The 71536-nt window shown below is 48.4% G+C and overlaps 1 protein-coding gene across 3 annotated transcripts; it reads left to right on the top strand.

Annotated features, from left to right (window-relative positions):
* The first annotated feature begins 23178 nt into the window (after window positions 1-23178).
* On the top strand, window positions 23179-60580 carry mpped1 (metallophosphoesterase domain containing 1). 3 transcript variants are annotated; one of them, XR_003885761.1, is made up of 8 exons: window positions 23179-23321; window positions 26997-27334; window positions 28152-28333; window positions 38660-38885; window positions 52726-52841; window positions 56981-57094; window positions 58019-58217; window positions 60140-60580. XR_003885761.1 is itself a non-coding variant. In XM_029825699.1 (7 exons), exons 2-7 carry the CDS (start codon window positions 27156-27158, stop codon window positions 58135-58137), a joined length of 936 nt encoding a protein of 311 aa, XP_029681559.1. In that variant the 5' UTR covers window positions 23179-23321; window positions 26997-27155; the 3' UTR covers window positions 58138-60580. The 3 variants fall into 3 exon arrangements, 1 of the variants encoding a protein (XP_029681559.1); XR_003885760.1 differs by having other exon boundaries at window positions 58019-58226; XM_029825699.1 differs by having other exon boundaries at window positions 58019-60580.
* Window positions 60581-71536: the final 10956 nt, after the last annotated feature.

Raw genomic sequence — 71536 nt, 5'->3', positions numbered from 1 at the left:
AAGGACAAAGACCATGAACAGTTTCACATGTGAGAAGCGGGATTTAAAAATCAACTTTAAGTTTAACAGGGAGCCAGGGTAGAGAAGCTCTGTTCCTGGTTTTAGTCAGTGCCTTAGCTGCTGCATTCTGGACCAGCTGGAGAGACTTTATCGATTGTTCCTACAGTCCCAGTCCAAGACCCTGCTGAGTGTGTAAAGGTGATCTAATGTTACACAGCCAGGATAAAAACTGCACTGCACACACTATTGGAGAGACCCCTGAATGGACCTTAGCAGGGAGACTGAGGAGCATAATCCCCAAGAGCTGGAACCCACGGTCCTGTCTCTGTCACCACCCAGGTTTGCAAATCAAAAGGCACGTTCCTAAGAGGGTGCCGGCGGCAGAACCGAGGATGTGCCTGGTCCAGTCCCCCCTCCCTGACAGTCAGTTCAGCTCCACCCACTGATAGAGTCTCACAGCTAGCCTGGCCAGAACAGCAGTAGTGGAAAGGTTAAGCCTTAACTTCATGGCTGTATGTTTTCCTAGATGCATCTCGTTATGCCAAGGCCTGTGTATGAAGAAATGAATGAGGTTGAAATCCACACTCGCTTCAGCTCCACCATGAAATGTTTCATGAAGGGAGTCCTGACTGTCACAGCTGCGGGAAATCATGCCCATGGGTCGCTTTGCCCCGCGCACCTGTTGTGCATCAGGACACTAATTAGCCCCCTTCTTAATCCCCGGAGGCACACCTGCTCCCTGCCAGATCGTTATTCGTGTTCAGATGACTTTCCAGCGTATTCCTGTTTGCCTGCCTGCCCAGTTCTGACCTCGCCTGTTGCTGACCATTCTGTTCTGCTCGCTCCCTGGTGAATCCTGTCTGTTGTCGGTGTCTGACAATAAAGAGGTGCTCAGCCAAACTCTGGTGTAGCATTTGGGTTCTCATCCGGTTTGTGACACCTGACACAAAAAGATGTGGGTACTACATCTCCAACCCCGAGACCTGTGACATCAGCGAAAGGAAAAAGGTCCCAACAATTTGGTACTTTTGGTTTGGGCATGTTGGCGCTTATTTCGTGCTTAATCTCTGTTCATGTTTGATGACAGATGTTTTGTTTAGTTTGGCTACCACAAGAAAAAGGGACACAGTGGGCGAGAGCATGCGTGCGAGTGGACATGCATGTGGACATGCATGTGTATTATGGTGCGAGGTGCTTGAAGAAAAGTCAAACCAAAACCCAACCAAACCTTACGAGCTGCTAGGGGCAGGATGCAGAGCGATAAGTTAGAGTGGGTGAGGCGGCAGGGCACACAGGACCCAGATCAGCCAACTCCAAGCTCCTCCCACCTCTTACAGGTAACAAGGGAAAGGAGGAAGGTCGTCACCAGTTTAATTTGACAGCGCTGGGTTTCCATGACAACATGGTGCCTCAACATGGTGGCCGGGCTCTTCGTAATGAAAACAGCAGGAAACTTTTGTGACGCCGTTAGCATATAAACGCAACTTGTCTCTGATAAATATTTGTTTCAGACTGTTGGCTCTTTTCTCGTTCTAACAGAAAAGATAGAATTAATGCTACAATAAATCCTTTATTACAGTTGGAGGCAAAATCCAAGCTATCAAAAGTCTTTAATCAAAATACAAACACAATTTAAGGACACACATCACGTAACATTTTAAGCAATAAAAACATTAGTTGAGTTTATCAAATGTTGCTGACAGGCTAAAAGTATATTTTTCGAGTTATTTAGCACTGTTGGACATGGTGGCTAACTGGGCAGCTGTTTGTCTGCATATTGGAAGCAATGTTACTTTCTAAATATACTTGTTTGTTTCAAGTGAGCTCACCTTGAATGGAATGAGTACTGTAAAAATGCTGAGTCACAAAAAACCCCAAGCCTATGTCTAGTTTCATTTCTGAGTCCTGGCAACTCCCTCACCCATCACTCGCCGGTCGGTACCAGAACAGTGTGATGGCTCCCAACCCTTAGGACCTCATGTCCACTGGACCATGGTGGCATCCTACCCCATCATCAGGACCAACCAGCTCGGACCCAACCACTTTTTTTACCCGAGACAGCTGTGATGGGACAAGTGAGCTCCCGAGGTCTTCCGGCCACGCAAAACCCTCCACTACAAGAAGAAGGAGCTGGGGCAGTAAATCTATGTTACTTTACCATCTTTAAAGTAAGGATCTTTATTCTGTGCTGCTCCTCTTAATGATCAGGATTCCTACCTGTTTTGGTTGACTCTGACAGAAGCAACAGGGACCTTTGGGGTCTTCCTTTGTGCCTCTGTAATATGACTCCATCAAAGAATATGGTCTTAGATTAGAGTATAAGCTCTCAAAACATTTTCACATTAATGCCCCATCACTCAGGTACAGACAGGCCTGTCTCATTCACGATGGGGCCCACAACTTGTTTGGAATAATATCACAAGTCTGTCAGCTGCTTCGTTGTCGGTCGTTAATCATATTTGACAGGCCGATCCAATGTTTCTTATGCTTTTCTGAAAATCGTCCAATCAGCAGGCAACATCTGCAGGCAAACGTGACAGCGCCAGATGTTACCATCACTCTCCCTTTACTATCTTATGGCTTTTCTTCGCTGTGCTGGAAGTTCACTGAATATGAAACGACAAAAATAAGGAACAAAAATGTGATCACTGATTGTACAGGAGTTAATGATCCTGGAATGGATCCTAACATTGTGTCCCTCTGAAGACAAGCGGTCTAAAGTACAATGGCCAAAACTCTGACCTCTTATACATGATGAGGACTTGGAGACAGGTAGGGGCTCCTTTGAACTCTTTGCTCAGACTGTATTCTCTCTCTCTCTGCCTCTCTCTCTCTCTGCCTCTCTCTATCTGTGAGGAGCGTGATGTGAGCTGAGAGCGTTCTCGTTTGAGAATCTTTCAACCTTTTTGAATTGTTTAAGCTGTTTTTTTAGGGTTTTGTGGGTATAGTTTATTTAAGTGTTGGTGGTGTAATGTTTGTTAGTTTAGTTTTCGGTGTTTTGCTATACAACCAGCCAGCGTTTGTCTGGCCGGTTGGCATGATGGTTGGTGGTGGTAGCGGGGATCTCTCCTGGTTATCGCGGACACATGCCGTTAAGGTGGGGGCACGTCTCTGTACACCGCGGAGGAGGTGGCCCTGGCTGTGGGGGAGGTGATCGCACATGTGTCCGTGAAGTTGGCTGCCCAGATTAACGGGGCCGTAGTGTCACAGCCCCTTTTCCCCAGTTCCCTCCTGTCCCAGTACTTTTCCACTGCCCTGCTCACACCACACCCTCTGATCACCACACCTGCTCTCAGTCACTGATCACACACCTGCTCTCAGTCACTGATCACACACCTGCTCTCAGTCACTGATCACACACCTGCCCTCACTCATCAATCAGCTCACCTACCAGTATATATTCTCCAGCCTCACACTCACTCAGTGCCAGATTGTTCTTCTGCTTTCATGCGAGACTTTCCAGCGTTGTTTCCCTGCCGGATTACCCGTTACCGACCCTGCCTGTTTTCGTTCTGCCTGCCTTGCCTGTTCCCCGGACAACCTACCTGCTTTCTGCCCCTGACTACGACTTCTGCCTCAGCGTCTCTGGTTCCTGTCTGCTCACCTGGTTTTGACTTCTCCGCCTGGCCCCGACTTCGCTGCTGCTCGTCCCACTCCCCGAGCCTGCAACCCATAGACTTTGTGTGGGCCCGGAGCCTGAAGAACGGACTATTTCCTGTGTTTCCTTGTCTGCCTGAGTTCCTGTTTGCCTGTGTGTTAATAAAAGGCATTACTACGGTCCAGCTTTCCAGAGTACTGCATTTGGGTCCAAACTGCACCCGTCACACGTAGTCTTGTTTGTGGAGAAGGTGGAAAAGGTGAACTGCCTGGTGGAGGCCGGTATCAGTGTCGGTGGAAGGTTCGAGGCGGTGCTGCCTCTGAGCCAGCCGGCCACCAAGATTACCCTGTCCAACATGCCCCTGTTGATTACAGACAAGTTTCTGTGTCGGGAGTTGTCCAGACATGGCAAGATCATTTCTCCTATGAGGAAAGTCATGTCTGGATGTAAATCTACACTATGAAAACACGTAGTGTCTCATCCCCAGCAGGTTTACATGATCCTTAATATAAATGTGCGTTTTAAAGTCCAGGTGGAGGACTTTGATTATGTTCTGTTCGCCTCATCGGCACACATGAAGTGTATTTTTTGTGGTGAAGTGGGACATTTAATTAAGGTGTGTTTGCACGCAGCCAAATCGACTCCGTCGGGCTCGGGGAGCTTCCCGGGGCTGCTGCTGTGGAGCCCTGCACGGCAGAGCCTGGAGCTGCTGCTGAACGACCTGTCGCCAGAGCTGAGGGTCAGGGGGTTGACGGGGCGATGGCCCCGGTGGGTAATGATGGGAGCACAGGTGAGGTGCTGGTGCCACAACTGGTGGGTGAGAAAGGTGAAGTGAGTGTACAGGATGGTGAGACTGATGAAGTGTGTTTACAGGAGGGGGAGACAGGAGGAGTGTGTGTAGAGTTAGGTAACACAGGTGGAGCGTGTGTAAGGGGGGTGAACATATAGGTGAGACAGGTGGTGTGATTGAGCAGGGGGAAACTGGGCTTCAGGAAGGTGAGGTGGGTTAGGAAGAGGAGCTGGGCTGTGGTGGAGCAGCTGATACTGTGGAGCTGATGGAGCAGGAAGCTGGATGGTCTGCAGCTCCATCAAGGCTCCACAGCAGCAACAAGTCTGGTCCTGTCAAGGCTAAAAAGAGCAGACAGACAGGTAGAAGACCGGAGAGTCAGAAAGCAGCAACTGCAAGGGCTGTGTGTCTGACAATGGTGACCTTCACCAAAAGAACCTGGGTAGTCAGGAGGATAAATCCTATCCTCCTAAAATATTTAAATTGTTTTTACAGGAAGAATATACAAAGAATATGAAGGGAATAAACATTGAACATTACTTTCCTGTGAAACAGCAGTTTTATTTTTCTGCCAGACGCCACATCAAAAATAAGGCTGAGGCAGCTTTTACTGATCAAGAGGTTTTTAGACTGAAAAAACAGATCCTCAAAGTTAGGAGGGAATTACTGTAATGATGTTGGGAAATGCACCTTTTTAGTTCTTTAGCTTCATCACTGTTTTATTACTGTGTTTTATCTCCCATTTTTAATGAGTTGTTTTAAAATTGGGAGTTTAAACATAAATGGAGGTAGAGAGGAGAAAAAAGAGTTTTAGTGTATGAAACAATGATTTATAAAAATTAATGTCATGTTTCTGCAAGAAACTCATGGTGATGTTTTTAATGAGGCTGACTGGTGCTGGGTGGGGGATCCTCTTGTCTAAGAGTTTTAACCTAACATCTTTTACCGTTGATCATGTTGTTCAGGGGAGGTGTCTTTTAATCACGACCCAGTTTGACCAGTTCAGTGCTGCTTTTATTAATGTGTATGCTCCCAACAGCGGTGCAGAGAGGAAGCTCTTTTTAGACACTCGGAAAAAAACTCCAGGAGTGTGGCTCCATTGATTATTTATGCTTGGGTGGTGATTTTGACTGTATTGAAGACGAGGTTTTAGATCGGAACCAAGCAGAGCTGTATCTGTCCTCGCAGCAGGTCCTGAGGCAGCTGGATTCACACAGGCTGCGAACTAAAACAAGCTGCAGACAGTATACATGGTCCCACATTAGAGATGATAGGGTGTCTTTAGCTTGTTTAGATTGCTTTTACTGTTTTAAACACAATTTTAATGTGTTTAAATGTAGTATCTTGTCTTATCATGCCCATTATCATGATTTTACACTGCACTTTACAAGACTGATTTTAAAGATGACGAGGATTATTTCAGTGGTTTTAGTGTTTTTAGTGAAGGACTACCCAGGGTCTCCAAGGAGACCAACTACCGGATGGAGTGCCCGTTGACGGCACAGGAGCTGCATGCGGCCCTACAGACAATGCAGGGCCAAAAGGCCCCGGGCATCGACGGACTCTCTGTGGAGTTCTACAAAGCCTTCTGGGACATCCTCGCTCAAGACGTCCTGGAGGTCTTCAACGAGAGTCTTGCCACCAGTTCCTTGCCTCTGTCCTGCAGGAGGGCCGTCATCACCCTCCTGCCAAAGAAAGGAAACCTGCAGGACATAAAAAACTGGCCCCGTGTGTCCCTTCTCTGCACGGACTACAAGATTCTCTCCAGGGCCTTGGCCATCCAGCTGTGGGAGGCCATGGAGCAGGTCATCCATCAGGACCAGACGTACTGTGTCCCTGGTAGGTCCATGGTAGACAACGTCTGCCTCATTAGGGATGTTTTGGAGGTCTCCAGTTCATCGGTGGTGAGTGTTGGTCTACTTTCTTTAGATCAAGAAAAGGCTTTTGACCGTGTTGGAACACAACTTCCTGTGGAGAACCATGGAGAAGTTTGGGTTCAGTGCTGGTCTGATAGCCAAGATCCAGGTGCTGTACAGTACCATTGAGAGTATGCTGAAGGTCAATGCTTGTGCACTCCTTTTAGAGTGTGTAGAGGTGTCCAACAGGGTTGTGCCTGTCTGGGATGCTCTATGCGCTCTCCCTGGAACCCCTCCTCCATAAGCTACGCTCATGTGTTCAAGGCCTGTTTTTACTGGGTTTTCACAATAATGTGGCTTTATCTGCCTACGCTGATGATGTGGTTGTTTTTATTAAATACCAAGCAGATATCCACGCAGTTTTAAACATTACTAATAACTTCTTCTTCTCTCTCAACTCCCTCATCGATTTGACCATTCGCATAGATAATAAGATCAGGGAGAGGGCTAGGGAGCGGCAGGGGGCGCAGAGGGGGCGGCTCCGAACCAGCACCCAGCTTTACTCACCTGACTCCACCCCGAGATCCCCTGAAGTCGGCCACTACGCTGAGGAGAAACGACCGCCGCCACCAGCAGATGAACCCATGCAGTTAGGGAGGACACGCCTCACGCCAGCGGAGAGACAATGCCGCATGCGGGACCCGCTGTGTCTCCACTGTGTGCAGCGGGGACACTATGATTCCCGCTTTCACCAGCTCTAGGAGGGACTAAGTTGAGCTGTATCTCTTCCTCCTCCGCATTGAGGGTCCAAGTCCAAGATACAGTCTATTCCCAGGAACGTTCAGTCCCTATTGAAGTGCTAGTTGATTCCGGTGCTGATGAAAACTTCATTGACTCAGACCTTGTTAACTCACATGGCATCCCCATATATGAACTGTCAACCCCAAAAGAGATGCCCTCAGTGGATGGCAAGCTGCTAGCGCTAGTAACGCTAAAAACGGAACCCCTGAGATTAACCCTCTCCAGCAACCACCATGAACACCTAGAGCTGTATGTCATCACCACTCCCCTGAACCCCGTCTTTCTGGGAATCCCATGGCTCAAGCTCCACAATCTGCACATAGATTGGTCCACAGCCACCATCCGCAACTGGAGTAACCATTGCCACGCCCACTGCCTTAAGTCAACTCAGCCAGCCAGATCCACAGTCCCGTCTCCAGCACCTGAGGAGATAAATTTAACTAATGTTCCTCCCGACTACCATGACCTGCAGCAGGTTTTCAGTAAAGCCTCCACCTCCTCACTACCTCCCCACAGACCTTACGACTGCGCCATAGACTTGCTCCCCGGCGCCACTCTCCCCACCAAGAGACTTTTTCACCTGGCCAAGTCGGAGCGGGAGGCCATGGAAAAATACATCACAGAGTCAGTGGCAGCCGGTCTCATTCGCCCATCCTCGTCTCCCGTAGGGGCAGGATTCTTCTTTGTGGAAAAGAAAGACAAATCCTTACGCCCATGTATTGACTATATGAGACTGAACGACATCACCGTGAAAAAGAAGTACCCTCTCTCTCTAATTGACTCAGCCTTCAGCCCCCTACACTCAGCCACGGTGTTCACAAAATTGGACCTAAGGAATGCCTACCACCTCATCAGAATCAGGGAGGGGGATGAGTGGAAAACAGCATTCAACACCCCTTTAGGCCATTTTGAATATTTAGTAATGCCCTTTGTGTTAAGCTCAAGAGGACTGGCGGTCAAGTGTGGCGGAACCCCAAAGAAGGCAGACAGACACGGGAATTAAAAGTAACTCAGACGATTTTAATGAAACAAAAAAAGGACAGGAGGGAAGAAACTAAATGAGGAGGGAGGCCGAGACAACCTATAGGGGGCGTGGGGGAATGTCTTGGATGCAGATGTTGGATGTAAATGAAGTGTGAATCGTGAGGGTGTGTGTGTGAATGCGTGAGTGCGTGAGTGAAATATCAGTGGAGGGGGTGTTGTACATGTGCGTGATGCGGCAGACGAACCAAGTCCGAGATCCAGGGGCGAGAGTCCGTGGGGGAGTCCAAGTGTCCAGAGGCCAGGGGAAATCCGTCCGAGGAAGGGGAAGAGGAAGAGGGCAGAGGAAGAGGGGCTAGGAAGGTTGCAGAGGAGCAGGGGGAGACGCTGGAGAATGCTGGGAGTCGCTGGGAGACGCAAGGAGACACAGAGAGGCGCTGGGAGTCGCTGGGGATCGCTGGGGAGTCGCTGGGGAGCCTGGAGAGATGCTCGACGGTACGTGTTGCCAAAACACCAGTTAGATCAAGCACTGGCCTGAGTGCAGAGGGGCCTTTTATGGGTGCAGAGTCGTTTGGGCGGATTGGGTGCAGCTGGAGGAGAGGGCACGGGTGGTGGTGGTTGAGCTGATTGCACAGGAGGAGGTGGGGCCAGAGTAGGAGTCACAACAGTACCCCCCCCCTTACGGGAGGCACCGGACGACCGCCCAGGAGCATCCGGGTGGTCTCGGTAGAAGTCTTCGAGGAGGGAGGGGTCAGCGAGATAGGATGGGGGCACCCAGCTCCGGTCTTCGGGGCCGTAACCCACCCAATCCACCAGGTACTGGAAGCCCCTTCCCCGTCGGCGGACCGCCAGCAGCTTGTTAACTCTCCACACCGGCTCTCCGTCCGACAGGACCTGTGGGGGAGGTGGAGTCGGAGCAGGAGGGGACGGGGCTGGTGGAGAAGGGTTTAATGAGCGAGACGTGGAAGACCGGGTGTACCTTGAGGGCGGCGTGGAGATCAAAACGGACTGCAGAGGGGTTGATGATGCTGCAGATGGTGTAGGGACCGATGTAGCGGGGGTTCAGCTTTCTGGAGGAAGTCTGCGAGGTCTGGAGGGGCAGGTCCCGAGCCAACAGCCAGACCTTCTGGCCAGGCCGGTAAGCAGGGGCCGGCCTCCTTCGCCGGTTGGCCGAACGCCGGGACTGCTCTGTGGCCCGCAAGATGGCTTTGCGGGCAGCCTTCCAGATGCGCCGACACCGGCGGAGATGGGCCCTGGTAGACGGCACTGCGATCTCCAGCTCCTGCTGGGGGAACAGAGGGGGTTGGTAGCCCAGGAAACATTGAAAGAACCGGAGAACCGACTCTTCATCAAAGCTGAGAAGTGCGTCTTCCACTCCGCCTCAGTGGGGTACATCCGGTACCGAGGCCCGTTCCCAGGATCAGGCTCGTCTCTCTGGGCTTGCTCGACGGCCGTCTCGATCGGCCAGGAGATGACCCCTATGACCCAGGCCGGGGGAATGATGGTGTCAGGGTCCCTGGGGGCGCCGGGGAAACATTGAAAGGGGGACATACCAGTAGCAGAGCTCTCCATGGCGTTGAGGGAGTATTCCACCCACGGCAGGAACTTGGACCAGGAGGCAGGATTGCTGGTGGTCACGCAGCGCAGGGCTGCCTCCAAAGCCTAGGCCTGCCACACCCTAGAAGTGAATTGGGGGCCACGGTCGGAGACCACGTCAAGGGGGATCCCGTGGAGACGTACGACGTGGGAGACCAGGAGTTCGGCAGTTTCTGCAGCAGAAGGGAGTTTGGGGAGAGCGACAAAGTGGACCCCCTTGGAGAAGGGGTCCACAATGGTCAGGATGGTGTCGTTCCCCTGCGAGACGGGGAGGCCCGTCACAAAATCCAGGGCTATGTGAGACCAGGGTCGACTGGGGACGGGAAGGGGGTGCAGAAGGCCTGCTGGCGAGCGATGGGAGGCCTTGCTGCGGGCACAGACCGTGCAGGCGCCCACAAACTCCCGAACATCCTCTTGGAGGTTGGGCCACCAGAAGCGCCGCTGCACGAACTCCGCCGTCCGACGCACGCCAGGATGGCAGGCGAAACAACTGGAGTGGCCCCACTCTAGCACCTGCGGCCGGACGGAGGAGGGCACGAACATCCGGTACCGAGGCCCGTTCCCAGGATCAGGCTCGTCTCTCTGGGCTTGCTCGACGGCCGTCTCGATCGGCCAGGAGATGACCCCTATGACCCAGGCCGGGGGAATGATGGTGTCAGGGTCCCTGGGGGCGCCGGGGAATTCCTCCGGAAACTGGCGGGAGAGGGCATCAGCCCGGATATTCTTGGAGCCTGGACGGAAAGTGAGGGTGAAGTCAAACCGACTGAAGAAGAGAGCCCAGCGGCCCTGTCTGGGATTGAGTCTCTTGGCCGTTCTCACATAGGTCAAGTTCTTATGGTCCGACCACACAAGGAACGGGTGCCTTGCTCCCTCCAGCCAGTGTCTCCACTCCACCAAGGCTGCATAGACCGCCAGAAGTTCCCTGTTGCCCACATCGTAGTTTCGTTCAGCCGGATCAAAACGTAGGCACATGGGTGAATCTTCTGGTCTGCCTCGGACCGCTGGGAGAGGACTGCCCCGATGCCCGCGTCCGAAGCATCGACCTTGACGATGAACTGCCGAGCTGGGTCTGGGTGGGCGAGCACCGGAGCCGTCGTGAACCTGTCCTTGAGGGCGAGAAAGCGGTCTCAGCCTCCGGTATCCAGGTGAAAGGGCGCGAGGTGGAGGTGAGAGCGGAGAGAGGGGCAGCCACTTGGCTGAATCCTTTGATGAACCGCCGGATGAACCCGGCGAACCCAAGGAACCGGCGAAGCTGAGTGCGGTCGGTGGGGCGTGGCCACTCCACCACAGCCTGGATCTTGGCCGGATCTGCGCGCACCCGCCCCTCCTCCACGATGTAGCCGAGGTACCCCACTGAGGCGGAGTGGAAGACGCACTTCTCAGCTTTGATGAAGAGTCGGTTCTCCAAAAGCCGTTGGAGGACCAGGCGGACATGTTGGTGGTGCTCCTCCATGGTGCGGGAGAAGACCAAGATGTCGTCTAAGTAGACCACCACAAAGACGTTGATCATGTCTCGGAGCACATCGTTGACCAACTCCTGGAAGACGGCGGGGGCGTTGGAGAGGCCGAAGGGCATGACCAGGTATTCGAAGTGCCCGAGGTGAGTGTTGAAGGCGGTCTTCCATTCGTCCCCTTTCCTGATCCGCACCAGGTGGTAAGCGTTGCGGAGGTCCAACTTGGTGAACACCCGGGCATGAGTGAGGGGCTCGAACGTGGAACTCATAAGGGGAAGAGGGTACTTATTCTTAACTGTGATGTCATTAAGTTTGCGGAAGTCGACGCAGGGCCTCAGGCCGCCATCCTTCTTGGCTACAAAGAAGAAGCCCGCTGCTAAGGGGGATGATGATGGTCTTATGATACCAGAGGCGAGGGATTCTGTGATGTAATTGCGCATCGCCTCCTTCTCTGGGATGGAGAGATTATAAAGTCGACCCGTGGGGTAGGGAGCCCCGGGGAGGAGGTCGATGGGGCAATCATAGGGCCGGTGAGGGGGAAGGGACAGAGCATTGTCCTTACTAAACACTGGGGCTAAATCATGGTAGATAGGGGGAACACCAGTGAGATCCGGGGGAGTGAGCGCGGGCCTGGGATTACTGGATGGAGAGGGGGCGGAGCGAAGGCAGTTGGCGTGACAGGCCACGCTCCAACCCAGGATCCGACCAGAAGCCCATGAGATGTGGGGGTCGTGCCTTTCCAACCACGGTCTTCCTAACACGAGTGGAGCGGTGGGGGCGTGCAAAACCAGGAAACGTGTACTCTCTATGTGATTACCCGAGAGTGTTAGGGTGAGTGGGATGGTGCGATGAGTGATGTTACCCAGAGAGCGGCCATCGATCGCCTGGGGGGACAGGGAGCGATCGAGAGGAACCAGGGGAACGCCAGCCTGACGCGCGAGAGAAAACTCCATCAGGGACTTATCAGCCCCAGAGTCAATGAGAACACTCACCGGAATAGACTCCTTATCCCAGGAGAGTGTTGCGGGGAAGAGGCGGTTGTGTTGCTCGGTGGGTTGGGGAATCACAGCTCGGCTCACCAGTACTCCCCCTACTGGTGAGCAGGACCTTTTGGTCGGACGGGGCAGGCTTTGATGAAGTCGCCATTGTTTCCGCAGTACAGGCACAGCTGGTCTCGGAGTCTTTGCTCCCGCTCCTGCCGTGAGAGACGGGACCGGCCGATCTGCATGGGTTCCTCTCCGGCTCTGGGGGAGGAGTGAGCTGGGGGTAGCAAGGGGATGTGAGGAGGCGGGGCGGCAGTGCTGGTAGGGGAGAAGTCAGGGGCAGAGGGAGCGTGGTGGGAGAGTTGGCGGTTAGAACCGCCAGCACGTTGGGCGCGCTCCTGGCGGCGCTCCCGTAGTCGTTCATCCATCTGGAGCGAGAGGGTGATCAGCTCGTTGAGTGACGAGGGGCGGTCCCTCACAATCAGGTCCTTGATTGCCTCACTCAGGCCCCGTCGATAGGTGCTACGGAACGCGGCTCTCTGCAGCCAGGATGCGGAACTCAAGGGTGTACTCCGCAACTGACCGTGACCCCTGCTGGAGGGCGAGCAGACGACTCGCGGCGTCTTCACCGTAGGTGGGGTGCTCGAACACTGCCTTGAACTCCCGTCGAAAGGCGCTGTAGTCTGAGGAGAGGCGGGGGTCCAGGTCGACAGCAGCTATGGCCCAGCTCAGTGCCTTGTCGGCCGGGAGGGAGGTTAAAAATCCAACCTTGGCCTCGTCGGAAACAAATCTGGAGGGCTGATGGCGGAAGAGCAGCTCACATTGGTGGAGGAACCCCTTGCCCTGGTCGAAATCCCCGCCGAAAACACGGGGGCTGGCAAGGTTGGGCTCGGCTTGGGGAGGAGGCGGGAGAGATGGGTCTGGTGGATTAGGGGGCGGTGCTTCGGGTTGGGCTGGTGCCGCAGCCCCGCTGGGGTCGCTGCCTAGATTCTGCTGAATGGAAGCCAAAATGGTTGCCATGGCAGCCATCTGGTTGGAGAGGGCGGACAGGGTACTGGAGGTGGTCTGGGAGGAGCTCTGGAGCTCGGAAATCTGCCCTTGGATTGTGGGGAAGGCCTTGGTTAGCTCAGACTGAAGGGAGGAGAGCTGGGCAGCGTGGGCCTCCACTTTTCTTTCGAGGGGGGAGGGTAATGTGGGGGCTCTAGGGCCGCCCGTCTGCCCTGGGGTTCCACCTTGACTCATTTTGGCTTGATCTATCTGTTAAGCTCAAGAGGACTGGCGGTCAAGTGTGGCGGAACCCCAAAGAAGGCAGACAGACACGGGAATTAAAAGTAACTCAGACGATTTTAATGAAACAAAAAAAGGACAGGAGGGAAGAAACTAAATGAGGAGGGAGGCCGAGACAACCTATAGGGGGCGTGGGGGAATGTCTTGGATGCAGATGTTGGATGTAAATGAAGTGTGAATCGTGAGGGTGTGTGTGTGAATGCGTGAGTGCGTGAGTGCGTGTATGAAATATCAGTGGAGGGGGTGTTGTACATGTGCGTGATGCGGCAGACGAACCAAGTCCGAGATCCGGGGGCGAGAGTCCGTGGGGGAGTCCAAGTGTCCAGAGGCCAGGGGAAATCCGTCCGAGGAAGAGGGCAGAGGAAGAGGGGCTAGGAAGGTTGCAGAGGAGCAGGGGGAGACGCTGGAGAATGCTGGGAGTCACAGGGAGTCGCAGGGAGACGCAGGGAGACACAGAGAGGCGCTGGGGGTCGCTGGGGAGTCGCTGGGGAGCCTGGAGAGATGCTGGGTCAACGGTACGTGTTGCCAAAACACCAGTTAGATCAAGCACTGGCCTGAGTGCAGAGGGGCCTTTTATGGGTGCAGAGTCGTTTGGGCGGATTGGGTGCAGCTGGAGGAGAGGGCACGGGTTGTGGTGGTTGAGCTGATTGCACAGGAGGAGGTGGGGCCAGAGTAGGAGTCACAACACTTTGGATTGACTAATGCCCCCGCCGTGTTCCAGTGCTTGGTCAATGACGTACTGCGGGACTTGCTTAACAAGTCCATTTTGTCTACCTGGACGATATACTGATTTTTTCCAGGTCAATGGAGGAACACGTCGGACATGTACGAGAAGTGCTGAGGAGGTTACTGGAGAACAAGTTGTACACGAAAGCAGAGAAATGTGAGTTCCATGTGTCGTCCGTTAGTTTTCTGGGCTTCGTGGTCGAAAAAGGACAGCTTCACGCAAATCCCTCTAAGGTGGCAGCAGTTAAGGACTGGCCCCTTCCCACTACTCAAAAGCAGCTTCAGCAGTTTCTAGGCTTCGCCAACTTCTATCAGAGATTCATACAAAGCTACAGCCGCCTGGCAGCCCCACTCACGCGTCTCACGTCCCCCAAGCTCCCTTTTGTCTGGTCTCCGGTGGAACAACAGGCTTTCGAGAGACTAAAAAACATGTTCGTCAATGCCCTGGTCCTTATGCACCCAGATCCTGAGCGGCAGTTCGTAGTCGAGGTCGATGCCTCGGACTCCGGACTACAGGCCATCCTCTCCCAGCGCCATCCCACTGACAACAAGCTTCACTCCCACGCCGTCCCTCTCCCGCGGAGGCAAACTACGACGTGGAGAACCGGGAACTCCTGGCGGTGGTCCTGGCTCTGCAGTAGTGGAGGCACTGGCTCGAGGGAGGGACTCAACCTTTCATCGTGTGGACGGACCAAAAAACCTCGCCTACCTGCGCACCGCTCGCCGCCTGAACTCCCGACAGGCCCGCTGGGCCTTGTTCCTAGGCAGATTCCACTTCACCATCACTTACCCAGCCGGCCATCAGCAGGAGGGTCCCCCTACATGAGCCTGGTCCTGCTCAAGGTTTCTTCCTGTTAAAGGGGAGTTTTTCCTTGCCACTGTTGCTTGTCTGGGGTCAGGCCCTGGGATTCTGGAAAGCGCCTTGAAACAATTTTGATTGTATAAGACGCTATATAAATAAAGATTGATTGATTGATTGATTACCGCCCCGGCTCATGGAATACGAAGCCAGATGCACTCTCCCGCCAGTTCTCCTTGGAGGAGAGGGAGCCCTCAAACGAGATCATCCTCGATCCTGAGTGCGTGGTGGGTGAGGTCCACTGGCAAGTGGAGGCGGAAGTACAGGGAGCACTCCAGGGACAGTCGGTCCCAGACAGATGCCGGGCCGGCTGTTTGTCCCGCAGTCTGCCCGGTCGTCAGTGCTCACATGGGGGCACACCTCCCGGATAGCCTGCCACCCAGGAGTTCACCGCACACTGGCCCTCATCCAGCAGTGCTTCTGGTGGCCATCCATGGCAGCGGACGTTCGGACCTTTGTCGCTGCGTGCTCCGAGTGCACGCACAGCAAGCCCTCACACAAGCCCCCCACAGGACTCCTGCAGCCGTTACCCATTCCCCCTTGTCCCTGTTCCCATATCGCTTTGGACTTCATTACCGGTCTGCCCCCCTCCGAAGGTAACGACACAGTACTGACAGCAGTCGATCACTTCTCCAAGGCGGTGTCCCCCTCCCCAAACTTCCCACCGCCTTGGAGACGGCAAACCTCCTGGTCCAGCATGTTTTTCGTTTTCATGGAATCCCTCAGGATATCGTGTCTGACCGCGGACCCCAGTTCACAGGTGTGGAAGGCATTGTGTCGGGCCCTGGGAACCACCTCCAGCCTCACTTCAGGTTACCATCCCCAGTCCAATGGGTACCTTCTGTCGAAGCCCAGTTCCGCTGGATCAGACAAGTGTGGCCGGAGACCCGGGCTGCACTGGGAAGGACGGCGGAGCACAACAGACGTCTGGTGGACTGCCATCGAGCACTGGCCCCCAACTACCAGGTGGGCCAGCTAGTGTGGTTCTCATCCTGTGACCTCCCCCTCCAGACGGAGTCCAGAAAACTCGCCCGCAGGTATATCGGCCCTTATTCCGTGGATAAAATCATTAACCCCAGTGCAGTTCGTCTCCGTCTCCCAGCCTCCCTGAACGTCCACCCAGTGTTCCACGTCTCCCTCCCCAAAGCGGTTACGGAAAGCCCCCACCAGCCTCCTGCACCACCACCATTGAAGGCCATCCGGCCTACACGGTCAACAGGATTCTGGACGTACGCAGGCGGTGGAGGGGGTTCAAATACTTGGTTGACTGGGAGGGGTACAGCCCGGAGGAGCGGTCCTGGATTGGGCGCTCCCTCATTCTGGACCCGCAACTGCTGCGGGACTTTTATCGAAGGTTTCTGGATAAGCCAGGTAGGACGCCAGGAGGCGTCCATTGAGGAGGGGTACTGTCGTGGTTCGGTTTCTGGACGGGATCCGGGGGCAGGCCTATCTCCGAAGAGCGCTGAGCCTCCAGTGCACCTGCAGCTGGTTACGTCCTAATTAGGGCTTACTTTAGCTCTCCCCTCTTTGCCTCCGGTGCCGGATTGTTGCTTTTGTTTCCGCATCTAGCTCCAGCTCCAGCTCCCCGAGATCGCCCATCCTTCGCCTCATTGTTCACTAGTTTTGTGAGTTTTTTCCTGTGCCTTGTCACCTTTTTCAGTTGTTTTTTTCCCGTCGGTCTTTCCCATTTTGAATGGTGATTTTTCGTTCGCTCTTTCAGTTGATACTTTTCCTGAGTTTTGTTGTTACTTTGATCTTCTTGGATATTGTGCCAATAAAGAACCTTTTGCTTGCACTCTGCATCTGGGTCCTGGCCTGCCAAACCGTTCTGTAACAGGAGGAGGCTCTCTGTGAGAGAGAGGAGTCTTCTCCTGCGGTACAGCAGAGGAGGAGCTGAGCCCGACCCCACAGACACCTTCCCTGACCTCCAGCTCAGCCCTGGGTGTGAGGACTGCAGTGGCCCTCTCCTGAACGTCTGCTACAAGAGCAAACTGGGCCTCCATGGAGCAGACAAACAAACTTTATTTTGAACATTGTAAAGACAATTAATGGACTGAGGCTACTCGACAGAGCTGCCTCTGTTTGGACGGACAGGCTGGGGGGACAGAGTCCACAGTTGAGGACCATGTATAAAGCCCCCATCAAAAGGAGGACTGGAGACCTGCAGTGGAGGGTCCTGCATGGTGCTATCGCCACCAATGCTTTTATCTCTGTTTTAACACCAAGTCTCTCCTTTCATGTTTTTACAGAGTGCAGCAGACTCGCAGGGGTTTTTAGTATTTTAACTGAGGTTCTTAACCATTTTAACGTCGTTTTTTCTGCTCAGGTTTTTATTGGTGGGACTGCCTATAAAAAAGCTGAAGGCAACAAGTGTCAGATTTTAAACTTTTTAATCGCAGAGGCTAAACTAGCGATTTACCTGACACAAAGGGACAGGATCCGGGATGGGGACACATGTGATGTGGTGGCCATGTGGAGGCAGAACATTAGAGCCAGACTGAGGCTGGAGTTCTGCTTCTACAAGGCCACCACAAACCTGGAAGTGTTCCAATAGCTGTGGGGACACAAAGGTATCCTGTGTTCACTGACAGAGCAGAGACAGCTCAAACTCTCAAACTACCTCATATAATGGAGTTAATTTTTGTTTTATTCTATTTAATATTGTAAATAAAAGTGGTGTTAAACGTCTCTGTCTGTCTCCCTCTCTCTCTGTCTGTTTCACCCTCTATGTCTCCCTTTCTCTCTGCAGATGTTTGATGACTAATACAATGTTAGGACAGAAGCGCTTTCAGCTGTCCCCTCTCACAGCAGCTGCTGACTAAGGTGCGATCCCGAGTGTGGCCAGCAGGTGGAAGCCTGCGCTGAGCAGCTTTCCTCCCTGGGCCCTCGGAGGTCACGGGTTCATGTTCAATCTGCTCGTGTTGCGTTGCTTCTTTAGACGACCCCTAACCCCTCCGGTGAGGGGCAGCCAAGCAGAAGCAGAGGTGGTGATGTGCTAGAATTTGACAGATTAACTCGCTTTGGAGTGAAATCTTTCCATATTCAGATCAAAGATTTACTGTACAGTGGATGATGATTAATTAACATATTAATTTGATCTAATTGGTCCATTGAATTCAGAGAGGGAGAAGAAACTCCTCATGAACATTAATGGCGGGGTTCTTTTCTGAAATAATGTGCCATTAAAATGCTCGTTGACAGTGACGTGCGATGAGGTTCATGGCTGGTGAGGCTTACGATTGTAAGAACTGAAAAAAGCATCTTATTTCAACATTTTTCCAACAGCATACAACTACTGATAATGCTTCATATCCCCTCCACATTCCTCTTTCTACTACATTCACAAACCAGCACAAACATTTGTCCCATAAAGAACTTTCTTTTATAGCTATGGATAGAGCACCCATCTCGTGTTTTAAGAAATTCATATATACTGTAAACAAATTAAAGTGCAGAGATAGGTGCAGCACAAATTTAATTTTGACCAACAGTAAACATTTCTGTTATTTTTCAAACTTTAAATTCTGGTGCTTCAATAAATTTTAATGAAGTTTGCCTATTAAAGCACGTGAAAGCACCAGCGAGAAAGCACCTGCCGTCTTGAGTTGAGGCAGAGTACTGCCTGCCTCACCTGCTAACCTTTCTCTGCACTTTATTGTGCGATCAGCAGGAATAGTTCTCTCACAGATGCATAAAAGACATTACATAGACTACAGAAAGTCACGGTGTATAACGACTAAAGTTCATATTAGCGATATGCTGAGGAACAAAAACTGGCACACGTCATGCAACCCAGTTTACAGTATATTGGATCATGCAGTCATCTGCCCCTGCCTCACCTGGAGTTTCTGCCCTGGATTTGATCAGAAAAACTCAAATTTGGCAATTTTTACTCAATAAAATGGCAGAAATGTGTAGTCATACTCCAAATCAGTGGAACATATTAATATTTATTTATGTACACTTTCTTTTTTATTTTTTTGGTCAGGGGAGGCAGGTGAGGCAGGTGAGGCAGTGCCTTGACCGTACATCACTGATGATGTTGATTTATTCTTCCGGAGGATCCAAACTTCAAAGCATATTTCCTGTATTCAGGTAATAATCACACCTGTGACATTTCAAATATGAGTGGATGCGTTTGTGTCTGTGCTTTGTACCCATTAATGGTTGTGTTGTGCTGCTGTAACGAGAAAATCATTAGATATGAGAGACGTGTCTTTTTGAAAATCATTAATTATGCAGTTATGATCATAACTGAGAACACAGGTGATCCAGAATCAAAGCTTTTCACCTGCACATACCTGCATCTATGACTTGTTTTAACATTATGATACTAGTTCATTTGTTATTCAGTTTGGGGTCATAACGGGTCATAATGGGTCCAGCAAGCAATCCTACCTCCTCTCTCCTCTCTACCAGCAATACAATCAGCAAGACTAAGAGAGACTAACAGAGAGAGGGGGAGAGAGAGAGAGAGGGAGAAAGAGACTTTTGCTTTTAACGCCACTTTTATTTACAGTAATAAATAGAATAAAACATATTAAACAATCAGTCCATCATCGTAGGAGGTAGTTAGAGAGTTTTAGCTGTCTCAAATCAAATCAATCTTTATTTATATAGCGTCTTTTACAATCAAAATTGTTTCAATTCTCTGCTCTGTCACCGAACACAGGACACCTCCATGTCCCCACTGCTGCTGAAACACTTCCACGTTTGTGGTGGCCTTGTAGAAGAAGTACTCCAGCCTCAGTCTGGCTCTAATGTTCTGACGCCACATGGCGACCACATCACACGTGTCCCCGTCCTGTCCTGTTGGAAACACTAGGTTTAAAACAGAGATAAAAGCAGTGGTGGCGATGGCACAATGCAGGATCCTCCACCGCAGGTCTCCAGTCCTCTTTTTGATGGGGGGGGAATTGTACAGGGTCCTCCACTTTGGACTCTGTCCCCCAGCCTGTCCATGGAGGCTTACTTTACTCTTGTAGCAGACGTCCAGGAGAGTGGCACTGAACTCCTCAGAACCAGGGCTCAGCTGGAGGTCAGGGAAGGTGTCTGTGGAGTCGGGCTCAGTTCCTCCTCTGCAGTACCGCCGACACTGTCTACCGTGGACCTGACAGGTACACAGTCTGTCCGTCCGTCGGTTGGTTGGTCAATCTTTATTTATATAGCATCTGTTACAATCAAAATTGTTTCTAGGCGCTTTACAGAATCCCAGGGCCAACTCTCCTTTAACAGGAAGAAACCTTGACCAGGATCAGGCTCATATAGGGGGACCCTCCTGCTGATGGCCGGCTGGGTACAGAGAGAGGAGAAGGGGGAGTAGCACAGGTAGAGGAGAGAATAGGCAGAGATCATAGAAATACATGAATTATATTAATTATAATAAACTGCCTGGACAGGTCAGTGGGTCAGCGGGGTTGGAGGTCAGTAGGTCAGCATACAATGATGAAGGCGACGATACCTGTAGATGAACACAGAAAAACTGTACAAGAAATGAGGAGGAGGAGAGGAGAGGAGAGGAGAGGAGAGGAGAGGAGAGGAGAGGAGAGGAGAGGAGAGGAGACCATTTCCTAGTGGGGTGACAGAGGCCTGTCAGGTGATCATGTTTCCGGACCCTGGCAGCCTTGGCCTATAGCAGCATAACTAAGATGTTAACCTAATAATTAGGCAACCCTCTAAGTATGATAATGTCTAGGATAATAACTGGAACAGAATTTGTAATAATAAGCTTTTTCAAAGAGGAAGGTTTTACGTCTCATCTTAAAAGTAGAGATGGAGTCAGCCTCCCATACCTGGACAGGGAGCTGGTTCCACAGCAAGAGGTGCTGGTAGCTAAAACCCCTAGAGACTCTGGGGACCACAAGTAGACCAGCATTCTGAAAGTGGAGCAGTCCATCGGGATGATAAGGCATCATCAGCTCCTCCAGGTAGGACAGAGCATCTGAGGACCTTATAAGTCAGAAGAAGAACTGCTCTGGCTCCTCTGGTTTCATGGATAGATATAGCTGAGTGTCATCAGCAAACAATGAAAATCTATTCCATGCTGCTGAATAATGTTTCCTAAGGGAAGCATGTACAAGGTGAAAAGGATTGGTTAAAGTACAGAACCTTGTGGAACTCTATGTCTAACCCTACTGTTTGAAGAGGGTATGCCATGGACATGAGCACCATCCCGTGTGGGATGGACACCGTCTCTCCTAATCAGACCAGGTTTTCCCCAAAAACTGTTCCAATTGTCTACAAAGGACACCTGGTTTTCGGGGCACCACCGTGACAGCCAGCGATGAAGCGACGACATGCAACTAAACATTTCATCGCTGGACAGATTGGGGAGGGGACCCGAGAATGCTGCGGAGTCCAACAATGTTGGTCCTGATGGATGACCTGCTCCATGGCCTCCCTCAGCCAGATGGCCAAGGCCACGGAGAGGATCTTGTAGTCCGTGCAGAGTAGGGACACAGGGCTCCGGTTTTTGTTGTCCTGCAGGTTCCCCTTCTTCAGCAGGTGGGTGATGACAGCTCTCCTGCAGGACAGAGGCAGGGAACTGGTGGTGAGGCTTTTGTTGAAGACCTCCAGGATATATTGAGAAAGGATGTCCCAGAAGGCCCAATAGAACTCCACAGAGAGTCCGTCGATGCCCTGGGCCTTTTGGCCCTGCATTGTTTGTAGGGCCGCGTGCAGCTCCTGTGCCATCAGCGGGCGCTCCATCCGGTGGTTGGTCTTCTTGGAGAGAAGGAGTGGATCAGCTTCCTCTGCCCAGACTTCCTCTCCAGACTGAAGAAAAAACTCGAGGATGCATCCATCTCCGAGATGTCCTGGATTCTGGACCGGACCACGGCACCCTGTACTCTGGCACCCAGCAGGTTGGCGAAAGCCTTCTTTTTGGTCTTGAGGATTTCAACAGATCGTCGATTTCCTGTGGACTCGTTCAAATGCTGGAGCTCCACTATATTAGCCTCGAGATCTATTATAAATCCAGTGATGTGAACAGAGACATTCTGATCTGCGTCTTCCCCTAGTCCCACCACTGCTTTAGACAGCTAAACTCACCCTTCCTCCGTCTAAAACCAGCCTAAAAGCAACTAAGTATTTAAAGCCCACATCAGATGCTAAAACTGAATTAAAGTGCCAGTAGGTAAAACTCACAGGCACAATACTACATGATTTAAACACATTAAAATTGTGTTTAAAACAGTGAAAGCAAACTAAACAAGCTGAAGACACCCTATCATCTCTAATGTGGGACCATGTATACTGTCTGCAGCCTGTGTGAGTCCTTCTCCACACGTCCACCAGACCATGGGAGTAGATCAGCTGCCTCAGGACCTGCTGCGAGGACAGATGCGGCTCCGCATGGTTCCGATCTAAAACCTCGTCCTCAGTACAGTTAAACTCACCACCCAAGAATAAATAATCAATGGAACCACATCCTTGAAGTTTGTTGTTCAGTGTCTCTAAGAAGAGCGTCCTCTCTGCACCACTGCTGGGAGCATACACATTAATAAAAGCAGCACTGAACTGGTCAAACTGGGCCGTGATTAAAAGATGACATGATCAACAGTAAAAGATGTTGGGTTAAAACTCCGCCGTGTGGGGCTCCGCAGCAGCGGCCCCGGACTGTTCTCATGAGCCGATTTGGCTGCGCGCGGACAACACTTTAATTAAATGTCCTGCTTCACCATAGTCAAAACACTTTGTGTGCGCCGACAAGGCGAACAGAATATAATCAAAGTCCTCCACCCGGACTTTATAACAAACATTCAGATCCTCATTATGGTTGTTGAGGCTCATATAGAGCTGCCGGCGTTACGTGTTTCAATAGCGGAGATTTACATCCAGACTGACTTTCCTCATAGGAGAAACAATATTGCCATCTCTGGACAACTCCCGACACAGAAACTCGTCCATGATGAACAGGGCCACATTGGACAGGGTTATTTTGGTGGCTGGCAGGCTCAGAGGCAGCACCACCTCAAATCTTCCACCGACACTGATACCAACCTCCAGCAGCCGGTTTACCTGCTCCACCTTCTCCACCAACAAAACCACGGCCCCGTTCATCTGGCCCCTGACGTCCCCCACAGCCAGGGCCACCTCCTCCACGGTGTACAGAGACCTGGCCCCCACCTTATGAGAGAGGGGGGGGGGGAGAGAGAGAGGAGAGTGAGAGAGCTGAGAGAGAGGAGGGAGAGAAAAAGAGAGGGGGAGAGAGAAGGAGGGAGAGAAAGGAGAGGGGGAGCGAGTGCGGAGAGAAGGGGGGGAGAGAGGAGGGGCAGCTCTGTACCGGTGCATCTCGGGTGCTCATTCAAACTGACCAGCGCGTCTGTAGCAGCTCGCAGGAGTCCCCAGCATCCATAAGCAGCAGCAGCAGCAGCAGCGGAGCGCAGGAGTCGGTAGGTCCATCTCTCCTCTCCTCTCCTCTCCTCTCCTCTCCTCTCCTCTCCTCTCCTCTCCTCGCGTATTAGTGCAGAAACGTGGGGTTTTTCTGTAACCTTTGCGGAGCCGCACTCGTGTCTCCGCAGCTTCCGAGCCGGACCAGCGCGGATCGCTGGTCCGGCTCTTGTTTACCTCAGCCCGCTTGTGAACCCGCAGCGCTCCCGGTGAGAAGTCTCCTCCGGCCGTTTTGAGGTGGATGGGACTGGAGGCGCCGCGAGTCCAGAACCGACTTTGGCTGAGCAGTTAGCAGATATAGATGAGGCTTCGAACTCTGCTGGAAACGAACCGAGTCAGGCAGGACGGGAAAAGAAGAGAGGGGGGAGGTTTTAGAGGGGTATTCTCTTTTAACAGATTGTTAATTCACCTCATTTCACAGAGCGGCGGCTCTAAATCACACCAGACACGAGTGTAACACTCACATGCACTTTCATTTCCTCTGTGCGTCCATACGTAGCGGGAAAGGTGTGAAGAAGCTTCCAGCCGACGCTGCTCTGCTCCAATTAAAGACAGGGGAAAACTCGTCCAGACACGTTCTGGCTGCGAGAACTTGTTGGGTCCCGGGTCGAAACTTGAACCGTTCTCTCATATTTACACATTTTTCCTGAACGTTTCGATCAGTTCTGGCTCAAATGGCGTTTTCACGAACCTGGGAAAATCCGGATTAAACAAATTGTTTTTTTGGCAACTGACGTTATTCATGGGTGTGTGAGTGTGTATGCGAGTGTGCAAGTGTGTGTGTCTGTGTGTGCGTGCAAGTGTGTGTGCGTGCAAGTGTGTGTGCGTGTGTAGCTGTTAATGGGTATGAGTGTGTTTATCGGTGTGTGAGTGTGCGAGTGCGTGTGTATGTGTGCAAGAGTGTGCGCGCGAGAGTGTGTGTGCATGTGTGTTATTATCAGCCTACTTCTACATTGTTTTCCTTTGTGCTTCATTCCCTCCATCAGACCTCTGCAGACCTTCATCAGTATTTTCTGCCTGTTGGAACTCGTCCCTCTGCGTCCCTCTGTGTCCCCCGTGTCCCTTTGCGTCCCTCTGTGTCCCTCTGTGTCCCTCTGTGTCCCTCTGTGGCCCTCTGTGTCCCCCTGTGTCCCCCTGTTTCCCAGCCAAGCAGATGTGAGCAGAATCTCCAGATGTGTTCCTAAGAGCTGAGAGCAGAGTGATGATCAGTTTTCATTTGGCTCTTCTGCTCAGCTTCAGCTTCAGCTGGTCGCTCTCTCTTGTACACTTTTGTGGGTTCAGAACAAAACTGCTTCTTCTTTGCTGTGAGATTCAAAATTATTTACATAATTCATTAAAAAGGGTCATATGACTGCCTCTCCATGTCTTCTACGAGACATTCTATCATAATAACTCAATAGCGCAACCATGGTGACAACAACAATATATTATATGACAAATACTTTCAATTTGTTTGAATTTGTTTGAGGGAAAAGTCTTGTCTCATTTTCTCCCGCTTATCCGGGTCTGGGTCGCGGGGGCAGCAGCTTCAGGAGGGATGCCCAGACAGCCCTCTCCCTGGCCACTTCCATCAACTCCTCTGGGGGGACCCCCAGCCACTCCCAAGCCAGAGAGATGTAATCCCTCCACCTAGTCCTGGGCTTGAGGAAAAATGGCTGGGTGGATGGCTGGGTGGATGGATGGATGGATGGATGGATGGATGGATGGATGGATGGCTGGATGGATGGATGGATAGAGGATGGATAAAGGATGGGTGGATGGATGATTGATAGATGGATGGATGGATGGAGGGTTGGTTCCAGCACAGAGGTGATGCACCTGTCATCACTCGCTCGCGTACATACTGGCGTTATAGCCGTGGGCTGGTCTCTGTGATCCGCAGTGTCACTGGACCTCAGCCGGTAGGTAGGACTTTCATATAGGTGTGACTGTCTGCCTTTAACACAAAACTTCCTAAATACGGCCAGTTTAGGTCTCCAGCATTCCAGCATGTGCCTAGTGACTACTGGAACAGCCTGACCCCACCAGTCAACCAGACAAAGACCATCATGTCCTCTCTGACAGCTCATCTTTCAGGAGTTATTGAACCTAATCGGGCTTCATCACTGTGCTGATGTCTAAGTTGGACTACATACTACTACAGCTCAGGTCCAAACCATTCAAGAACAATAATTGTTTAATGTTTATGTTGTAATTTTAGTTCTATTTTATTCTATATTTATGTATATATGCTTATAATGCTTATAATATGTATATATTATATTATGTTATATTATATATATATATGCTTATAATATATGATGTATATATGCTTATACCATTCTAATCTTATTTGTATTTATTTATTCTATTTCTATTTGTAAATACAATTTCCTACACTTCAGTTATATTAATCCATGTTTAGGCTGCTACTACAATTCAATTTCCCTACGGGGATGAATAAAGTACATCTTGAATCTTGAATAATACATAATAATACTAAATAACTACATAATAATAACTAAAGTCATCGTCTTCCTCGACAAACCAGTTTGTTCCCGACGCTCTTGACAGCAACGTTCCCTCACTGCTGCTGCACTTCTGGATCCTTCTAATTCTGTTATTATTGTTGTTACAAGACAACAATTTCTGTTAAGGTTTTCATTCATAACAGCAATAATAAGAATAAATAAATATGATAATAAATAGTAAGTATTTATTAGTGATTTACATGCATCCATGTAATTGTTGGGATCCCAGTGGAAATGTAACATCTATTCATAATAATATTAAAATAATGATCCAAAATAATGTTGATCATTAGTGTGTTATGTTAATATTTTGATATTATTAGCAGTAGAATTAGTAGTAGTATCGTTTGTATTAGTAGAATTATTATTTGTATTATTATTAATAATGATGATAATAATAGTGTTATAACACTGTTTTGACTATTATTGAAAATATATAGTGTAATAATGAATTTTTGCTATTATGAAATTGTATATTACACAACTATCTTTAACTATTATTATCGAATAAGTACTAAGCTATTATTGTAGTTACTGTGGTTGTTGTAATTACTACTTTTGTAGTTGTTATTACTGCCGTTATTATTACATTTGGTCTCACCGCCAGCTCACATTTACATCCCCTCTTCTTTTTCTCTTTGATTCCATCTGAAGTGGACCTTTTCTCCTTGCAGCTGTAACAGTGTAATTACAGAAGCAGTTGCTTAATAAAGCTGGTGGGAGAATTGCTTGTTTGAGCTCTGTCTTCACGCTGAGCTTCAGCACCGTTGGAGAGTTGATATGAAGTGTGACCGCTGCCAGTTTCCTTAATTAAGATTCCAGCTTTAGAAACATTCCGACCACCTCCTCAATGATTCGGTAGTCTTATAACATCATTCTTACATTTTTTCCCCTTCTTGAAAAGCCTAAAAAGATTGAATTTAGTAAGTAATAAAGCGTTGTTTATGTGCCAATAAAATGTGCGCCTCAGGCAGACTGGGGAGGCGGGAGTATCCAAGTGTGCCCATTTCATTTTTTTTTAGCAATTCTCCAAAGAACGGAAACAAGGACATTCTTGAGGAAGCTTGTTGTTCTGTCAAGTGTTCTGAGACAAAGTTACTTTTAGTTTTGGAAAGTTTGTTTCAGGGTTGGAGAGCCTAAACTGCTCCTCGCTGTTGTTCCTCGCAGGTGTAGAGCAGCAGAGGAGGAGAGAGGAGGTGATGTTCTCGCCTCCACTTGGTGTGACTGTGAGCTCAGTCAGAGTTTGAGTCCGTCTGGTCGCCATCCTCAGACTGGGACCGTCTCCACCAACTGTTGTCAAGCCCAAAGCAGCTCTTCTCTCCCACCATGGCCTTCACTCTGTCAGAAATCATGGCGGCGAGACGTCAGCAGTCGCAGGCCCAGCCCAGCGCCCAGCGCGGCTCCAGGACGGCGGTGGAGGTGGATGAGTACAGCACCAACCCCACACAGGCCTTCACCTTCTACAACATCAACCAGGGACGCTTCCAGCCGCCACACGTCCACATGTAAGTAGATCCCTGCTGATTGGACTTCCCGAAATAGCGGCATTGTTCAGGTTCTGCTCGTGTGATGAAGAGCACCAAGGTCTTCACACATCTGCCGCCTCAAACCTTCCATCTGTCCTCCCGAAAGGTGGAACGGCTGCGTTATTTAGAGAGAGAATAAAAATAACCAGGAATTCCTTTGACAACACAAAAGGGACAAATATTAAAATAGTATTTTTCTAAATCAAATGTATGTTTAGACTTTAGTCCCAATAAGATTCAAGCGTTGGAAATATTTACAGAGATGAACTGATGTATCTTTGCAAAATCAGCGTCTCCACATTCTTTCACTGAATAGCCTCGGTTTTTAGATTAAATGGGCTCTTAAACTGGACTGGGAGGGACACCAACCAGAACCAGAACCAGAGACACCCTCAGTGACAGAGGCTGCAGGACCAAAGCTGGACAGGACAGGGCAGGACAGGACAGGACATGTTCAGTCCTACATGAGGGTAGGTTCCACCCTCCCCCCTCTGAAGAGGAGGAGGAGGAAACCGCAGAAGTGGGTGTTTTTACCTGGAGGAGAGCTCACTAAAGTGGGCCATGGTTATTCACCAGCTCCCCTCGTCCCCCCGGAGACCCGGTGGCTCTGCATGGGAATCCCACAGGGCGCTGCTCTTCTTCTCTTCTTTCCCACCGTCCTCTGCTTCTGTCTGAGGCTGGATGCAAACCGTCCTACCTGGACCACGGAGACGTCCCCTCTGCATTGTTTAGAACAGTTGTACTGACCCTTTTCTCTCATCTGATATCCTGAACTTTCTCATGTGCTGATCTTCAGGGTGGACCCGATGCCCCACGACACCCCCAAACCGCCCGGCTACACCCGCTTTGTGTGCGTCTCAGACACTCATTCCCGCACCGACTCCATCCAGATGCCATATGGCGACGTCTTCATCCACGCCGGAGACTTCACGGAGCTGGGTCTGCCCTCTGAGGTCAAGAAGTTCAACGACTGGCTAGGTCAGAACCTCTTTGGGAGGGTTTGGAGCCTGGTTTAGATGATCTGTTATGTTTGATAAGAAGAGTGGAAACACTCAGAGATACAAACGGGTCAGAACGGTGCTCTGCTCTCGGTTCTGTCCAAGCTGGTCCAAATGATGATTTCACTTCAGTTTAAAGGGCACTTGTGGATGTTTAAGATTAAACACTGATTTCAAATCAAAGCAGGAGAATTAAAGTCTCCTTGGTGAGTTCAAGGGCACCCAAAGTTGCTGTTTGTGCCTGCTGCAGCACCGCCTGGTTCAGGCTCAGACTCGGGTTCAGGTTCAAGTTCAGGCTCAAGTTCAGGTTCAGATTCAGGTTCAGGCTTTTCAACAATGCTGACAAGGTCTTGGTATACCTCTGACTCTGATGAAGGGGAGCTAGGGAGAGTCCCCCAACACCCACACACACACAGACACACACTCTCTGACTAGGCTGCATCAAGCGCTCGCTGTAAATCTGCTGGTCTGCACTCCAGCAGCGAGGGAGTCGACAGAGGAGACGGGACATCCAGGAAAGAGCCAAATGCCTGCTGCTGCCTCTGAAATCGGTCTGTTGCACCCCCTCTCTCTCCGCCTCCATCCCTCCTGTATAAATATTTATAATCTGCATCTTCACATTCTCTTCCGTCTTTCCTGTCTGCCTCATGGTGCAGACAAATGGACTCCTGCTGGAGACTGTGTGCAGAAGAGATTTACAGGGAGATCAAAATTCATTTCCTAACTCTGCTGCATCCTCCTTTTGTCTGCTGAAACATCTGTCTTCTTCCCCTGTCCTTTTGGATGGGGGCCTTCCAACAGTGTCCACCTCCAGAAGAGATTCAATTGCCTTAGATTGTAGCTGCCTCCATGGTGGACCTCTCACTTCTCCAGACTCAGTAACTCAAATGAGAGGAATGTTTCTGCCACCGTTTCCTTTGTTCAAGCCAAGGCTGTCCACCTTTCATCACGATTTTTGTGGTTCACATCCAGAATCTTAATGTCTACCCTCAAATAAATGCTTCCTCTCTCCTGTCATTCCTCTGTCTCCATGTTCACCCTCTCCCCATCCCTCTCCATCTCTCTCTCTGTCAATGGCAGCATTCCGAGTTTTATCTGCGCTCTTATTTTTAGCAGGAAGTCAGACGGCCCTCGGGGGCCCACTGGCAGCTGCTCAAGGCTTTGTTGAATGCTGCAGGGGGAGGAGTGGGGGAGAAAAAAAGGCGATAAAGCAAGAAGGGGAGTTGCAAAAGGAGGAAGTGCAACTGGGGATGACAAGAGGAGTGGAGCGAGAGTTTGTCTTACCTCAGAGAACTGGTCCCAGTTCACTGGTGAGGACTGGTGAGAACTGGTCCTCACCACTTTCATTTGTAGCTCAAAGGTTCCCGCTGGGTTTAGGGTTCAGGTTAGAACTGATGTGGTTCTGAGGTTTGGGTTGGTGGTTAACCACAGCTACAGGACACCGCAGACAGAGAAACACTCAGCCTAGTGACAGGAAAAACTAGGTGTCAACTTCCACTCAAGCAATGGAAATGCTAGAATAAATGTTTTTATGAGGACTCATCATGACCTAAACCCAGTTCTAACCTCAACCTTAAACCTTAACAGAAGGTTTTAAGCCTCAAATCATTATTGGAAGTTGAGGATCAACTAAAGATGCCCCACTGTGCCAGTAGACAGAGGGTGGGAGGGTGGGAAGGTAGGAGGGTGAGAAGCAACCCTCCATCTAAAGTGCAGCATTGCTTCACTGCAATTGTGTCCAATCATGCTGAACTTTGATCAGCAGGCATCAGCATCCACACACACGCACGTGCGCAGGCTGAATCAGTGCTGCTGCGCGTGTTTGTGTGCATGGATGCTGCCGGCATGAGTGGCATCTTTTTTCATGCCGTCTGATGGCGTGAGCGGCAGGTGGGAGCCAGGTGCCGGGAATGCCGTGTTGAAATATGGATCTGGTGGTGCTGAGCAGCTGAGGAGGGGTCAGGACAGGACACGCGCTATTGCTTAAAGGCTTCATTGTGGGACTGGGATTCTGACATAGCATAGAGAGGAACAAGGACAGGAGAAGGAGGGGGACAGGTGTAGAATTCTCCTCCAACAAGCACTTCCCCTGCCTTTGCTCTGATTCCTAAAATGGTGGGAATGATTTCCAGCCTGAGAAAGGATGAAATATTCAGGAGATGCATGGCCTCCCTGATGAGGTGAGTTAAGGTAAACCCTCTTACATCTCTGACTGGTGGCTCTCTCCACCCTTCAGTCATTAAATTCCCTTTACTCACATCTGATTAGTTGGTCATCTAGGTAATCAGATTACTTGTTGTTCCTCTTGTCCTTTTGTTGAAACGTGGTGGCGTTCCCAGCAGCGGAGCAGCAGGGTCTTCTCCGGGTCGTTAGCTTCTGCGTGGCTCCTCTTTATTTAGCACCAGCTCGGCTCCCCTTTAGCTTTAATAATAGATGAGGGATGAGCATGATGCCACTGTAGGGTGGGAAGTGGGGTTTCTCCCCGCCCTGCAGTGGTGTAAGTGTCTCTGCGTCCCTGCAGCCGGTTCCAACGTGACCACCTCTGTCCTGCCTGCTTGAGCCCCTCCAGCTCTGCTCTTCACCTCCCGGTTCCTTTGGATCTACCTCCAGCGTGCTTCCTTTAGCACGGTAACAGCGAAGACATTAAACTTTCATGACTGCTCTGCCTTTTTCTGGCACGCACGTCTCTCCTCCTTCCCTGTTTTCGCTCCTTCAGTCATCCTTTCCCTTATGTTCTTTCCCTTCTCACGTCCTCCTGATAGCTAAAACACATAAAAACCTGAATAATAATGCCAATTCCGACTTGCAGTTCTGGCAGCATCCCTTCACTACCTCCTCCTGGTTTTGCTCCTCTTACTGTCATATAATTTGCTGGCGTAATGAGGACGTGGTGTTTTAACTGAACACTCTTCCTTCTCTTGGGGTCAGGTTGGTGCGTCGAGGGAAGCGGAACGTAGGTACGGAGAGTCGTTTTCTTCAGAATTTTCCCGTCTTTATTGGGCCTGATGGGTTCCGGGTCAGACCCGGGTCAGTGTCGGTATTTTGTGTGAACCCGTTTCTTCAGAAGCATCTTCAAAAGAGCAACGGCCTGTTGGTGATGGGGGTGCAGATTGCTCCTATTTTGCACCGTGGTGCACGCCAAATATTTGTCTTGTCCACGGGTCCACTACAACAAGCTGCAGCAGGTCCTGTCCCTCTGAAGGATTCTGCTCCCTTTCTTGTTCCTGTGAGGTCCATATTGTATCAGGAATTGTTGAGATGCTCTTGAGAGGTTTGAGATGATACAATGACTTCATGCAGGAGCGTTTTTAGCTATCCTGAGTTAGCATGAGTACATCACCGTCCCATTGAGATGGGACGACCCCCAAGGCCAGGATCTTAGAGGGGCCAGTTGATGATTGTTATGTACAATCAATGATTGGGAATGATTCCTGCTGGACTCGTTTGCAGCAATGTGGCATTTGTGCTGAGGTAAGCTTAGACAGCGAGGATCACTGCTCTATCCAAATCTGGCTTCCCAGGGAGATCCCCCTCTCTCTCGTTGCCTCTCTTGTTCTGCTCGTCTGACCTGGTTAATAAACTCATGAGACGAGAGTTAACATGCAACTTAGGATACAGCTTGGCTTCTGATGGGTCCTAACAAGAGCCGGTGAGCCACCAGGACCCCCATCCTTGAGCTGGCTTGCCTAGGTCTTGAAGCTTGTGATGAGGCTACGTCTGGCTTCTGGGGCTCTTCACATGGTTAGCAAGTGCACTAACATGCGTGATGAGCACAACCCTCTTCTGCCTGTAGGCTAATTAATGTAAACTACACGCAGAGGGTGTAAAATGGCCCCCTGTGATTTGACCAGATGTACTGTTCCCCTCAGAACTAGAATCCTTCCTATTTAAAGGGGATGTTTTGATTCTTTGATTTGAATAATTTAAAGATGGGCCATTTGGCCCAGGCCCCCAAGCCCCATTAGGCCTCTCCAGGCCTGTTAGGCCCCCCAAGGCCCACAGTGAGGAAATAAGCCGTCCAAATAGAGCCATGTGGCAACCTTTGGTCTTGACCATTAGTAACTGTTGAAGGGTTTAAACTCCAGAGCAGTAAAACCTGCCCAGGAGCCGACGAGGAGCTGAGATCTGGATTTGAGTGACGGCTCCTGAAAAATCTCCAAATTGACATTGCACAGACCAGACAGCACATTCGGATCGACGTCCTTGTCCTGTCCTGAGGACGTCACAGTGGCTTTGCCGTGCGTCCAGGACGTGAGTTACACGGCAGGTGCAGGACAGATGGCGGCTCTCCAGTCCTTGACTTGATCAGTATTCATCAGAAGCCCACGAGGCGTCTTTTGCAAACTTGCAGCTTAATCTTCAACCACTTTATCCTGAAGGCAACGTCGTCACACGGAATGTGGAAGTGAAGCAGACAGGATGAAAGAGACAGAGATGGAGTGTAGGAGGGAGAAAGAGAAAAGAGACCACCTACGAGGATGCTTGATGATGTGCAGTGTGTGTGTGTGTGTGTGTGTGTGTGTGTGTGTGCGTGCAATGAATTATGCTCAGCGAGGACATTGTTCAGTGTGAGGAGGTGCTGCTACACTCCGATAGAGCGACCGTTCTGGAAGCGTGGCTCAGTAGGTGGTGTTTGTGTACACCGTCTCATAATTGCAGACTCTCTTTGTTTTGCGTCCGCGTCTCTGATTGTGTGTTGGTGTGCGCGACAACATGCAGCCTCGCGTGGGCGGTGAGTTAAATGGAACGAGTATTAAGTTTAAGCTGAGGGGAGAAGGCGGAAGTGCTTCTTCTCTTCCATCATCCATCTGTACTTTATGTTTATCTCCATCCTGCATCTTTTTCTCCCTTTCTGATGACATCTTACCTATTTACACACACACACAGACACAAACACACATACGCTCTGATGGAATTAGGGCTGAGCCGACCGAGTCTTTAGCGTGTCTGTCTTTGAACGCCAGTGTTTGAAGCTTGTCTCTGAATGACTGTATTTTAGCTGTAGCGTGCCCCGATCAGGGCTGGCGAACGCAGCCCTGTTTGGCTCTAATCTCTCTCTTTTATATGTAAAAAATAAGACATGCATAAGCTGCAGGCTTTATGGATACAAACAAGCAGATTGTGCAGCCGCGGCTGGAATAAACCCTGAAATTGAATTTCGACTGAAACAAAGAAATGGTTACACTTCTCCACAACGGTGATGTTGTCAGGCTCTAGAAATACCAGCATTTGGGATCTATCCAGGAAGGTGGATCCCTTTGAGCCCTCCCAGTGAAACGCAAAGTTCACAGGTGAACTCTGACCCCAAACAGAAGCTAAGGAGCACCCAGCCTCCGAGGACCCTCGTCCCCACAGTGCCTGGGTGTTAATGTGGGACCTGGACAAACACAGGTGGTGGGGGGAACTGTTCTAGCTGCTGTCCTGTGCATAGAAACGAGCAGAACAATGAGTCCAGGCACAGAGTAAGGGTCATGGACTCAGAGGAGACCTGGACGTCCCCTCAGAGCTTGATGCTGGGTCCATCAGAAACAGGCTGACGTTTCGCCCAAGTGTGCGTTCAAGAACACTTTTATGAAGAACATCCCCTCCTTGGGTACAGAGACATTCTCACACATTCTAAAACTACTAAAAATAAAGGTATCAATGATTCTAATTATTTTTAAAAACAGAAATGTCTTAATGTAATTAAACATCGACCATTGATTTAATGATTAATGCTGGGGATTTCATTTAAGCACAAACTTTTGGCTTTAGCGTTCGTATGCACACACACACACACAGGCACACACATACAGTATGTGCACACACTCTCAGTCATACACTCACAGCATACTAAGTTATTTGGCAGAAGATTTTGGCCAATTATTTGGTTTGAATGCATAAACATACACACACCCATCAAATTTACCATTGTGCTGGCAGGCAGTGCATTTCCTCTCCTCTCCTCTCCTCAGCCCATGCACACACATACACACACACACACACACACACACACACACACACATACACATACACATGCAGTAGATAGTAATCCCCCGATCATACCAGAGCTCTGGGTAGATGTACATTTTTCTCCTCAAAGCTCAGACCACCCAGCAGCATGTGAACAATGATGGCAGATTCTGGTGTGGGTGTGTGTGTGCGTGTGTGTGTGGGGGGGGGGGGGGGGCATGCATACAGATAATGTAGCATGTGATGTGCAGACACACAACCATCACATTTTGCATGGAGCTGTGAAAGATGGTTGATTCACTGAGCAGCTCCACACTTGGTCGGGATGGTTCTAACCACATGGCTCAGGAGCGAAGACCAGAGTAGATGGAGAGTGTCTATAGTGTGTGTACCCTGGGTGTGTTCCCTGTGTGTTTACCCTGTGTGTTTACCCTGTGTGTGTACCATGGGTGTGTACCCTGGGTGTGTACCCTGTGTACAGTAGGACAAGAGCTGTGAAATGTCCTGACTCTCAGCTCAAGATGCCAATTATTTTCCAGTTTCACTCGAAATAACAACTAGTTCTTGCTTACAAAGCTTTTTAAATTCAACAAATTCAGGACAGAAAACCGATCCCAGTATGCTGTCTCTCTCAGACATACACACACACACAGCCCATAGGCTCCTCATTCTACACTCTGTGCTCTTCATTCTTGTCCTTTGTCTCCACAGTAACACAAATGTAAATGTCTTGTGAGATGAGGGCTGACTTCAGCCCTACACATTACCACAATTCCTTTTGGGACACATGACTAAATAGTGTGCAGTGATCCTTGCTTAACACTGACCCCACCCCCTCATCCTCCCTAGTTAGTGTGCTATGTAGCGAATAGATTTATTTCAAATCTTTTTATTGATACCCAGACTCATCTGATCTTGCTCCATCAATCAGCAGCCACGGTTCCTCTGAGCAGTTCTTCTGTCTGGAAATGACCTTCATGGTCATACTCTCCTGCATCCTCACCACCACATTCGGCATCAGAAGTTTGTGAAAGAACATACAGACAAGCCACTGGGCTTGTCTGTATGAGAAAGAAGTCCTGCTAGGAGCAAAAGGGCTCAGGATCTGGTCAGAAGAACATCTGACCAGCTGTTAGTCATGGGGTTAATCCACCAGACTTTGGGGTTGTGGCTGCTATAAAAGAGGTTTTACAAGCTCTGATCCTTCTGAGTGGAGGCAGCAGAGGAGGTCTAGGTCAAACCGATACAGATCTCAGACTGATTACAGATTACAGAATTCACAATTGTGGATAACACCTGGGTTCCTACTGGAACACTAATAGACACCTCAGGGATGGGTTCATGTCCCTGAACTTCTGCACACAGGAGTGGAAACAAAGCATAGGAAAGTTCACAGTATTATGGGGATGTGGGTACAACTAATGCAGAGCATCTGTGGCAGGAAGGACCAGGAACTGGTTGTCAAGGTGGACAGGGTGGGAGCACATGGAGCCATGCAAGATCTCCTCGTGGTCACTCTGCAGGGTTCTCACCACCACTACTGGAGGGACGGGTTAGGATACTGGAACTCTTTGCTTCTGCTTCACTTCACCCAACGTTGCCAAAGTCATATGCTGACTGAAACCGTGTCCAGGAAGCAGCAGCGCAGGAGGACACTCAAGGTTGGATCAAGACCGGGTCCCTGCTGACCTTCACTTACAAATAAGGATTTACTGATTAAGCCTTTGTCCCTCGTGGCCATTATGGATGTTGAAATATCCAGAAGAACAACACTTTCTTGAAGCAACTGGATCCAGGCTGAGTATCTGATGATCTTAGTGATCCCTTTTGGAACCCCGTGCAATAGTTCTGATTATGGTGTTGAAAATTTTAAAGATGTAAATATGATAATGATTTAACACAGTAGACCTAATCTGACAAAATCCCCTTCTAGGATTTTAATTCTTATTTCACTGGAAATGTTCTAGGTCTGAGTTAAGCCTTTCCGGTCGGTAGAAGGTCTACCCTACAGGTGTCTAAATAGTCTCGTTTCTACCTGGGACTTTCCTGTCTCGGGTTGGCTGCTGACACGGTTCAGTCACTATGGGCTTCAGACCTCCTTTGTTGCTGTAGACCTGCAGATGGTGCAGCTGAGTCCAGCACATTGTGTGTTTGTATGTGACGTTCCTCTTGTGTGTGATTTTGCATGCAGGTGCGCCTGCAGTCACTGTTCACGAAAAGGAGTAATTAAAGTGAGCTTTAGAAGCGGCTGACAGCCAGGCGACAGCCCTGTCACAACAGCCAATCACAGTCCACCAACGAGAAGAGACAAACAGAGGGGGGACAGAAGGAGAGAGGGAGGGAACTAGTTGAGGAACCCAAAAATCCTTGAAGGAAGAATAATAAGATAAGAGCAGCTGTCACAAAATGCACATCGCTGCAGTTTGGACCAGGGCCGCTGTCTCTCCCAAACCCCATTTATCTGTCGGGAAGGGGGGGCTTGTGTTGAGCTGTCAAACAGATGTTAAAAGAGCTCCATCAATGGGGGCAGCACCTTCCAACTCATGCTTACACACACAGAAGACTGCTGCTGACCTATGTAGACCCAAGGAAGGGGGTTAAAGGAACCCTTCTGCCTCATTTCCTTCCTATTTAAGCGATTTAACTAATCCACAGATTCCAGCCTAGTTAAACTTGACCTTTATTATTCACAGGAATGGATTAACCGTCATCTGTTCTCCACCGGCTTCACAGAGGGTTTGGACAATATTTTCAGATGTGAAATAGTGATGATTTTATGGGGGGACCGCTCCGCGGTTATGAGGGGAGCCCCGGGTTTTCCTGGAAAAGACGTCTCGTACTTAATGATCCGGCTCATTTAGCTGGGTTGACGTTTACTTTTGATTCAAGATTCAAGATGTACTTTATTCGTCCCCGTAGGGAAATTGAATTGTAGTAGCAGCCTAACGTGGATTAATATAACTGTCTAGGTTTTGTATTTACAAAGTATAGAAACAGAATAAATAAATACAAATAAGATTAGAACGTTATAAGCATATATACCGCATATATTATAAGCATATATATATATATACATAATATAATATATACATATTATAAGCATTTTAAGCATATATACATAAATATAGAATAAAATAACAACATAAACATTAAACAATTATTGTTGTTGAGTGGGTTTGGATGAATTATAGAGTTTAATGGCGGACGGCAGGAAGGACTTCCTGTACCGTTCCTTAGAGCAGCGAGGCTGCAGGAGTCTGTTGCTGACGCTGCTTCTCAGTTTGTCCACTGTGTTATGGAGGGGGTGGGAGGGATTGTCCATGATTGTCCGCAATTTCAACACCATCCTGTCCCTCACCACCTCGTCCAGGTTTGCAAGATTTCAGCCAACAGATCCTGCCTTTTTAATGAGTTTGTTGAGTCTGTTGGCATCCTTTGCTTTAATGCCTGCACCCCAGCACACTACAGCAAAGAAGGTGGCGCTAGCCATGACAGACTGATAGAACATGTGGAGCATCCTGCTGCAAACAGTGAAGGACCTGAGTGTTTGCAGCAGGTGAGTGTTTGATAGCTGAGTGTTTGATAGAGTGTTTGATAGCTTTGACTGAATTAATAAGGAACCTTTCATCACTCCTTCTATCACTTCTGGATCATTCCTCTGAACTTTCTGACCCATCACCCTACAAACCAGGAGAGCATTTTGTAAGTTTCTGGGTGCTCCAGGAGCTGTGTTGGTCTTCCTGAAGACAACTTTGCGTTTTGAAACAGGACAAGTGCAGAGCAGCATCGATCCCGCCGGGCAATAGTAGCCAATTAAAACCATTGAGACAGAAGTAAACTGGGTGGGAATGTGAGGGGTGAATGTGTGATGAGTGGAGGACGACAACAGACGCAGAATGTTTAATATTCTGCCTGTTCGCTTCAGACCGGCTGCTCTCTCCTCATCATTTCACCAGATAAAGATCCCTGATGGAGGCGTTGAGCTGGGCCTCCAGAAACAGACGGCAGCGATGAGCTGGGCTGGGACCTTGACTGATGGAGGGAAACTCAGACAGACGTAGAGCTTTGCTGGAGAGGGGGGGAAGCCTAGTCTCATGTGGATGCCATACTGTCTCAGTTTGGTGCTGCCTTCCTCTCCGTCACCCCTCAACCAGCTTCTCCTCATCGGCAAAGCTGATTCTAAATTCTAACACAAACATCTTTGATGTTTGAGCCTTACAAGGTTGTGCACGGACTCAGATGTGCTTGAACACGTGCATGTGACATGTACGTGAGTGGTGATCTGGGTTCATGTGGTCCCAGTTCTTCTCTTTCCCTTCAGCTTTCATCACACCCCGTTCTCCACCTTTGCCAGGCACCCTTCCCTACGACATCAAGATTGTCATCGCCGGGAACCACGAGCTAACCTTTGATCAGGAGTTCATGGCCGACCTGATCAAGCAGGACTTCTACTACTTCCCCTCAGCCTCCAAACTCAAGCCAGAGAACTATGAGAATGTCCAGTCGCTGCTCACCAACTGCATCTACCTGCAGGACTCTGAGGTGACAGTTCGGGGTTTCAGGATCTACGGCTCCCCCTGGTGAGTGCTGAATGTGTGAACTGTCTCAGTAGTTTGCTCTGCGTGCCCCCCCTCCCACTGATGCTTTATTACAGTCTGACATGGGACAGCTGGGCTCTGGCGGATGTGCACCTTAGTAAACATAGGCCCGGTTCATCGGGCATCATCATCCCTTACGTGCATGAGTGCACACATGCAGGTGATCCGTGTGTGTTTGTGGTCGTCTGAGCTCATACCTATAGAGGGTCCGAGACCAGCTGAACGTAATGTTACATGAAACTAGGACGCTGTCCTGCTGATTGCTGTGTGTGTGTGCGTGTGTGTGCAGAGGGGCTCCATGGAACATGTTCTTTCTCTCCCAGTTTGTATTGTCTCTTCTACATTCTTAACTGAACTTGCGTTGACCACAACAGCCTTAGCTTCAGATTCCAGCGCCAGCGTTTTACGTGCACAGCCTCTCCGCCTGTCGGAGGCTCCCGCTGTGCAGCTGCACAGCCACTCCACATCATCCAGCATTTACAACACTGCAGTTGTTGCTTTGCATTAACAGGAAGAACCCACCTTTGCTTTGCTCGGCTGTAGTACAGGCGGATCTCGAGACACCATGAGTGAGGAGGTACAAGTGAAGGGAGGACAAGGTCAACACAAGTGATGTCACATGACCATCAGGTGTGCAGGAGGGTCCAGAAAATGTTGGTGGGTGAGGCAGAATCTCTCGGCCCTGGTGAGGAGAAACCTCCTGGTTTGGCTGGTCTCATCTAGAACCTGGAGGTGGACCCCTCTCACCGCCGAGCTCTGGTCTCAGACTCAGCTCGGGGGTCTTCGGGGCCTTCCTGCCAGGTCACGTGTGAAACATCTCTGTTCGCAGCCCGTGGTCTCAGCACGTGGCTGAACTCGGGAGGACAGAGACGCAATAGCGCAGCAAGCTAAAGCGCGTCCCTGGTTGGATTGAAAATGCTTCTGATGATGGTGGAGACGTGCACAAGGACGGGAGAAGGTTGCCGTGTTTACTGGGGGGGCTCCACCGGGAAAAATATGCCAGGAAGCATTTTTCCCTTTAAATGGGAGAAACAGAAAAGCATCAATCTGGCCGCTCTGTAGAATAATTAAAGACGCAGATGCAAAAGACTCCTTAATTAGATTTTTTAATTATTGAGGATTCACTTCTTCTATAGTGGCCCAATTAAGAAAGCTCATCAAACAGTACAGAGATGAAGAGAAGCCTCCGCCGCCTCCTCCTCCTCTCTGCACAATCTTCCTCCATCTCCTCTTCCTCACCTCTCCCGTTTGAGAGAAACCACTTACCTGCAGGTCCCTTCATCTTTGTCCTGACTGCAGGTTCGGCAGACAAGCGGCCGCTGAATGAAGGTGGCTGGTTTTGAGGCTCTTCGCTGCTCCTCTTAATGAGCCTGATGATGGTGGAGATGCTCTGAGGCTGCTGTCACCTTCTGGGTCCTTGGTTAGCCAGACAGGACAAGCTTCAGTCCTCACAGCTCTCCCTTTCACAGCTGCTGCTGCGTGGGGGTCACCTGGTTTTGGACCTGGTTCTGAACTGGGTTGGACTGGCTTAGATAGAAGAACATGTGAACAGCCCCAATTGAACAATAACACTGGATTTGACCTTCTGTCTGTCCGTGTGTCTGTTGTCTTCAGGTCTTTAGTCACAGAAAAATGAACGGCAGCCGGTTACCCTGGCAGCCTGCTGACGTTGAGTGGAACTAATTCCAGCTGTGCAGGATCCCGTCTGCCTGGTGGCGGTGGTGCCGGCAGCGGTACCACAGCGCTGCTCTTTAGCTGTCAACCTCCACCAGCTGGGACTTGGTGCTTTTCTGGGCCTTCTCACCAGAGCCCACACTAAATTAACATCTGATTCACTGGGAGACTCTGACACCCCCCCGAGCCCTGTCCTCTCTCTCTACCTCCTCATTCCTCCATCTCCCACCTCCATCCCTGGAGTCTTCACACTCCCACAGGAGCCAGAGAAAGTAGCCTACATACACTGAGCATTAATAAACAGCTACTTAAGGGGGTTGGTGGAGGAAAGAAGGAGACAGAGTTGTCCTACTTTAACACTTGTCACCGTCCCACCCTCACTAAGCCCCCTCCGTTCCTTTCTTGTGGCCCTCCTACTCGTCTTCACGTTTAGTAACTGCTGCCAGTCTTCAGGCCACAGCTGAATAAACATGGAAGCTGCAGAAAGAGAAGAGGGGACGTCTCTCTGGAGGGACTGCTCTGCTCTTAAATTACCTGTTAACTGGCCTCTAGGGGCGGAGCCTGTGAGTGTGCGCGTGTTTGTGGGTGTGTGTGTGTGTGTGTGCCTCAGGCATGTGCCATTGTTTAGAATAGAAGTGATTCTCTCCATATGGTCCTTCTTTCTTCAGTCTCCCTCCATCTTCTGCACTCATCTCATTCTTCTACATCCTGGTAGTTGATCATCCGTCCATCTGTCCATCCGTCCATCCATTTAGCATTTCCCTTACTCCCTCTTCGGTGACACATTTGAACAGGAGGTCCCTTTAGCCTGGAGTAGGTCCATATCCAGTAGGTCCAAGGTGCTGCTGCTGCTGCTGTTGCTGTCTTTGTTGTTGTTGTTGACAACAGTTTTGGTGGGTACATGCGTGTGCACTTGGTTTACAAAGGTTGAGTTCTGCTCCCTGGGACCAGAGCAGCGTCACTTGTCCCTGGAGGACACTTCACACTGCAGTCTGGCCCTTCTGCTGTGCTGGCACCAGGAGGAAGCTTCGACCCAGGCCCCGCCCCCCTCTCTCTTTTAGATACAGGAAACTGAGTCAACCGCTCACCCTCTCACCCTCTCATGAAACTGAATAATCACCACTGTTGCTGAAGATAGGAGAGGGGGAGAGGAGGGACACTCCCCTTCTCTCTTCCATTGTCTTCCCCCTCCACCCGTCTCCTTCTCTCCACCACAGAACTTTGAAATAATTTGTGTCTCGTGGGTTTTTTTTTTTTTTTACACATTCTAATTTCCAACTAAATGGGACATCTGTTTGAGAAAGGGAAGATTTGCCATGGTTACCAAGGCAACTATCACTCTGAAAGGAAATGGGGTGGGAGGATGGGGGGTTGCTTGAAAAAAGGAAAACGTCTAACGGCGTTTATGGGCAGAATCATACTCTGGGAGAGTTATCTGTGCAAGACAAACAGTGGTGTACCTGCTGTCCTCCTCTTCCTGTCTCATGTCCACCTTCTCCTCCGCCTCCATAACATAACTGTGATGGTAGACATTCAGTCACAGGCAGGACAGATATGGGTGGATTCTTCAGTCATCTTCTCATCCTCCTGCAGCACCATCACACCTGTAAAGTCCCTCTTAGATTACAGAACCCCCCCCCAGAAGTCAGTAATGGGTGATTATTGAGCGCAGGAGGAAACGGATGTGCTTCTGCCCAGCCTGGATGAATTTAACTTGAGCGCTCTTCACTGTGGCTGCCAGGAGTCATATTGATGGAGGAACAGAGAAGGACTTGGGAAATGTCACGTCCTGAAGTCCAGATATGAAGAGACAAGACCAGGAAGGAGTCCCTCTGCTTCCAGTGACATTTCATTTAGTTGGGCGGCAGAAAGTTACAGGAGTGGAAACAGGCGACAGGAAGCAGTTTGCTGGAGAAGACGAGCACCAAGAATAGTTGAACACATCCTCATCAGTGTTCATGGAGAAACAGGAATCTGCAGCACAGCATCACAGTAGCAGCACAGCAGCTCTAGCAGCATAATAGTAGCAGAACAGTAGCAGCACCAGCAGCACCACAGTAACCCACATAATAGCAGCAGCACAGTTGAGGCATAATAGCACGAGCAGCAGAACAGCACTGGAGCAGCAGCAGCAGTGGTAGCAGCAACAGAGCAGCAGTAGCAATCAATCAATCAACCAATCAATCAATCAATCTTTATTTATATAGCATCTGTTACAATCAGAACTGTTTCTAGCCACTTTACAGAATTCCAGGGCCTGACCCCCAACAAGCAACACTGGCAAGGAAAAACTCCCCTTTAATAGGAAGAAACCTTGAGCAGGACCAGGCTCATGTAGGGGGACCCTCCTGCTGATGGCTGGCTGGGTAGAGAGAGAGGAGAAGGGGGGAGGAGGACAGGTAGAGGAGAGAATGGGTAGAACATAATATAACATAATACATTATATTAATTAAAATAGGCTGCTGGTAGAGTCGGGTTGAGTGGTTCAGCGGGGTCGGAGGTCAGCAGGTAAGTATACAGCTGATGACGGCGGCGATACCTGTAGATCAGGGGTGGGGAACCTTTTTCATATCGAGGGCCATTTCAATTTTTATAAAGTCCTCCGAGGGCCATACTATTATGAACACATACCTAGGGATGCAAAAAAAAGACAAAAAAAGTCTATAACCACTTTGTTACTAAGTCTCATGATTGCTGCATTTGAGTTTGAATTATTTATTTAGCACACATGCATATAAAATCACCAAAAAAAATAGAATAAAATGACAAACAAGTAAAATATGTTTTCATGATCATACAAAACAATAAAAAAAGAGGTGCAGAGTTGAGGCAAGAGACCAGTAAGGGCCTGTTCGAGGCCTCTACTCACAAAAACTGCAATACAACAAGATAATCAAGAAAATAAATTAAAAGAAAGAAAGATAAAGACAATAATAATAACAACGAGAAAGCACTCGGAGAGCGCAGACCTCCGCCAAGCGCAACAATTCCTGGCATATTGTGATTTCCACCATAAATATTAGTCCCACATATACTTTGACTACATATTTAGATTCCTTGACCATAAAAACATACCGTTAGCCACTGGAATCATAACAATATATGTCTTAGTTAAGTAGTTATTCACGAAAAAAAATTCACACTTTGAAACAATTTTACTTTGTACGGCGCGAGCGCCTCAGTGGCGGCTACGAGGCACTCCTTCACGAACTCTCCTTCGGCGTGAGGTTTCAGCTTCGTGGCTATTAATTCACTCACCACAAAACTTGCACGCGTAATATTCTCTCTGTCGGTACATGGTCGTGTGAAAGCTGCTTGTTGAGCCTCCAAACTCCGGCGAAGAGCGTTAATTTTATCCAAACTCATCTGTCCTTTCAACTCGTCGAGTTTAGCGTGTTTCGCTATGCATTACTCGTCCGTGTCAGTCAGTCCAGCCCACTACGTACATCACATGCTGTGTTCACTGACCCTGACCTTGACTCAGACATAACATAATCGTCTGTTTTATCGGGAAAACGGGAAAATATTTCCTCTTGTTACGAAAGAAATTTCAGGATACGAAAGGCAAAAATACGCTACCGCTGCTACTCGCAGCTCGCAGAGTTTAGCGAACGGTCCCACTGTATAAGTGCACATATAAAATATAAAAATCTTATTGCGTTGCGGGCCGGTAGAAATGGTCTCCTAGGCCGTATATGGCCCGGAGGCCGGGGGTTCCCCACCCCTGCTGTAGATGAATACAGAAGGGGGGGGGGCAGAAAAACTACACAAGAAATAACATCACTAGTCTACTTGGTGGGGAGGATAGGAGAGGAGAGGAGAGGAGAGGAGAGGAGAGGAGAGGAGAGGAGAGGAGAGGAGAGGAGAGGAGAGGAGAGGAGAGGAGAGGAGAGGAGAGGAGACCATGACCCAGTGGGGTGACAGAGGCATGTGAGGTGATCATGTTTCTGGACCCCGGCAGCCTTGGCCTATAGCAGCATAACTAAGATGTTAGCCGACCCCCTAAGTATGATAATTTGTCTAGGATCGTAACTGCAACTACAGAATTAGTGATAATAAGCTTTTTCAAAGAGGTAGGTTTTAAGCCTAATCTTAAAAGTAAAACTCCCCTGGAGTCAGCCTCCCTTACCTGGACAGGGAGCTGGTTCCACAGCAGGGGCAGCAGCAGTAGTAGCAACAGAAGAAGAGGCAGCAGAACAGCAGCAGTGGCAGTAGTAGTGGTAGCAGCACCAGAAGCAACTGCACAGCAGCAGCAGCTGCACAGCAGTGCCCTATAGTTCATAGAGCTGAAACCTTTTTTCCAAACTGAAGCATTTGTCCTGCTGATGTCAGCATGGGCCACGAAACGTTTCGTGAACTCCGTCAGGAACTCTTGAATCTGAGAAAATCTATACAGAATCACAGAATTTGAAGTAGAAGAAGGCATCAATTAGGTCAAACAGGTCCAACACAGGTGTTCCTGTTCAAGTCAACCTTTGTAAACCAGTCCTTTGTCCCTCTGCACAAGCTCTTGTCCTTGATTCTCTCCACCAGAGAGCTGCTGCTCTGATGGAGGTTTCTGACAGGTCTGATCCAGCCTCTGGTTCTCAGCAGGTCTGGCTCTGCACCCGTCTCTTCTGTCTCCGCTCTGCACAGTTTTACTTCCACTTTCTATTCCTGTGTTTTCCTCTCCATTTTAAAAACACACTTTGTGTTGGCAGATCAGAGTGTTGTTAACCACATCGTAGCTTCCTCCCGCTGAGATTCGTCCCCGGCGGGAGCTCATTATCGCTGGGCATGAAGTTGACTGCAAGGGTCCCGTCTGATTTGTCACATCCCAGTTCTCTCCCGGCGTGTGTGTGTGCCCGCGCGCGCGTGTGTTCGTGTGTGTGTGTGTGTGTGTGTGTGTGTGTGTGTGTGTGTGTGTGTGTGTGTGTGTGTGTAAACAACCTGCTTTTGGGAGAATCGCAGACAGCTGAGAAACTTGTGGGCAGCAGCTGTACGACCGGTGGGGCAGAAGTGAGACAGGTGGAACAGAGTTGAGACATGGTGTGACAGCTGCAGGTTTGCAGGTTTCTTCATGGTTTTGTAACTACCAGATCTTCATCTACTCCCTCAATGCCCCAATGCCCCAGTGCCTTGATCCCTCAATGCCCTGATGTGTTGATCCCACAATGCCTTGATGCTTTGATCCCAAAATGCCTCGATGCTTTGATTCCCCGTTGCCTTGATCCCTCAATGCCTTGATCCCTCGTACCCCAATGTCTTGATCCCTCAATGCCTCGATGCTTTGATTTCCCATTGCCTTGATACCTTGATCTTTCGATGCCTTGATCCCTCGCACCCCAATATCTTGATCCCTCAATGCCTCGATGCTTTGATGCCCTGTTGCTGTTGTTTTGTCTGTGATCTCTGCCTATTCTCTCTTCTTCGGCGCTGGCTGTCACGGTGGTGCCCTGAAAACCAGGTGTCCTTTATAGACAATTGGAACAGTTTTTGGGGAAAACCTGGTCTGATTAGGAGAGACGGTGTCCATCCCACACGGGATGGTGCCTCTGTCATTTCTAGTAATTTGGGTAATTTTATTAGACCCAAAGTGACCTGGCAAACCAGGGTCCAGACCAGGATGCAGAGTTGTTGTCTTACACACCTCTCTGCTGCTTCCATAGAACCCTCATCCACCAACAATAACATATTTAACACTATAGAGGTAGTCTCTGTTCCACGGTTAAAAGTTCACCAAGCACAGAGCAAGGGAGCAGTCAATCACCATAATCTTATTAAAGTTAATACCAAAGCACAAATAGGAGAAACTAACATCACAATTAAATGTGGACTTTTAAATATTAGATCTCTTTTGTGTGAATCCCTGTTTGTGCACGACCTGTGCACGATCATCACATTGATTTATTCTGTTTTACTAAGACCTGGCTTCAGGAGGAGGAGTATGTTAGCTTAAATGAATCTACTCCTCCTACCCATCTTAATTATCATATTCCTCGTGTTACTGGTCGAGGAGGGGGACTGGCAGCAATCACTCCAAGATATTTATTAATCCTAAACCCAAACATGACTCCAGTTAATTTGAAAGCCTGACTCTTGTCATCACCCATCTGAACCGGAGGACAGAAAAGCCACTTTATTATCAATTTAATAAATAGATGTTATAAGTGACAGCTTTAGAAATGGCTTCATTTCATTACTTAAGTCAGTTGTTTCCTTCAACAAGTAAATCAACCAGCTCATAGCTTCAACCACACCCTTGATCTAGTTCTGACTTACGGTGTTGAGGTCAATGTTCCCTCAGAACCCACTCCTGTCAGATCATTCTTTGATCACTTTTACATTTATGATTAAGTATTCTTCTATGTTCAGAACTCAGTCTTACTATAACAGGTGTGTTTCAGATAATGCTGTAGCTAAGTTTAAGGAAGCAATCCCTGTGCTGATCCCAGGACCACTGTGTGTTACCCCAGGGATGAATCATTATAATCTTATCCCTGCTGAGGTCGACTCTATTGCTGAAGGTGCAGCAACCTCACTGAGAATCACGCTTGATTCTGTTGCCCCCCTGAAAAAGAAAATAGTAAATCAGAGCAGGTGTGGCCCCGTGGTATAATTCACATATTAGGACCCTCATCAGAAAGCACGGAGACTAGAAAGGAAGTGGTATTCTTGTAAAATAGATAGCCACCATGTAGCCTGGAAAGACTCTCTGGTAGTTTACAAAAAGGCCCTCCACAAGGCTAGAACACCTTATTGTTCATCTTTAATTGAAGAAAACCAGAATAACCCCAGATATCTTTTCAGCACTGTGGCCAAATTAACCAAGAATCAGAGCGTTTTAGATCCACGTATCCCTTCTTCTCTTAGTGGTGAAGATTTCATGAGCTTCTTCACTGATAAGGTTTTAGCTATCAGAGAGAAAGCTAACCAGGCCATCCCAACAACTGGACCATCACCAGATGTGCCGACTGTGGGAACATACAGGGTCTCCAACAAGCCCTGATACTCCTTCACCCCTAAATATTTTTCTGAGGCGTCTTTGCTAATTCAGAAATCGAAGTCCACCACATGTCTTTTAGATCCCATCCCAACACATCTGTTAAAGGATGTTTTACCATTGATAGGCAGTTATATCCTGGACCAGATCAATTGGTCTTTAGTGACAGGTTATGTACCCCGGTCCTACATGTTGGCAGCGATTAAACCGTTGCTTAAAAAAACATCACTGGATCCTGATGTGTTCGCAAATTATAGGCCTATATCCAACCTTCCTTTTATCTCTAAAATTCTTGAGAAGGTGGTGGTTACTCAGTTACTGGAGCACCTGCAGAGGAACAGCCTTTTTGAGATGTTTCAGTCAGGCTTTAGAGGTTACCACAGCACAGGAACAGCACTTATTAAAGTTACTAATGATATTCTTATAGCTTCAGATCATGGACTGGTTTCTATGCTGGTTCTTCTGGACCTCAGTACTGCTTTTAAAACAGTTGATCACAGCATCCTGTTACAGAGATCGGAACATATGATTGGCATGAAAGGGACAGCACTAGTGTTACGGAACGGTTTGGTAGGCGAGGACCCAGACACAGGGGCCAAGCAAAAGGTTCTTTATTGGCACAATATCCAAGAAGATCAAACAAAGTAACAACAAAACTCAGGAAAAGTATCAACTGAAAGAGCGAACGAAAAATCACCATTCAAAATGGGAAAAAAACAACTTAAAAAGGTGACAAGGCACAGGAAAAAACTCACAAAACTAGAGAACAATGAGGCGAAGGACGGGCGATCTTGGGGAGCTGGTGCTGGAGCTAGATGCGTGAACAAAAGCAACAATCCGGCACCAGAGGCAAAGAGGGGAGAGCTTAAGTAAGCTCTGATTAGGACGTAACCAGCTGCAGGTGCGCTGGAGGCTCAGCGCTCTTCGGAGATCAGCCTAGTCCCGGATGCCATCCAGAAACTGAACCACGACAACTAGACTGGTTTAAATCGTATTTATCAGATAGATTCCAGTTTGCTCATGCCCATGGCATTCCCTCTTCATACAGTAGGGTTAGCCATGGAGTTCCACATAGGTGTGTACTTGGACCAATCCTTTTTACCTTGTACGTGCTTCCATTCGGAAACATTATTCAGCAGCATGGAATAAATTTTCATTGTTATGCTGATGACACTCAGCTTTATTTATCCATGAAACCAGAGGAGACAGAGAAGTTAGTGAAGCTTCAGACCTGTCTCAAAGACATAAAGTCCTGCATGTCTTCAAATTTCCTCCTCCTTAACTCTGAGGTGTTTGGTCCTGAACCTCTCAGGGAAAGATTAGATCACATGATCACTCAAGATGGTGTCTCATTAACATCTAGTCTCTCTGTGAGGAATCTAGGAGTAACTTTTGACCAAAATCTCTCATTTAACTCACACATTAAAACAGCCTCTAGAAGTGCCTTTTTTCACCTGAGAAACATTGCAAAGATCAGGAAACTACTGACGCGGCATGATGCTGAAAAGTTAGTCCATGCATTTGTTACTTCCAGGCTGGACTACTGTAATTCTTTATTATCAGGGTGTCCAAACTACTCTTTAAGAAGCCTCCAGGCAATCCAAAATGCTGCAGCTAGCATTCTGACAGGTATTGACAAAGGAGATCACATAACTCCTGTACTGGCATCTCTTCATTGGCTGCCCATTTAATTTAGAATGATTTTTTAAATTCTTTTTCTCACCAATAAGTTTCTCAGAGGCCTAGCTCCATCCTATCTGGAGGAGTTAGTGACACCTTATCATCCCAATAGACCGCTCCGCTCTCAGAATGCTGGTTTACTTGGGAGAGTCTCTAAGGGCAGAATGGGGGGCCGAGCATTTAGCTACCAGGCCCGCCTGCTTTGGAACCAGCTCCCTGTCTATGTACAGGAGGCTGACACCATCTCTACTTTTCAATCAATCAATCTTTATTTATATAGCGTCTTATACAATCAAAATTGTTTCAAGGCGCTTTCCAGAATCCCAGGGCCTAACCCCAGACAAGCAACAGTGGCAAGGAAAAATTCCCCTTTAACAGGAAGAAACCTTGAGCAGGACCAGGCTCATGTAGGGGGACCCTCCTGCTGATGGCCGGTTGGGTAAAGAGAGAGGAGAGGAGAGGAGAGGAGAGGAGAGGAGAGGAGAGGAGAGGAGAGGAGAGGAGAGGAGAGGAGAGGAGAGGAGAAGGAGAGTGACGGAGAGGAGAGGAGAGGAGAGGAGAGGAGAGGAGAGGAGAGGAGAGGAGAGGAGAGGAGAGGAGAGGAGGGGGAGAGGAGAGGAGAGGAGAGGAGAGGAGAGGAGAGGAGAGGAGAGGAGAGGAGAGGAGAGGAGAGGAGAGGCACAGAGCACAGTAACATACACAAAAATACACAATACAATGGGTCAGCGGGGCCAGAGGTCATCATGCAGCTCCGAAGGCGGCGATACCTGTAAATAAATAGAGAGGGGGGGGGGGGGCAGAAAAACTACACAGGAATCATCATAACTAGTCTGCTTGATGAGGAGCAGGAAAGGAGAGGAAAGGAGAGGAGAGGAAACCATGACCCAGTGGGGTGACAGAGGCCTGTCAGGTGATCATGTTTAGGGACCCCGGCAGCCTTGGCCTATAACAGCATAACTAAGATGTGACCTCACGATTAGACGACCCCCTAAGTATGATAATTTGTCTATCTATGATAGTAACTGGAACTACAGAACAATAAGCTTTTTCAAAGAGGTAGGTTTTAAGTCTGATCTTAAAAGTAGCGATGGAGTCAGCCTCCCGTACCTGGACAGGGAGCTTGTTCCACAGCAGGGGGCCTGGTAGCTAAATGCTCAGCCCCCCATTCTATTCCTAGAAACTCTGGGAACCACAAGTAGACTAGCATTCTGAGAGCGGAGTGGTCTATTGGGCTGGTAAGGTATCACTAGCTCCTCCAGGTATGATGGAGCTAGGCCTCTGAGGACCTTGTAGGTCAAAAGAAGGGTTTTAAAAATCATTCTAAATTTAACGGGCAGCCAATGAAGCAACGCCATTACAGGAGTTATGTGATCTCTTTTGTCAATACCAGTCAGAACTCTGGCTGCAGTATTTTGGATCAGCTGGAGGCTTCTTAAAGAGTTGTTTGGACACCCTGATAATAAAGAATTACAATAGTCCATCCTGGAAGTAACAAAAGCATGAATTAACTTTTCAGCATCATGCCGCATCAGTAGCTTCCTGATCTTTGTGATGTTTCTCAAGTGAAAAAAGGCACTTCTAGAGACTGTTTTAATGTGTGAGTTGAAGGAGAGATTTTGGTCAAAAGTTACTCCTAAATTCTTCACAGAGAGACTAGATGTTAATGAGACACCATCTAGAGTGATCATGTGATCTAATCTATCCCTGAGAGGTTCAGGACCAAACACCATGACCTCAGTTTTTCCTGAATTAAGGAGAAGGAAATTTGAAGACATCCAGGACTTTATGTCTTTAAGACAGGTCTGAAGCTTCACTAACTTCTCTGTCTCCTCTGGTTTCATGGATAAATAAAGCTGAGTGTCATCAGCATAACAATGAAAATGTATCCCATGCTGCCGAATAATGTTCCCTCAGGGAAGCTCTCCTTAATATATGAATAAAGATTGATTGCTGGAACACCAGGTTCGTGGTGGCCCTGTAGAAGCAGGACTCCAGCCTCAGTCTGGCTCTAATGTTCTGCCTCCACAGGGCCACCACACCACAAGTGTCCCCATCTCGTAGAACAAAATTAAAAATCTCTGTTAAAAGACTCCTGTGAGTCTGATGCAAACCGTCTGAGACTGACCACAGAACGGTCACACAAGGTTCTAGGGTCCTGGGCTGACAGGAGTGTCTGGAAGCATGGAAATTTGGTCATAAACTTTGTGGGAGAAGTGAAACACGGAGAAATCCCCGCCCCCATACCCACTTCAAAGTTCCAGGCTGTTATTAGAATCATTGAGTCATGAATGTTTAATTAAACCATCACGGTCGGAGGTTTTTATGGCGTCACTGCATGGAGAGATTAGCAATGTTCTTCTTCAGTGTTCATCTCTTCATCATCAGTTCTCACACTCCTGGTTCTCCTCTTTATCGCATATTTAAATATATATTATTACGCTTGTTATTCTTATTACTGCTGATGGGAGCTGCCTGTGTCCACGTGTCCTGTCTCCCTGGTATTTCCTGCCATCAACCAGTGTCTCACACACACCTGTAGTCTATTCCAGTGAGCTACACACGGTGTGTACGTATGCGTCCTTGTGTTGTGAGCATTGGATGCATGTGGACATAGTTGATGTAGAATTCATTGTCCAACCCTGCAGGAGACACGAAACAAACTGAGCATCAGGCTCTTTTTAACTAAGGGTGTTCACATCAGAATGGACATTAATATTCCATGGCTGAGGCCAGTCTGGAGATTTTAATATTCACTCTATCAATGATTGAGACTTCAGATGTTCCCTCAGAGATGTTCAGGCTCAGAAGTTCAGGAAGTGATGGGATTTTTAATTGGCTGCTGAAATCGAGGCGCTCTGCCTCCTGCACTCCTGCTGACCGCCGCCTCACCGCTCCAGCCTTTGAAGGACACACAAACTATGGACATCCTTGGAAAATCTGCAATGTTCTCCAGCAGGAAACAGCAGTGGTCCGCCGAGAACATCAGGCAGCTGTAAACAGCAGCACGTACGTGTGCTGGAGAGAAAGATGGATGGAGGAACAGATTGTAAGTGACATGTTAATTTCTTCTGTGTCACTCATGGTCAGGACTATCAAAGTAAGGGGACAGGAATTAGTGCCACAAAGACATCCCTCTTCTTTTCTCATTCCTGCTTTTTTCCTCCACTGGGGTCCTCCTGCCATGAGCCATTCCAGTCTGTGACTGAGATCAAGGAGACCACTTCCCTTGATAAGCTGCCACACCTCATAATTAGACTTAAAATGGCTCGTTTCTGTATGGTGCACACAGGACGGGGGGTCTGATTTCACATCTCTACTGGGATCCAACAGGTTTCTGCTTCTGCCTCATGAAGCATCACGCGATGTTTAGCATTAGCATTAGCACAAACTGAGTCTGCTTCATACTTCATTGTTCCTTGATATGTCCGTCAAGTGATCAAAGAATTTTATGAACATGTTTTTGTTCTGTCTTCTGTGTCTGTGCAGGCAGCCCTGGTACTACGGCTGGGGCTTCAACCTGCCCCGGGGTCAGGCTCTGCTGGACAAGTGGAACCAGATTCCAGACAACACGGACATCTTAGTCACACACTGCCCCCCACTGGGTGAGAAACACCCACCTTGTCTCTCCCTGTCTCACTCACACACACACACACACGTGTGTGCATGTGTTAATATGCATAAGCCCATATGAACACATGTACTGATGCTGTGCACATCCCTTTAATGATGTGAGTTCTTGGAGCATTACATCTCCACCGTGCACCGACCATCCACATGTGCACGTTCGGGTGATTGTTGAAAGCGCAGAAAAAGGAGGGAAGCGTGAAGAACCATAGAAGCTGAAAGTGAACATCTCCTGAAAACGAGGCGGGTGAAGACAGGTGAGACATTAAAAAAGTGCATATGCTGGAAGCCTGCAGGGCCAGAACACAGCCAGCAGCCTCTGATGGGGCCCGGAGTCCTCATTTGACATTCATCACACTTTTTATGTAAAGACATAAAGGTAGATGCTGGTTCAGAAGATATCAGAGCCACTGTCCCCACAAGCCTCTCTCTCACAGACACACACGCGCACACACATTCACACCTCATCTCCCACCGCAGCTGTGGTGTTTAGAAGAGTGTGTGTGATTGATTTCTGGTGTCTGTGTCTTTCCTGCAAACGTTTATTTTCCACTCAGCTCAGCCAAGTGTCTCAAGCTATCTGCTCGTAAGACACTCGCATATGGAACTGCTACAATGCATCACCCACACACACACTCACACACACACACAAACACACACACACTAAAAGTGCTATGGGCCATCTTTGATTTACTGTGTTTTTAAAAATGGGGAAAAAACAAATGATGAATAAAAATGAGGGAGAAAAATACGATATGTGTTTTCAGAGTGCAACTAAGATTTTATTAGGTGCAATAAAGCAGCAGTGCACCATCTAGAGAGGAAAATATGGGCTCTTTCTCCGGCTGAGAGAGAAGCTGATGCAGGAAGGGGAAAATGGGCTGGGAGCCGGCAACAGCAGCTGTGAAACAGGCAGCACATTAGAGCCAAGTAGCCCAAAGACAAGAGCCGGAGCTGCTAGTTTCTCTCCACACAGCCATAATCTCCTTAGGCACCTATGTAGTTACAGCTAACTGAGCTAACAGCAGAAACACTTGACAGATTGAGTCGGAGCGGATTATTTACAAGAACAGTGTGAACGGGAGGAATAGTTCCAGAACTACATTCATCTTCTGCTCTTCTCTGCCCATGAGGACTACAAGACTGGGAGGACCTGCCGATTACGTTAGAGCTCCGTCATATTAGAGCTCTTTTAAGTTAGAGCTCCTTATGTTAAAGCTCCTTCACATTAGAGCTCTTTCAAATTAGAGCTCTTTTAAGTTAGCGCTCCTTCATGTTAGAGCTCCTTCACATTACAGCTCCTTTAAATTAGAGCTACTTCACATTAGAGCTTGTTCATGTTACAGCTCCTTTAAATTAGAGCTACTTCACATTAGAGCTCGTTCATGTTACAGCTCCTTTAAATTAGAGCTACTTCACGTTAGAGCTCCTTTAAGTTAGAGCTCCTTCACGTTACAGCTCCTTAAGTTAGCGCTCCTTTAAGTTAGAGCCCCTTCAACTTAGAGCTCATTCATGTTAGAGCTCTTTTAAGCTGGAGCTCCTTTAAGTTAGTGCTCCTTCACATTACAGCCCCTTTTGTTTGAGCTCCTTTAAGTTAGAGCTCCTTCATGTTAGGGCTCCCTTTAAGTTAGAGCCCTTTCACATTAGAGTTCCTTCATGTTGGAGCTCCTTCATGTTATATCTTCTTCATGTTGGAGCTCCTTCACATTGGGGGCTCCTTCATGTCAGAGCTCCTTGCGTTCAAGCGCCTTTAAATTCGAGCTCCTTCACATTACAGCTCCTTTAAGTTACAGCTCCTCCACGTTAGAGCTCCGTCACGTTAGAGTTCCTTCGTGTTAGAGCTCCTTCATGTTACAGCTCCTTTAAGTTAGATCTCCTTCATGTTGGAGCTCCTTCATATTACAGCTCCTTAAGTTAGAGCTCCTTCACATTACAGCTCCTTTAAGTTAGAGCTCCTTCACATTACAGCTCCTTTAAGTTAGAGCTCCTTCACCTTAGAGTTTCTTCACGTTAGAGCTCCTTAAGTTAGAGCCCCTTGCGTTTGAGCTCCTTTAAGTTAGAGCTCCTTCGTGTTCAGCTCCTTTAAGTTAGAGCTCCTTACTTTAGCGCTACTTCACATTAAAGCTCCTTTAAGTTAGAGCTCCTTCACGTTAGAGCTCCTTCACCTTAGAGTTTCTTCACGTTAGAGCTCCTTAAGTTAGAGCCCCTTGCGTTTGAGCTCCTTTAAGTTAGAGCTCCTTCGTGTTCAGCTCCTTTAAGTTAGAGCTCCTTACTTTAGCGCTACTTCACATTAAAGCTCCTTTAAGTTAGAGCTCCTTCACGTTAGAGCTCCTTGCGTTTGAGCTCATTTAAGTTCAAGCTCCTTCGTGTTATAACTACTTTAAGTTAGAGCTCCTTCACATTACAGCTCCTTTAATTTAGAGCCATTTTAAGTAAGAGCTCATTTAAGTTACAGCTCCTTCACGTTAGAGCTCCATCACGTTAGAGTTCCTTCGTGTTAGAGCTGCTTCATGTTACAGCTCCTTACTTTAGCGCTACTTCACATTAAAGCTCCTTTAAGTTAGAGCTCCTTCACGTTAGAGCTCCTTGCGTTTGAGCTCATTTAAGTTCAAGCTCCTTCGTGTTATAACTACTTTAAGTTAGCGCTCCTTCACATTACAGCTCCTTTAATTTAGAGCCATTTTAAGTAAGAGCTCCTTTAAGTTACAGCTCCTTCACGTTAGAGCTCCATCACGTTAGAGTTCCTTTGTGTTAGAGCTCCTTCACATTACAGCTCCTTTAAGTTAGAGCTCCTTCACCTTAGAGTTTCTTCACGTTAGAGCTCCTTAAGTTAGAGCCCCTTGCGTTTGAGCTCCTTTAAGTTAGAGCTCCTTCGTGTTCAGCTCCTTTAAGTTAGAGCTCCGTACTTTAGCGCTACTTCACATTAAAGCTTCTTTAAGTTAGAGCTCCTTCACGTTAGAGCTCCTTCACCTTAGAGTTTCTTCACGTTAGAGCTCCTTCACGTTAGAGCTCCTTCACCTTAGAGTTTCTTCACGTTAGAGCTCCTTAAGTTAGAGCCCCTTGCGTTTGAGCTCCTTTAAGTTAGAGCTCCTTCGTGTTCAGCTCCTTTAAGTTAGAGCTCCTTACTTTAGCGCTACTTCACATTAAAGCTCCTTTAAGTTAGAGCTCCTTCACGTTAGAGCTCCTTGCGTTTGAGCTCATTTAAGTTCAAGCTCCTTCGTGTTATAACTACTTTAAGTTAGAGCTCCTTCACATTACAGCTCCTTTAATTTAGAGCCATTTTAAGTAAGAGCTCCTTTAAGTTACAGCTCCTTCACGTTAGAGCTCCATCACGTTAGAGTTCCTTCGTGTTAGAGCTGCTTCATGTTACAGCTCCTTTAAGTTAGAGCTACTTCACATTAGAGCTCCTTTAAGTTAAAGCTCCTTCACGTTAGAGCTCCTTACATTAGAGCTCCTTCACGTTAGAGCTTCTCATGTTCAAGCTCCTCAGTCCTGACATGCCACATTGCCCTACAAATTTTACGGTCCAAAGGTGACCGTCGCCTTTTTTATGTCCAACAATGTCTTTTGTGGAGGCCAGTTTAGAGCATTAACATCTATTCTTCATCAACTCATTTAATTTTTTCATCAATCACACAATCTTCATGTCACCCTCCTCTCTTTCTGCGGTTGGTTGGACACAAGACGCTTGAAGATAACGCCATTTTGCTGCTTTTTCCTGTGCTTCCCGGCTTTCTGGGCTGAGTGACAGATCAGAGGGAAGATGGAGGCACAAATTCCTTTTTTATTTTATTGACTCAGCAGTGGCTATATGTGCATGCGCACCAAGCAGCCACGCTTCATCCCTGTCACGCACACTGGGCGTGCGTGATTGATCGTTATTTTTCCCGTCTTTGTGCTGCGATGTGCAGTTTGCTGTTAGACGACCAGTCTGCAACAAAGAGTGTCAGTCTAAACGTGATGTATCACTCTGGAGAGAGATGAGCGTTAGCACAGAGAATCGCATGTCTCAATCAGACAAAATCAGGGCTGCTTCAGTCTTCCTGCAGTGGAAGTCAAGTGTACCAATCCTCCTCTGTGGAGCATCACTGCCTTGCTCATGTCCCGTCTCACGCAGGATTCCTGGACTGGGTCCCGAAGAAGATGCAGCGGGTTGGATGCATGGAGCTGCTGAACACAGTTCAGAGGAGAGTCCAGCCCAAGGTCCACGTGTTTGGACACATTCATGAAGGTAAAGACTTTATTATGGGATGGTCAAAGCCTTTTTAATACCGGTCCGGTCCGGTCCGGTCCGGTCCTGTCCTGTCCTGTCCTGTCCTGTCCTGTCCAGCAGTATCAGACCCTGATGCTGTTTCTGCACCAGCATGCAGCCACGTTTCAGAACATTTTGCTCTACTGAAGCCTATAAAAGAAGAAGAATTCACTTTTAAGCAGGATATTTGGAGCTACACATTAGAGCACTGACAAAGACTAAAATACCATCTTGAAGACAATATGCTGATTGTCTATTATAGAAAAACTTGAACTGCTGCCTCCCAGCAGGACTCATTCAAGCCAGCCAGGGCACAGAGATCACCTCTATGGGCTGAGGGACTACTTTTTTGGTGTTATCAGGTCAGCTCTGAGCCACAGACACCGCAGCGGCCCATTAGAGAGAGCCAGATTAGAAACTAGATCAGGATCCTCTCAGAGCAGAAGACTCAGAGCTCTTCATTAGCCTGAGTACTAATGGGACAGACCTGCACCACGATAGTTTTGCTATTTTTGAATTCTGCATGTGAAAGGAGCCACGACACCGATCGAGTCAGAAATAGAGCCAACTAAAACAGCAGCTCAATTTCAGACCACCCACATTTGACCTATGAAACCAGGGATGGGACATGAATGTCACAGGTGTCCTGACACACTCCTGTATACATGTTCTCCTAGCCTGTCCACCCTCAGTGCTCATTTCATATGATACCGAGCCTTTACTGATGCTTTCTTTGTATAAACAGGTGACACCTTACAGGTCGGCACTATCCCTATCACAGTCCTCCTTCTTCTCCTCCCCCTCCTCTTTCACACTCTCATTCCACCTTCTGACAGCAGTAGAATAATAAAAGTATTCATGTGTGTTGATCATTCCTTGGGGGGGGTCTCTGGTGTTGTGCAGGGTATGGCATGATGACCGACGGTACTACGACGTTTGTCAACGCTTCAGCCTGCACCGTCAACTTCCTCCCCATGAACCCCCCTATCGTCATCGACCTGCCAAACCCCAGGACAACATGATAATCTAACCAGAAGAGGATCACCTTGAAACTCCTCCATTTACCTAGAGAGGAGGATGCCTGAGGGGGGGTTCAAGACATGTAAATACAGTATGTATTTGTGTGCGTGTGTGTGTGTGTGCGTGTGTGTGTGTGTGCGTGTGTCCTCTCTGACTGCCCAGAGCCTCAGCGGTGGACAGAGACACCCTGACCACCCCCCCCAGTCTGTGGACGGTGTTGCCAGGACAGTCGCTGCCCCACCAGCCAGACTGCAAAAGAAGTGTCCCTCATCTTCACCCTTCAAAGATATATTTGTCTTAGAATTGTCTCAGAGGACGCAGACCTGACAGCCGGGGGGACCATGGGTGTCAAACAGGTTGACACTCCTCTCCTGGGCCTCATTACAGCCCTCACAAGCCTCCTAACTGGTCGAGAGGCTGCATAGAAGACCTCTGCCCTGGTCTGTCCTCCAGCGTCTTGACACTGCGCAGGTGTTACACTCCTGGTCTCCTCAGACATGTCTCTTCCTGTCCAGTCCTCTTCTTGATTTTGAACCTGCTAGTACATCACTGATCCTCCAGATGAGACCTTTTATCAAGTTGTAATTACTCTTCTCGTCCTGCTTTATCTCCTTTGTCATAAAAAGCTTTTTATGTAAATTTCCACATTGGCAATATGCTTTTAAAATGGACCTCAAATTTAGGTGCCAATTCCTGTTTTGCTGTAAATATTCCCTCTGGTGTGTTTTTCCTCCGTTTGTCTGCATGGTGGTTGCTAATCCTGAAGTTAATCAGCTGATCGGTGTGAGGGGGCAGGAAGTCAGGAAGTCCAAGAGGGATTTAATCACCAAAAAAGTTGCTCAGGTCACAGTCGCAACGTTGGGACGACAGGCTAATGACGCTTTAACACATCCTGAAAGGTCAAAGGTCGGCGGCTCTGTCAGCAAAATGTTGCTTTTGAAGTGTTTTCGCGACCATCATCTTTGACCATGCATTTAATTCACGGAAGCAACAACAGTGGTGTTGAATGAGAGCCAGACCCAAGTTGTTTGTCATGTCATGACAGAGCGCCTGTGTTCCACAGCTCCTCCATCTTTTATTGATCACTCTGTGTTCCAGTTTTTGAACGAGGCGTTCGGAATGTGCTCGGCATAACAAGAGAACGTCACACTTTGATCCGCCTGCTCTCCGACATTATGTATGAATGTTCCCTGCGGCTGTAGTTTAGTCCCATTTCACTCGCGCTGCGCCGCCACGTGAACATTCATCGTGCTGCTTGATGTCTTAATGTTTCTAAATGGGCAGAACGAGGAAGAGATGCCGACGACTCACCGGCACATCTGCAGACACTGGGAGGCGTGAGCATGCACATGCACCTACACGTGAGGAATTATTCGCAGCAACAAAAGCCAAATGAGTTGGGTGCAACCCAGAGAGACAGCTCACCTTGTGCACCCATATGTGAAACTGGTGCTGAGGGAAGACTGCCTCCACCTCAAGGGCCTTGTTCTGCAGGCCCAGAAGACCTGCTTCAGAGTTTGGATGAAGCCTAAACCCTGAAGTTCACAATGGACGCTATGATGTCCTCAAAGACGAATGCATGTGTGTGGTCCTCCATGTTTCATCTAAAAACACAGGATTTGCACAGGAAGTCTTATTTATTCTGAACTCTTCCCCCGATGAGCTGCTGGAGGTGTGTGAGGACACCGACCAGGAGGGATCAGCTTCATCCCACAGAAATGCAGGTTTCCTTCATTCAAAGAGATGAAGGGTTAAACCACAGAAGAGTAAAAGAGGGGCAGATGTGTTCTATCACCTGACAGGCCTCTGTCACCCCACTGGGTCATGGCTTCCTCTCCTCTCCTCTCCTCTCCTCTCCTCTCCTCTCCTCTCCTCTCCTCTCCTCTCCTCTCCTCTCCTTTCCTATCCTTTTGTCCCAGCTTCTAGACGTCTCGGTTTGACGATCTTCCGCTTCACGTTGTTGTTTTGAAAATGTGCGGTGATTTTCCCTTTTATTTGTTGCAGCATGCATAAAGAAGAAGAAGAACTGCTACCCAGACAATCTGCAGATGAAGCCTTTGGTTCCAGAATGAGGCAGCTACTGTGTACTGTGAGATGATTGACAGGGCGAACCTAAAAGCAGAACTGTGAAGCCTTTTAAAGGGATGTTAATAATGTGTGTCCTTGGTAAAATCCTTCACGTTTCAACAACAGCAGGTGATTCTGAATGTAAAGTATTTTTAGCTGACTAAAAGTATTCATACGGTATCGTGTTTTTGCCACTTTTGCATTTGAAAAAAACAATAAAACAGAAAGGAAAACCTTAACAGTGGCAACGTTGACTTTGTTGTTGTTCTGGGGGCCTCTGGAAATGTAGGATGTGCTCAGTGTTGTTGTCTGAACCTGGCTTTTTTGGGTCTGACGCTTTATTCGCTGTTAAATAAATTCTTATCTGTGACCAGTGGACCACGCTTCTTCACCACATTCTTGCCTCTTCTCCATCTTATTTCTTGTCTTCTTGGTTCTTCCCTTTTGTTGGAGTCAGAGGCTCCTGTGTCGTCTCTGTGATAGAAGCAGGTTCGTGTCCAGGAGGTCTTCACTGGCCACTGCAGCCCTGACTGTCATTTGTTCTGCACATCTTGTGCAGAGCTGTAGGAGCCACATTCCAATAATTACATTAGAAATCCCTCAGGACATGATGTGTATTCACAGGAAGCCTGGATACGTTAGCAGGAGGACGACCTCCAGCTTGTCTCTTCGTGTTCTCACTCAGTATCTTCAGCCTCAAGGTTTCTGTCTCCATCTGCTTGTTCCTGCACCTCCAGCGTCTTCAGCTGGTGCGGAAACTCAATCAATCAATCTTTATTTATATAGCGTCTTTTACAATCAAAATTGTTTCAAGGCGCTTTCCAGAATCCCACGGCCTAACCCCAGACAAGCAACAGTCTCAAGGAAAAACTCACCTTTAACAGGAAGAAACCTTCAGCAGGCTCATGTAGGGGGACCCTCCTGCTGATGGCCGGCTGGGTAGAGAGAGGAGAGTGGGGAGGATAGGTAGAGGATAGAATATATAGGAGAGGAGAGGGGAGGAGAGGAAACCATGACCCAGTGGGGTGACAGGCCTGTCAGGTGATCATGTTTCTGGACCCCGGCAGCCTTGGCCTATAGCAGCATAGCTAAGATGTGACCTAATGATTAGACGACCCCCTAAGGATGATAATTTGTCTGTCTATGATAATAACTGGAACTACAGAATTAGTAACAATAATTATAACAATTTTTCAAAGAGGTAGGTTTTAAGCCTAATCTTAAAAGTAGAGGTGTCAGCCTCCCGTACCTGGACAGGGAGCTGGTTCCATAGCAGGGGGGCCTGGTAGCTAAATGCTCGGCCCCCCCATTCTACCCCTAGAAACTCTGGGGACCACAACTAGACCAGCATTCTGAGAGCGGAGCGGTCTATTAGGCTGGTAAGGTGTCACTAGCTCCTCCAAGTAGGATGGAGCTAGGCCTCTGAGGACCATGTAGGTCAAAAGAAGGATTTTAAAATATATTCTAAATTTAACGGGCAGCCAATGAAGAGACACCAGTACAGGAGTAATGTGATCTCTTTTGTCAATACCTGTCAGAACTCTGGCTGCAGCATTTTGGATCAACTGGAGGCTTCTTAAAGAGGAGTTTGGACACCCTGATAATAAAGAATTACAATAGTCCAGCCTGGAAGTAACAAATGCATGGACTAACTTTTTAGCATCATGGTGGATCAGTAGTTTACTGATCTTTGAGATGTTCCTCAGGTGAAAAAAGGCACTTGTAGAGACTATTTTAATGTGTGAGTTGAAGGAGAGGTTTTGATCAAAAGTTACTCCAAGATTCCTCACAGAGAGACTAAATGTTAATGAGATACCATCTAGGGTGATCATGTGATCTAATCTATTCCTGAGAGGTTCAGGACCAAACACCATGACCTCAGTTTTTCCTGAGTTAAGGAGGAGGAAATTTGAAGACATCCAGGACTTTATGTCTTTAAGACAGGTCTGAAGCTTCACTAACTTCTCTGTCACCTCTGGTTTCATGGATAAATAAAGCTGAGTGTCATCGGCATAACAATGAAAATTTATCCCATGCTGCTAATGATAATAATAATGTTCCCTGAGGGAAGCATGTACAGGGTGAAACTCAATGAGAACAGAATAAAAGGAGCCTCTGCAAGCAGTCGTTGCATGGAACTGATTTGGGACTGATTTCTGCTTTCAGAGTTGAACAAATTAGCTTGAAACCTTTGTAAATGACTGACACACGTACGGAAGTATTCACAGCCTTTTCTATGACACGCTTGAGCTCAGTAGCATTCTGGTTCCTCTCATTGTGCTTCAGATGTTTCTACACCTGGACTGAAGTCCATCTGCAGTGAATCCGGCTGATTGGACAAAAGGTGAAAATGTACACCTGTCGGAACATGTCGGAGCTAAAACCTGGTTGTGAAGTCCAAGGAATTGTCTCAAGATCCCAGAGACACGGTGGTATGGAGGCACAGATCAAAGGGAGGGTACAGGAACATTTCAAAGCCCCAATAGAAAACATACCAAACATCCCCCACCTTGTGTGTTTCTCAACCAAATGTCGCGTCAATGATCTTGTATCTGTACATTTACGGTGGTGCAACAGTCCAGCTAGACGGGACAAGAGAATTGTGATGTCCCCACCTAAACGGTTGGAGTTGTTGCGACGACATCAACATATGAGGATGCCCCCTGGACGCCTCCCTGGTGAGGTGTTCAGGGCATATCCCTTCTGTAGGAGGCCCCTGGAAAGACCAAGGACACGTTGGAGAGACTATGTCTCCCGACTGGTCTGGGAACGACTGGGGCTTCCCCCGGACGAGCTGGAAGAAGTAGCTGGGGAGAGGGAAGTCTGGACCTCTCTGCTTAGGCTGCTGCCCCCGCGATCCAACCCCGGATAAGCGGCGGAAGATGGATGGATGGATGGATGCATGCATGGATGGAGTTTATCTCTTCCAACTCACAGGATGACACAAACAATTTACAGTGTAGAAGGACATGTCTGAGGTCAATCTGACTGGCAGATGCTAAAACATTTAGCTTCTTTTTACTGAGTTCAGACTGGTTTAAGGGGACAGGACGCGGAGTGCTCACCATACTGAGATCTTATGATATTCTTCTAGATTCATGTTAGCCCCCAGCATGACCAGAAAGTTTGGGCAAGGTTTGCTAGCTTCATGAATGCCAGGAGGGATCTTTGCTGGTTTGGCCTTGTTGGAAGATATTCTGTGAAGTACTTCAACTGTAACATTAGACGGGCAGAAGATGAAGAGCTATTTAGTTGTGAAGTGACCTTCTCCCACCAGGGGTCCTGAATTTGGAATAGCAGCTCCTTTTACTGCCTCAAGAGCTGTAATCTATGGAGAGCCTGGAGGATATTTGTGTACAACCAAGCTCATCATTTCTGTCCAGCCATTTTTGAGTTTTACAGAATACTATATAAACTAGCTGGTAGACGCAGTGATCATTAGCAAAACGGCCACCCTGGAAGTAACAAAGATGTTACTGAAATCAGTAAGTCAGAATCTCAAACTTGAGAAATGAACTATTTAAGGTCTCGGAACATTAACCAGGAACTTTTCTCCTTCCACAGTCCAAAAGTGGCATCAAATTTAGGCATGAAGGTACGCTTGGTGCACTATGGACATACAGCAGGAGCAGAAGGTTTGTTTAAAATGTTTACCCACCTGTGTCCAGGGGAAGGTGCTAGCTCAGTCTGTTTGGACCTGGGCTGAGAGCCCTTCCCCTTAGCCACTCCCGCTGGCGTGTGCACCAGACTGGCTTCCCCGGAACAATATTCTGGAGACCCAGGACAGAGTAGGTCATTCGTCACTGAATGCAAACTTCATTTTGAACATTCACCCTTTGACTTCCCCTCAGAAAGGTCCAGGGTGGCAGTTATGATTTCACACCTCATGGGCAGAGCCCGGACATGGGCCACGACGGAGTGGGCCAGGAGTTCCGTCATATGTGCCACGTCGGAGAGGTTCGCTGAGGCTCTTAGAGCCGTCTTTGACCCTGTGGCAACAGACAGGGAGAAGGCTCGAGAGCTAAGCAGACTGAAACAGGGAGGGGACTCGATCTGTGACTACGCCATCCGCTTTCGTACCCTGGCGACGGAGAGCGGTTGGAATGCCACGGCCCTGTATGACACTTTTCTGAAGGGTCTCTCAGACCCAATCCAGGATCTTCTCATCCCTTTGGACCTACCCCCGGACCTCAACTCACTCATAGCCCTCGCCATCCGCACCGACAACAGATTGCAAGAGTGGAAGCAGCGGTGAGGGACCAGTTACATCCCAGCTTCTGCATTCAGTTCTTCTGTGGTTCCCTGGCACGCCGGACCTCATTGACTTCCCCCCAATCAACCCCCTCGACCCGCACCCCAACGGGAGGAGGAACCAATGCAGCTGGGAAGGGCCCGCCTCTCCCAGGAGGAGCGGGAGTGGCGTTCCCCGAAGGGTCGATGTTTCTACTGCGGCACGCAGGGCCATCTCGTTGCTGACTGCCCCGTCAAGGCAAACCTGAGGGTGAGTCACTTCACAGCCTACACCCATAGGTCCAGACAATTAACTCAAGTAAGACTTTCGCACCGCCGCAGAGACTTTACTTTCGGAGTTTTAATTGACTCAAGGGCTGACGAGAGTCTTATCGACTGAGGCTTGGCTCGGGAGATGGGACTCCGAGTCGAACCCCTGAGTCAGCCCCTCAAAGCGAGTGCGCTCAATGGGAGCAAACTTTTTGACATTTCCCATATCACAGAGCCAGTGACTGTTCATGTCAGCGATCATAGGGAGCACATAAGACTTTATCTGATTAACCCTGTTCAACATCCTCTAATTCTCGGAATCCCGCGGCTGGTGCGCCACAATCCTCACATCAATTGGCGTACTGGAGACATAATTGAATGGGGGAAGGATTGTGAAAATCATTGCCGGGCCCCACGGCCTAAGATTCATGCTTTGACTCTGAAAAAGGATGCTTTTATTCAATCTGCCACAAATTCAGAAGCCATAGACTTAACTACAGTGCCGAGCTGTTACCACCACCTAGCGGAGGTTTTTAGTAAGACCAGGGCCACAGCTCTTCCCCCTCATCGCCCCTATGACTGCCCCATACAGCTCCTGCCAGGTGCTACCATCCCCAAGGTCCGTCTATATGCAATCTCTGGGCCCAGAAGGCAGGCCATGAAGGACTACATTGATACATTCCTGAAAGCCGGCTTGATTCGGCCTTCCTCATCTCCTGCCGGAGCTGGGTTCTTTTTTGTTCAAAAGAAGGATGGAACCCTCCGCCCGTGCATCGACTACAGCCCCCTCAACGACATCACGATCAAGAACCGATATCCTCTTCCCCTCATGTCTACGGTCTTTGACCATTTACAACAGGCGCAGATTTTCACTAAACTAGATCTGCGCAACGCCTATCACCTTGTCTGCATTCGGGAGGGGGACGAATGGAAAACCGGTTTTAACACCCACAGCGGTCACTATGAATACCTGGTGATGCCATTTGGCCTCACAAACATCCCAGCTGTCTTCCAAGACATGATTAATGACGTATTAAGAGACTTCTTAGCTATTAGACTTCTTAGCCATTTCTGTTTATGTCTACATAGATTTTGATTTTCTCCCCTGATTTATAGACTCACAAGAAACACGTAGAACTCGTTTTACAACGTCTCCTTGCTAACCAACTGTTTGTCAAAGCAGAAAAGAGTGAGTTTCATGCCAAAACTGTCTCCTTCCTGGGTTTTATCATAGCCCCTGGAAGGGTTCAGATGGACCTGGCTAAAATGAGCGCTGTAGCCGATTGGCCCACACCTGATAGAAGTGTTCAGCAATTTCTGGGGTTTGCCAACTTTTACAGGCGGTTTATCAGAGGATTCAGCGTGATAGCAGGTCCCTTCCTCTCTCTCACTTCCCGTTTCGCTGGTCTGCTGAGGCTGAAGCGGCTTCCCAAGAGCTAAAGCGTCGGTTCACCACAGCGGCCATCCTCACGCTCCCGGATCCTGCCCGTCAATTCGTGGTGGAGGTTGACACTTCCAGGGTGGGGATTGGGGCCATCCTTTCCCAACGTGCCAAGCATGATGACAAGCTGCACCCGTGTGCATTCTTGTCACGACACCTGACGGCAGCAGAACGTAATTACGACGTGGGAAATAGAGAGCTGCTGGCCGTTAAGGTGGCATTGGAGGAGTGGCGGCATTGGCTGGAGGGGGCGCAACACCCGTTTCTGGTTTGGACCGACCATAAAAATGTACAATATATACGAAATGCCAAATGCTTGAATCCACGTCAGGCCCGTTGGTCAATGTTTTTTAACCGCTTCCATTTTGTTTTGTCCTAGAGACCAGGGGCCAAAAACACTAAGCCCGATTCCCTGTCCCGTCTATTCACCTCTGAGCCCGTGGCCAAGGAACCTGAGCCCATCCTTCCACTTAACTGTGTGGTCGGAGTGGTTTCCTGGCCCATAGAAACCCAGGTTAAGCAGGCGAATGGTGAAACTCCTCCCCCTAGTGGGTGTCCTGAAAATCAGGCCACTCGCCCTCCCTTATGTGTCACCAGTCCAATTGTCTTCCCTGATTCCTGATTGTTTCCAGCTGTTCCCTATTACCCCCCCCCATGTGCTTATAGTCAGGTGTCTACCTTGGTCCTGTGCCAGTGTATCGCGTCTTTTGTCATGATCACCAGCTTGTCCTTCATAGTCACGAGAATCTTCGTAACTTTCACAGCCTTTGTTTTTTTGGGTCCTCGAAAGAGAGTGTATTTTGTTTGGCTTTGCCCCTTTTTGGATTTCTTTACTTTAGTCGTTTTTTTGTTTCATCCCTCCTTGGAGGCGTTTTGAGTTCAAATAAAGACTGTTACTTCCTGAAACTCTGCGCTCGAGTCCTCTGAGTGAGTCTTGTCAGTTAAGTAGATGGGATCAGACAGCATGACACCTGTGTCCATTTCAAAGTTGACAAGATCAATCAATCAATCAATCAATCAGTCAGTCAATCAATCAATCAATCAATCAATCTTTATCTATATAGCATCTGTTACTATCAAAATTGTTTCTAGGCGCTTTACAGAGTAGCCTGACCCCCAACAAGCAACAGTGGCAAGGAAAAACTCCCCTTTAACAGGAAGAAACCGTGAGATGGACCAGGCTCATATAGGGGGACCCTCCTGCTGATGGCCGGCTGGGTAGAGAGAGAGGAGAAGGGGGAGGACAGGTAGAGGATAGAACAGGTAGAGAACATAGAAAAACATTATATTTATTAAAGTAAACTGCCGGTAGAGTTGAGTGGGTCAGCAGGGTCGGAGGTCAGTAGGTCAGCATACAACTATGAAGGCGGCGATACCTGTAGATGAATACGGGTGGAGTAGCAGAAAAACTACACAAGAAATAACATCGCTGATCTACTTGGTGAGGAGGAGAGGAGAGGAGAGGAGAGGAGAGGAGAGGAGAGGAGAGGAGAGGAGAGGAGAGGATCATGTTTCTGGACCCCGACAGCCTAGCAGCATAACTAAGATGTTAACCAAACAATTAGACGACCCCCTAAGTATGATAGTTTTTCTGTCTAGGATCGTAACTGCAACTACAGAATTAGTGACAATAAGCTTTTTCAGAGAGGAAGGTTTTAAGTCTAATCTTAAAAGTAGAGATGGAGTCAGCCTCCCGTACCTGGACATGGAGCTGGTTCCACAGCAGCGGGGCCTGATGGCTAAATGCACGGCCCCACATTCTACCTTTAAAGACTCACCTGGAGGCTTCTTAAAGAGTTGTTTGGACATCCTGATAATAAAGAATTACAATAGTCCTGCCTGGAAGTAACAAATGTATGGAGTAACTTTTCAGCATCATCACGTCAGTAGTTTCCTGATCTTTGCAATGTTTCTCAGGTGAAAAAAGGCACTTCTAGAGACTATTTTAATGTGTGATTTAAAGGACAGTTTGCTCAAAAGTTACTCCAAGATTCCTCAAAGAGAGACTAGATGCCTAAGAGATACCATCTGGAGTGTTAATGGGATCTAATCTATCCGTGAGAGGTTCAGGACCAAACACCATGACCGTAGCTTTTCCTGAGTTAAGTAGAAGGAAATTTGAAGACATCGAAGACTTTATGTCTTTGAGACAGGTCGGAAGCTTCACTAACTGCTCTGTTTCCTATGGTTTCATGGATAAATATAGCTGAGTGTCATCAGCATAACAATGAAAATTTATTCCATGCTGCTGCATAATGTTTCCTAATGGAAGCATGTACAAGGTAAAAAGGATTGGTCCAAGTACAAAACCTTGTGAAACTCCATGGCTAACCCTACTGTATGAAGAGGGAACGCCATGGACATGAGTAAACTGGTATCTACTCAATAAATACGATCTAAACCAGTCTAGTGCTGTCCCTTTAATCCCAATCATATGTTCCAGTCTCTGTAACAGGATGCTGTGATCAACTGTATCAAAAGCAGCACTGAGGTCTAGCAGAACCAGCATAAAAATCAGTTCATGATCTGAAGCTATAAGAAGATCATTCATAACTTTAATGTCCAGTGATGTTTTTTTAAGCAACGGTTTAAACACTGCCACCTTGTAGGACCGGGGTACATAACCTGTCACTAAAGAACAATTGATCTGGTCCAGGGTAGAACCGCCTATCATTGGTAAAACATCCTTCAACAGGTGTGTTGGGATGAGATCTAAAAGACACGTGGTGGACTTGGATTTCTGAATTAGCGAAGATGTCTCAGAAAAATATATAGGGGTGAAGGAGTTTAAGGGCTCGTTGGAAACCCTGTATGTTCCCACAGTCAGCACATCTGGTGATGGTCCAGTTGTTGGGATGGCCTGGTTAGCTTTCTCTCTGATAGCTAGAACTTTATCAGTGAAGAAGCTCATGAAGTCTTCACCACTAAGGGAAGAAGGAAAATGTGGATCTAAAACACTGGGACTCTTGGTCAATTTGGCAACAGTGCTGAAAAGAAATCTGGGGTTATTCTGGTTTTCTTCAATTAAAGAAGAAATATAAGCTGTTCTAGCCTTATAGAGGGCCTTTTTGTTAACTGCCAGACAGTATTTCCAGGCTAAATAGGAGCCATCTATTTTACAAGAATACCACTTCCTTTTTAGTCTTCGCACTTTCTGCTTGAGGGTCTTAATGTGTGAATTATACCAGGGGCACACCTCCTCTAATTTACTATTTTCTTTTTCAGGCTCGCAACAGAATCAAGCATGATTCTTAGTGAGGGTGCTGCACCTTCAGCAACAGAGTTGACCTCGGCAGGGCTGAGATTATAATGACTGATCCCTGGGGAAACACACAGTGGTCCTGGGATCAGCACAGGGATTGCTTCCTTAGACTTAGCTACAGCATTATCTGAAAGACATCTGTTATAGTAAGACTGCGTTCTGAACATAGAAGAATCCTAATCATAAATGTAAAATTGATCAAAGAATGATCTGACAGGAGTGGGTTCTGAGGGAACACAGACACATGTTCTACCTCAACACCATAAATCAGAACTAGATCTAGGGTGTGGTTGAAGCTATGAGTATGAGTTGGTTGATTTATCTGTTGAAGGAAACCAACTGACTCAAGTAATGAAATGAAGCCATTTCTAAAGCTGTCATTTACAACGTCTACATGGATATTAAAGTCTTCAATAATAATGACTTTATCTGTTCTGAGGACCAAGTCAGATAAGAAGTCAGAGAACTCAGACAAGAACTGTGAATGTGGCCCAGCAGGGGGCCAATATACAATCAAGTAATCTACCAACCAACCAATCAATCTTTATTTATATAGTGTCTGTTATACCGTAATCAAAATTGTTTCTAGGCACTTTACAGATTCCCAGAGCCTGACCCCCAATAAGCAACAGTGGCAAGGAAAAACTCCCCTTTAACAGGAAGAAACCTTGAGCAGGACCAGACTCATAGGGGGACCTTCCTGCTGATGGCTAACTGGGTAGAGAGAGGTGAAGGGGGAGGACAGGTAGAGGAGAGAATAGGTAGCGATGCAACTACAAACAAAAGTGGCTTTTCTGTCCTCCAGTTCAGATGGGTGATGCCAAGAGTCAAATGAACTGGAACCATGTTTTGGTCCTGGATTATTTAATAACTTGGAGTGATAGATTGCTGCCACCCCCCCTCTTCGGCCAGTACCACAAGGAATATGATCATTAAGATAGATAGCAGGAGTAGATTCATTTAAGCTAACATACTCCTCCTCCTGAAGCCAGGTCTCAGTAACACCTGCAATATTCTGCTACCCTGGGGCTAGAACCAGGGTAGCCAGAATATTGCAGGTGCTACAACCCCTTTGCTTCTCAGCCCAGCCCACAGGCTGAGCGACCAATGACCATTTGAGGTTAGCATCAAAGTCTATCACCAGAGCTCTTTTAGCTCCTCAAGTCTTTTACATCCAGAACTTCTCTACCTCCAGAAGTCCTCTAACTCTAGAGCTCTTTGACCTGCTGAGCTCTTCTATATCCAGAACTCCTCGACCTCAGCACAGCTGTCACGGACCAGATGAGAACCCAAATGCGACACCAGAGTTTGACTGAACACCGCTTTATTGTCAGAAACAGACAACAGACAGGATTCACCGGGGAGCGAGCAGAACAGAATAATCCGGGACAGGCAAGGTCGAGATCAGGCAGAAGGCAGACAGAATTTACCGGGGAGCAGGCAAAACAGAATAGTCAGGAAGAGGCAAGGTCGGAACCGGGCAGGCAGACAAACAGGGAAACGCTGGAAAGTCATCTGAACGCGAATAACGATCTGGCAGGGAGCAGGTGTGCCTCCAGGGATTAAGAAGGGGGCTCATTAGTGTCCTGATGCACAACAGGTGCGCGGGGTGAAGCAACTCACGGGCACGATTGCCCGCAGCTGTGACACACAGCTTAAAAACCCCCAGCATGTTAGGAGTCCTGAGTGTTTCCTTCTCCCCCTCCCCGCATGTGTCTCATCTCTTTTTTTTTTCTCCCCTGTCTGTTTATTTCTAGGCTGGGCGGAGCGGCTTCCAGACTCTTCCCCCGTCGGGCGATCAACGCACACCTGGAAACCATCTCCAGCCAATCACCCACACCTGTCGTCACTTTTATAAACCTCGGCCACGTCTCATTCTTTGCCGGTTCCTTGTTAACACCCCGTGTTACACCCTGGGTCCTAGAAGTTTTAATTCTAGTTTCACTTCATTATTCCTGTTTCCTGAGCTCATCTGATCGTTCCTTTCTCCCGAAGATCACCCATCTCGGACACCTGTTCGTACCACCAAGCCCGCTCCTGTTTGATTGTGTTTCTTCTGCAGCCTGCACCTCTTGGTTTCTGTCTTGAAAACCTAGTCAGTGAACAAACCCTTGCTCCAACTCCTGTCAAT

The sequence above is a fragment of the Takifugu rubripes genome, chromosome 18 (genome assembly GCF_901000725.2).
Source record: "Takifugu rubripes chromosome 18, fTakRub1.2, whole genome shotgun sequence".
Classification (NCBI taxonomy): Eukaryota; Metazoa; Chordata; class Actinopteri; order Tetraodontiformes; family Tetraodontidae; genus Takifugu; species Takifugu rubripes.
Note: the sequence above shows the minus strand (reverse complement) of the source record. Positions and strands in the feature narration are given on the sequence as shown.

What these genes read in the sequence shown, in the direction of transcription:
- mpped1 (XM_029825699.1), top strand. Translation starts at nt 27,156, where the DNA reads ATGGCCTTCACTCTGTCAGAAATCATGGCGGCGAGACGTCAGCAGTCG. An exon ending in GAAGTTCAACGACTGGCTAG is followed by an intron (nt 28,334 to 38,659) that starts GTCAGAACCTCT and finishes CACCTTTGCCAG; the next exon opens with GCACCCTTCCCTACGACATC. An exon ending in GTTTGGACACATTCATGAAG is followed by an intron (nt 57,095 to 58,018) that starts GTAAAGACTTTA and finishes GGTGTTGTGCAG; the next exon opens with GGTATGGCATGATGACCGAC.